This window comes from Megascapheus bottae, chromosome 2 (assembly GCF_031878675.1).
Source record: "Megascapheus bottae isolate mThoBot1 chromosome 2, mThoBot2.hap1, whole genome shotgun sequence".
Classification (NCBI taxonomy): domain Eukaryota; kingdom Metazoa; phylum Chordata; class Mammalia; order Rodentia; family Geomyidae; genus Megascapheus; species Megascapheus bottae.
In genome coordinates this window covers 7,784,841-7,850,989 of record NC_143510.1, presented here as the reverse complement: position 1 = coordinate 7,850,989, position 66,149 = coordinate 7,784,841, and the positions used below count along the sequence as shown (strand labels likewise).

The 66,149-nt window shown below is 42.1% G+C and overlaps 1 protein-coding gene, 3 long non-coding RNA genes and 1 pseudogene across 5 annotated transcripts; 1 reads left to right on the top strand and 4 right to left on the bottom strand.

The window, feature by feature from the left end:
* The first annotated feature begins 5,982 nt into the window (after positions 1 to 5,982).
* LOC150066343 (serine/threonine-protein kinase 38-like) lies at positions 5,983 to 18,632 on the top strand. Its single transcript, XM_090318532.1, has 9 exons — positions 5,983 to 5,986; positions 6,967 to 7,121; positions 7,746 to 7,848; positions 8,028 to 8,089; positions 10,844 to 10,961; positions 11,643 to 11,766; positions 14,255 to 14,350; positions 18,122 to 18,213; positions 18,553 to 18,632. The coding sequence occupies exons 1-9, from the start codon at positions 5,983 to 5,985 to the stop codon at positions 18,630 to 18,632; spliced, it is 834 nt and encodes a 277-aa protein (XP_090174658.1).
* A 6,555-nt stretch (positions 18,633 to 25,187) lies between these two features.
* LOC150066342 (uncharacterized) lies at positions 25,188 to 26,862 on the bottom strand. Its single transcript, XR_016532951.1, has 2 exons — positions 26,443 to 26,862; positions 25,188 to 25,353 (listed from the first exon to the last, which is right to left on the bottom strand). It is a non-coding gene; the product is annotated as an uncharacterized LOC150066342 (long non-coding RNA).
* Positions 26,863 to 27,617: 755 nt separating this feature from the next.
* LOC150066341 (uncharacterized) lies at positions 27,618 to 36,524 on the bottom strand. Its single transcript, XR_016532936.1, has 3 exons — positions 36,412 to 36,524; positions 31,211 to 31,326; positions 27,618 to 30,854 (listed from the first exon to the last, which is right to left on the bottom strand). It is a non-coding gene; the product is annotated as an uncharacterized LOC150066341 (long non-coding RNA).
* A 1,088-nt stretch (positions 36,525 to 37,612) lies between these two features.
* Positions 37,613 to 47,587, bottom strand: LOC150066340 (uncharacterized). Of its 2 annotated transcripts, none has more exons than XR_016532940.1 (3): positions 47,285 to 47,587; positions 39,011 to 39,191; positions 37,613 to 37,831 (listed from the first exon to the last, which is right to left on the bottom strand). It is a non-coding gene; the product is annotated as an uncharacterized LOC150066340 (long non-coding RNA). The 2 variants fall into 2 exon arrangements; XR_016532942.1 differs by lacking the exon at positions 47,285 to 47,587 and adding an exon at positions 46,647 to 47,098.
* Positions 47,588 to 63,402: 15,815 nt separating this feature from the next.
* The window catches only part of LOC150066339 (golgin subfamily A member 2 pseudogene), a 3,677-nt pseudogene continuing 930 nt past the window's right edge, over positions 63,403 to 66,149 (bottom strand).

The following is a 66,149-nucleotide window of genomic DNA, read 5'->3' as shown; positions in this document are numbered from 1 at the left end:
CCCCACCCCAGGTTTATTTTTAGTCTTGTGAAGAACCTCCATACTTATTTCCATGGTGGTGACAGCAGTTTATATTCTCACCAGCCATATATGAGGGTGCCTTTTTTCCCCATCCATTCCTCTTCAGCATTAGTCCTTTTTTGGTTTTTGATGATTGCCATTCTTATTGAGATGAGATAGAATCTTAGTGTAGTTCTGATTTGTGAAATACAAGGGATGTCAAACATTTTTTTCCATTCATTAGTCACTTGTATTTTGTTTTCTGAAAGCTAAACATTACCCATTCGTTGGTTTATTTGTTCTTTCACTGCATTATTTTGTGAGCTCTTGGTATATTCTAGATATTAATCTTGTATCCACTGAATAGATGGCAAAGGTTTTTCTCCCATTCTTTGAATTAATATTTTTTTGTGTTCTGTTTTGATGTGTTTATGTGTATGCTAGTATTGAGGCTTGTCCTTGCTTGAATTTTTCCATGAAAGCTGATGTTCTACCACTTGAGCCAACCTCTATTTCTTGTCTTCTTGTTCTTTTTTTTTTGTCAGTCATGGGATTTGAACTCTGGGCCTGGGCATTGTCCCTGAGCTCCTCAGCTCAAGGCTACCACCCTACCCCTTGAGCCACAGGTTAATTGGAGATAAAAGTCTCACAGACTTTATTGCCCTTGGCTGGCTGAGTAGTTAGGATTACAGGTGTGAGCCAACGCACCTGGCTCACTTCTTGAGATTTTTTTTTTCTGGTTATTTGGAAGTAAGAGTCTCACAAACTTTCTTGCCTGGGGTGGGTTCAGTCCTCCTCAGATCTCAGCTTCCTGAGTAGTTAGTATTACAGATGTGAACTACCAGGTCCAGGCGTGTGAGCTGTGTCTTGATTCTAGTAATTGCCCTATTTGATGTTCAGAAATTTTTTAAAAAACCTATACTCATCTGTCCTTTATTTTTAAATTGCTAGTATAAGGGTGGTATGTACAGAGGGATTACAGTTACATACACCAGGTAAAGAGTACATTTCTTTTGGACAATGTCACCTTTTCCTCACTCCCAGCCTTCTCTCCCTACCCTCAAATGTCCAGTGAGTATCATTCATTGCCATTTGTTCTTTCTTGTTCTTATTTCTGGGCAATTAGAATCCTATTTAGTAAAGTTACCTGCGCCTGTCTAGACATTTCCCTGTAGTAGTTTCAAGATTTCAGGTCTTACATTATGATCCTTGATCCACTTGGGAGTTGATTTTTCTACAGGATGAAAAATAGTCTTAATAGATGCTCAGTTTTCTCAGCACTATTTGTTGAAGAGGCTGTCATTTCTCCAAGATACTTTTGGCTACTTTGTCAACAATCAGATCACTGTAGTTGTGAGGTTTTATTTCTGAGTCTTCTAGTCTGTTTCACTGTTATTTGTTGCCTGTTTCTATGCAAGTACCAAGCTGTTTTTGTTACAATTTGAAATCCGATATTATACCTCTAGCATTGCTCTTTTTAGTCAGGATTGCTTTGGCTACTCAGGGTCATTTATGATGCCAAATGAGTTTAAGAATACTACTTCAGTCTCTGTGAGGAATGATTTGGGATTTGGGTGGGGATGTATTGAATCTATAGATTGCTTTCTGTAGTATGTCTGTTTTCATAATATTTATTCTGCTGACTCATGAACTTGAGGAAAATGTCCATTTTCTGCTGTCTTCTCCAATTTCAGGTTGTATAGTTTTCATCATAAAAGTCTTTTACTTCTAGGCTGGGAGTTTGGCCTAGTGGTTAAAGTGTTTGCCTAGCATGCATGAAGACCCGGGTTCGATTCCTCGGTACCACATACATAGAAAAAAGCCAGAAGTGGTGCTGAGGCTCAAGTGGTAGAGCTCTAGCCTTGAGAAAGTCCAAGGACAGTGCTCAGGCCCTGAGCTCAAGCCCAGGACTGGCAAAAAAAAAAGTCTTTTACTTCTTTGGTTAAGTTTATACATAGGTGTATTGTTTTTGAGACTATTGAGATTTTTTTTTCTTTTTTTGTCAGTCATTCAAATCTGGGCCTGAGCTCCTCAGCTCAAGGATACCACCATACCCCTTGAGTCTTCGTACCATTTCCCCTTTTCTAGTGGTTAACTAGAGATAAGAGTCTCAGGGAACTTGAGTGCTGGGCTGACTTTGAACCAATCCTCATATCTCACCTCCTGAGTAGCTAGGATTACAGGTCTGAGCCACTGTGACCTACTTGGATTGTTTTCTGCCTGTTCATTGTCACTATAAAGAAAAGCTTTTTTTTTTCTTTTTTTCTTTTTTGCTAGTTCTGGTACTTGAATTCAGTGCCTCAGCTCTATCCCTGAGCTTCTCTCTGTGCAAGGCTAGCACCTACCACTTGAGCTACAGCACTATTTCTGGCTTTTTGTTTATCTAGTATTGAGGAATTAAACCCAAGGCTTCGTGCATGCTAGGCACACAGTCTACCACTAAGTTAATTTCCCAGCCTGCTTTTTTTTTTTAAACGTATGTTTATTTTATGGTTATATTGCCCAAAATGCTTATCAGATCTAAGAGGATTTTGTGGAATATTTAGTCTTTTAAGCATAGAATTAAATTACCTGCTAACAGAGATAATTTGACTTCTTTCTAGGTTGGACCATTTTTCTTTCACTTGCTCAGCGAAAGTAGGGAGAGTAAACATTCTTCATTTCTGACTTTTTAGACGAAATTATTTCAATTATTTCCTGTTTAGTATGTTAGCTATGGAGTTATGATATACAGCTTGCTTTTTTTTTTCTAGTTGTCAAGCTTGAACTCAGGGCCTGAGCACTGTCCTTGGACTTTTCTCAAGGCTAGAGCTCTACCACTTGAGCCACAGCACCACTTCCAGCTTTTTTTTCTATGTATGTGGTACCAAGGAATCGAACCCGGGTCTTCATGCATGCTAGGCCACTAGGCCAAACTCCCGGCCCCGTGATATCCAGTTTTTATTATTGAGTTACATTATTTCTTCTCCTAGTTTCTTCATAACTTTTATCATGTTGAAGCCAGGAATGGCTTTGGACTATGATGTTCAGATCTCAGCTTTCTGAGTAACTAGGATTGCAGCTATGAACCACCAGCACCCAACTTGATCTTTTTAAAATGTTGATGTATTTGCTTTGCAAGTATTATATTTAGAACTTTTGCATGTTACAGGTTGGTCTACAGTTGTTTTTTGTCTGATTTTTTGAATGAGTGTAAGAAAATGACTTCATAGAATGAAGTTGGCGTGATGTTCCCTTGTACATTTCATGGGAATATCTGAGGTGTCCTGGTGTTAGTTTTTCATTAAAGTTTTGGTGAATCTTACAGAGCCTGGGCTTTTGTTGGAAGATTTTTCAGTTTCATTGCTTTTTTGTAGAACTGTGTATGTGGCTTATATTATCTTGGCTCAGTTTTGGTAGGTAAGCGTGCTAGGATCTGCCAGTTTCTCAGGTCTACCTACAGTGACGCTCAGGGGTACTGACTGCCAACCAGTTCCTTCACTGCCTGAGTTCCTGGTTGTTCTGTCTTCTTAGCTCACCTATATGAGCCATACTTTCCTGGGTGTTCAACTTCTCCAAGTATGTCAGTCTTAAAGAGGAGTCTCACTCTAAGTATGACACCTCCCTGCTACTTTCTGAGATATGGGGAACATTGGGTTTTCTCGTTTAACACTCTCCTGTCATGCTGGGGAAGTAATTGGTCCATGAAATTCCTGCAGTGAGGTTTAAAACTTTCTGGTAGTTTGGATTTGATCTAAAAGTAAGTTTGTCATTTCAAGGTTGCCTGAGTTATCTTGTGATGGAGGCCTTTGTTTTTCCTAACTCCACCGAAGCAGAAATACAAATTATTTATTTTCCTCTGTTGCCTTTCTGTTTTGCCACATGTTCATCTGTCCTTTTTCTGTGTTGTGGTTCTTAGTGTTCTTGCAAATATAGTCTCTTCTTAGGTTATCTGACTTTTCTTTCTCATGGAGTATTTTATAAGGAAATTTAAAATTCTTGTCCCTTTACCATTTATACAATTAAAAAACATAGAAGGGCTGGGAGTTTGGCCTAGTGGTAGAGTGCTTGCCTAGCATGCACAAAGACCCAGGTTCGATTCCTCGGTACCACATACATAGCAAAAAGCCGGAAGTGTTTCTGAGGCTCAAGTGGTAGAGTGCTAGCCTTGAGAAAGTCCAACGACAGTGCTCAAGCCCTGAGCTCAAGCTCAGGACTGGCAAAAAACAAAACAAAACATAGAAGAGTATAAGTTTATATAACAATATGTGTATATGAAATATACAGTATGTGTGTATGTGGCACATGGCACATGCCTGTAATCCTAGCTACTCAGGAGGCTGAGTTCTGAGGATCTCTATTCAAAGCCAGTCTGGGCATGAAAGCCCATGATACTATTATCTCTAACTACCAGAAAACCGGAAGTAGTGCTGTGGCTCAAGTGGTAGAGTGCTAGTCTAGGACTGAACAGCTCAAGGACAGTGGCTGGGCCCAGAGTTCAAGCCCCATAACCACCACTACCCCCCCCCAAAAAAGTAAGCTAGAAAAGCTGGCTGCCAGTTATCCTAGCTATTCACGAGGCTGAGATTTGAGGGTCACAGTTCAAAGCTAGCCCAGGCAGTAAAGTTTGTGAGACTTTTATTTTCAATAAATTATCAAAGAAAGGCCAGAACTGGAGTTGTGGCTCAAGGGGTAGTGTTTTCCTCCAGACACAGTGCCCAGCCCTTAGTTCAAGCCCTAGGACCAGTACTTCATAAAAACAAACAAAAAAAATGAAGTAAGCTAGAAGGATACACAACAAACCAAATCCAGCCATCATTGCTCTGCTAAGAGGAGGGGGAAATAAAATGGGAATGAAGGGAAAAGAATATCTCTAAATAATAATAACAACAACAATAATTTTTTTTTGGCCAGTCCTGGGGCTTGGACTCAGGGCCTAGGCACTTTCTCAAGGCTAGCACTCTACCACTTGAGCCACAGCACCACTTCTGGCTTTTTTTCTGTGTATATGGTACCAAGGAATCAAACCCAGGGCTTCATGTATATTAGGCAAGCATTTTACCAGTAGGCACGCTCCTGGCCCCACAATAGTAATATATTTTTTTTATTGCATAGTTTATTAACATTGATTTTTATATCATATTTCAAATGATGTGTTTAACAAACAGTATTCAAGAAGGGAATCTATATATACAATCACTGGCACTTAGATTTTAGAACATAATTAAAATTAGAGTGAGGGTTTGTATGTCATAGATACATATTAATCTATGTAATAAAACATGTCTATAGAGTCATGAAATTTTTATTAAAGAATTTATTAACATTGATTTTTATATCATATTTCAAATGACGTGTTTAACAAACAGGTATTCAAGAAGGGAATCTCTATATACAATCACTGGCCCTTATATTTTAGAACATAATCAAAATTAGGGTGAGGGTTTGTATGTCATAGATACATAATAATCTATGTAAAAAACAATATGTCTATAGAGTCATAAGTTTTTATGACTATGTAGTTGTGTTTATTTCCAATACCATGTCCATAGCATTGGGTATGCAACTTTTGAGTCCCACTCTTGTACTGTTTGGATCTGATAGCCACATATTAAGGATACCATGCGCCTTTTGTTCCTTTGGTCTTGACTTGTCTCACTCAACATGATTTGCTCTAGATTTATCCACTTCCCTGCAAATGCCATTATTTTATCTTGTCTGTTGGCTATGTAGAATTTCATACACACACACACACACACACACACACACACCACATTTTCTGTATTCATTCTTCTGTAGTAGGGCATCTGGATTGTTTCTATCGCCTGGCTACAGAATAGTAATATTTTGTGTAACATACTACGGCTTAAATTCAGGACTGCAATTCTACCACTTGAGTCACAGCTCCATTTATAACTTTTTGCTAGTTAATTGAAGATAAGAGTCTCATGGCATGTTTTTGCTTGAACTGGCTTCACACTTTAGTCTTCAGATCTTGGCCCCATGCGTAACTGGGATTACAGGCCTGAGTCATCAGTATCCAGCTCACATATTATATTTTTCAAGACTTAAAGTATATATAATAAATGCTATCAGTTGTCAGTTTTGTGTCAGAAGTACAATAGTGTTTACAATGGTTAAAATTATTTTCCTTTTTAAAGAAAAAAAAAGACTTGAAAATGAAAGAATGTCTAGAAGTGACTTCTTTAGTGGGCTGATGTCCTATTTGGTCTGAGGAGCTCAACTGTTTGTTTCTGTGTGCCAGAACTGGGGCTTGAACTCACATAATTGGGTTCTTGCTTGGCATTCAAGGCTGATGCTCTACTAATTGAGCCATACCTTCTAGCGTTTTGCTGCATAATTGGAGATAAGCGTATCTCTTGGGTTTGTCTTCCTGCCTTGAGCCTTGAGCTTTACAACTCAACCATCTGAATAGCTAGAATATAGGCCTGAGCCTCCAGTGCCCATCTCAGGCTGTTTTTGAAACTTCAGAAGGAATGTGTTTGTATATTCTGATTCTTTTTGCACAATTTAGCATATTATTCTCATCAACTTATTCTGAAGGTTGACTGGTAGGTTATCAGATCTGCTCTAATTTAATTTGATACTCTATCCCCAGAGCCATGACACATTATGCAGTGACACCCCACCACTAGTTATAGGTATGAGTCAAACATACAAAGAAGCAGGTGGCTCACACCTGTGATCCTAGCTACTCAGGAAACTGAGATCTCAGGATCTCTCTAGCTCAGGCAGGAAAGTATGAACCTTGTGGCTCCAATAAACCAGAATAAAGCCAAAGTGGAGCTATAGCACTCCACTTTGGTAGAGCCCCAAACTTGAGTGAAAGAGCTAAGAGTGAGATCCAGGTCCTCATTTCAAGCTCGAGTACCGGTGCATGTGCATAAACACACACGCACGCACGCTTTTGCAATATTTTTCCCCTTCAAGGCCTTTTCAGTTAACATGGTCCCTTCCTTTATTTAGGTGACATGATGACATTGTTAATGAAGAAGGATAGCTTGTCAGAAGAAGAAACACAGTTCTACATTTCAGAGACTGTTCTAGCAATAGATGCAATCCACCAGTTGGGTTTTATTCATCGGGATATTAAGCCAGACAACCTTTTATTGGATGCCAAGGCACGTGACTCAACTAGAGGCTTACTAGGCTCTGCTGATTGTCTTACAGAAAAATAGAGCTGGTAGTATGGTTGGAAATGGTCATCTGCAATTTCAGATCATTGGTAAACTACATTGTTTCATAGAATGATATAGCAAATTAGGGCTGGAGGGGGAAGGACACCATGGGGTTACAGCTCCTAGCTCCTATTTTGTCTGTTTTCTACCTTTTAAAAAATCATCATCCTGAGATATTCATAATTTTTCATTTTTACCATGATGAATTTTTTTTTAATACTGGGGCTTGAACCCAGGGCCTGGGCTCTAGGCTCTGTCTTTTTCATTCAAAGCTGGTGCTCTACCACTTGAGCCACATCTCCACTGGCAGCATTTTGCTAATTCATGGAGTCTTATGTCTGCCTGGATTAGCTTCAAACCAGAATCCTCAGATCTTATCCTCCTGGGTAGCTAGGATTATAGGCCTGAGCCATCAGGGCCAGACAGTATGAGTTCTAAGCTAAGAAGTTTTACAGCTTTACATTTAAAAAGAAGAGTTTGTAATAAGATTTTTTTTTGTTTTTTTTATTTTAGTTGCTGTTTTCAATGTTAATATAAATTGGTGTTCTTGGGACTTTCTGTTTTTAGGGACATGTAAAATTATCTGATTTTGGGTTATGCACGGGGTTAAAGAAAGCCCACAGGACTGAATTCTACAGAAATCTCACACACAACCCACCAAGTGATTTCTGTAAGTTTGCTTTGTTAGTTTTTTCCCCCTGTTCTGTTTAATTCAATAATGTTAAGGACAGATCTCTTCCTTAAATTGGTGTGTGTCTGTGTCTGTGTCTGTGTGTCTCTATCTGTGTGATTTGGGTTTCTGGTGAGAGTTTTCCCCTCATGATGACAGTTTTTTCCTGTTGAAATTAGCATTTCAGAACATGAACTCCAAGAGGAAAGCAGAAACATGGAAGAAGAACAGGAGACAGCTGGTGAGTCAACCACATTTTGTATATGAGTATTTGTGCCCATACCATGGATTGAACTCAGGGCTTGAGCACGGTGTTGTACCACTTGAGCCACACCTCCACTTTCAACTTTTTGTTAGTTGGTTGGAGTTAAGAGTTTCTCAGCTTTGTCTGCCAGGGCTGGCTTTGAACTTTGATCATCAAATATCAGCCTATGGAGTAGGTATGAGCCCCCAGTCCCCAACCAAACTATGTATTCTTAAGAATATGTCTTTAAAAACACTAAATGAAAAAAATTAACTGCATTTTTATTGTTATTATAAAGGTTTTGAACAGAGGGCTTAACATTTTATAAGTCAGGTCATGAGTACATCTTTTTGGACAATATCAACCTGGATATGCCTTTTGAATTTGTTTTCCTACTTCCTTTATTCAATGCTAAACACATATAAATGCTCCATAAATATTTGTCCAACCAAGTAATTAAAGGGGTACTAATTCAAATAATATTCTGACAGCCATTAAAACCGTATAAATGACCTCTGAATCATTGAGCTCATTCTCTCACTAACCCAAGTAATTATAATCTATGCTAGAAAGTCCTTTCTGGTTCATGGCTTACTTGTTTACATGTAACAAGATCTGACCATGCAGCCCAGGCTAGCCTCCGTCCTACCATCCTTCTATTCAGTTTAGTTCAGTGTTTGTTTATTAAACATGAAGTTCTATATTAAGGTGAAAAAAACGTTTTATCTTTACATGTATCACTTTTAGATTAGATTTCATAGTTGAGAAAATAATAGCTGTATTCCCTACTTATAATAGGGGGGAAAAGGAATATGACTTAGAAATACGGCGTGATAGAGATCTGACATGTTGGTACATACCTGTAATCCCAGCATTCAGGAGATTGTGGTGGCTTCATAGTTGGGACCATATCTAAAAACCAAAACAAAAATATGGCAAGAGAATTCACAGATGACAGGTGATAAGTATGCATATTGATGTTTTCCAAAGGAGAAGTAGAGAGTAAGGTATTCATATTTGGAGCAGGAAATTTTCTCTGCCCACTAACTATAGTCATGTCTTTCCTCAGGTCACAGAGATGACAGAATCTGCTGTCACACATTGTCAAACAGCAAAACTCCTCATTAAAAACAACTGCCTTGGGCCCGGAGTTTGGCCTAGTGGTTAAAGTGTTTGCCTAGCATGCATGAAGACCCGGGTTCGATTCCTCGGTACCACATACATAGAAAAAAGCCAGAAGTGGTGCTGAGGCTCAAGTGATAGAGCTCTAGCCTTGAGAAAGTCCAAGGACAGAGCTCAGTCCCTGAGTTCAAGCCCAGGACTGGAAAAAAAACAAAACAACTGCCTTAAAGATGCAATTTTTATAGGATTTTATAGAAACTAAGAATTGAAAAAAAAAAAAGGCCAGGAGTTTGGCCTAGTGGTAGATTGCTTGCCTAGCATGCTTGAAGCCCTGGGTTCGATTCCTTGGTACCATGCACATAGAAAAGCCAGACATTGTGCTCTGGCTCAAGTGGCAAAGCTCTAGCCTTGAGGAAGAAGCCCAAGGACAGTGCTTAGGCCCTGAGTTCAAGCCCCAGGACTGGCAAAAAAAAAAAAGGAAGGCTAGTCACCAGTTTGTAATCCTAGCTACTCAGAGAGCTGAGATCTGAGGATTATGATTCAGAGCCAGCATGGGGAGAAAAGTCTATGAGACTCTTACTTCTAGTTAACCACCAAAAAAGCCAGAAGTGAAGGTAGGGTTCAAGTGATAGAGCACTAGCCTACCTGAGTACTACCAGCACCCAGCTTACTTGAACTCTTCCTCTTCTTCCTCCTCCTCTTCTTCCTCTTCTTCCTTTTCTTCTTCCTTTCTCCTTCTCCTTTTCCCCCTCCTCCTCCTCCTTCTTCTCCCCCCCTCCTCCCCTCCTTTTCCTCTCCCTCCTTCTCCTCCTCCTCTCCCTCCTCCCCCCTCCTCTTCCTTCTTCTTCCAGTTCTGGGGCATGAACTCAGGGCCTGAGAACTGTCCCTGAGCTTCTTTTATACAGGCTAACACTCTACTACTTGAGCCACAGCTATACTTCTGGCCTTTTCTGTTTATGTGGTACTGAGGAATTAAATCCAGAGGTTCATGAATGCTAGGCAAACACTCTACCACTAAGCCACATTTCTAGCCCTTACTAGAACCTCTTAGAGGACAGAATCACATTTTTATAACATATTATCTTACTCAGTACCATCACTAAACCTTACACTTGATAAACATGGAAAATAATTATTGGTCAAAGAATTTACTTCCTCAGAAGTAGTGCTATGGTTCACTAGTAGTAGAGTACTAGCCTTGAGCACAAAGAGGCCCAGGGCTTCGAGTCCAAGACCCAGGACTTGGGTGGAATTTACTTTCTTCTTGAGTGCTATTTAATTTTTAATGGTTTGTTTGAAGCCATGCACCTATGGCTCATGCCTATAATCATACCTACTCAGGAAGCTGAGATCTGAGGGGCATGATATGAAGCCAGCCTGGGCAAAAATGTCCATGAGACTCTTATCTCCAGTTAACCAGCAAAATGCCAGTGTGGGGGTCTGGCTTAAGTAGTAGAATGTGAGCATTAAAGCAAAAAAGCTGATGGGTGCTCAGGCCTTGAGTTCAAGTGCCAGTACTGGCTCATATTCGTGCACATGCATACACACACACACACACACACACACACACACACACACACGCACGCACGCACACAGAGAATGCTGATTTAACAAGCTGTTCCTTTGCAGGCATACTCCACAGTTGGGACTCCAGATTATATTGCTCCAGAGGTATGCATGCAGACTGGTTATAACAAACTGTGTGATTGGTGGTCTCTGGGAGTCATTATGTACGAAATGCTAATAGGTATGTTTTGTTCTTAATTTACATATACAATGTGGGTATTTCCTTGAGTGTTGTTGTTTGAACTTACTTACAGATATGAGCAAAAGTAGCTGAACTATTTTAAACTCATTTCTGCCTTCTCAGTATTAAGCACATAATGATAAATACTAGATCCTGTTGCCAGAAGCAAAGTTAACCTCAGCTCTCATGTACCAGAGTTGTAGCACAGCTGATTCCCAGTGATCATACCTGTAATCCTAGACAAATGGTAAGACCCTTATCTCCAACTGCCCGGCAAAGAGCTGGATGAGGAGGTGTGGCTCAGTGGTACAGTGCTGACCTTGAGTGAAAAAGCTAAGCAAGAGCTCAAGCCTTCATGCCTCAGTATCAGGACAAAAAAAAGAAAGAGAGAAAGAAAGAAAGAGAGAAAGAGAGAAAGAAAGACAGAAAGAGAGAAAGAGAGAAAGAGAGAGACAGACAAGAAGAAAAGAAAAGTCTCCTTAGCTCTTCAGGTGACTTGAGAGGATGGATACCCTAAATGTATTATTGCTATAATATCACTTATAGTATAAAACTATACATGTTGGCATTACTTTATTGTTATCATAGTATTCAGGGTTATTTTGTTATGGCAAGTATTTGGTAGGTGTAATTTAATTGATCATGAAAATGGATAGAACCTTTGTTTTTCTTACTATGTAGGCTATCCACCTTTCTGTTCTGAAACACCTCAAGAAACATACAGAAAAGTGATGAACTGGAAAGAAACATTAGTATTTCCTCCAGAAGTACCTATCTCTGAGAAAGCAAAGGATTTAATTCTCAGGTTAGTGGTTAACTTCTTGGAGAATTTCAGGATGTCCTAAAACCCAGTCAAATATCTGTTTCATTTTTGTAGAGGGGAGAGAATATTCCTGATCTATACAGACCAGCTTCCTAAAAGGAAGTTCACTGGGAAAATGTGAGAAGAGGAAAAGGAGCTATTTTATGGAATTGAAAACAAAAAAGATTGGTGCAGATACTGATATTTCTTTTTTTTTTTTTGCCAGTCCTGGGCTTGTGCTCAGGGTCTGAGCACTGTCCTTGGGCTTTTTCCTCAAAGCTAGCACTCTGCCATTTGAGCCTCAGCACCACTTCTGGCTTTTTTCTATGTATGTGGTACCGAGGAATTGAACCCGGGTCTTCCTGCATGCTAGGCAAGCACTTTACCACTAGGCCAAACTCCCGGCCCTGATACTGATATTTCTTAAAAGCAATATGTCTCAGCCAGATATTGTTGTAATCTTAGCTACTCAGCATGTTGAGATCCAAGAATTGAAGTTTGATCCATAGAAATTCTTAATTTTTTTTTTTTGCCAGTCCTGGGCCTTGCACTGAGGGCATGAGCACTGTCCTTGGCCTTTCTCAAGGCTACAACTCTTGAGCCACAGCACCACTTCCAGTTTTTTTCTGTTTATGGTACCAAGGAATCAAACCCAGGTCTTCGTACATGCTAGGCAAGCATACTACCACTAGGCCAAACTTCCTGCCCAAGTTTCTTATCACCAGCTAAACACTAAAAAACTGGAAGTGGCACTGTGGCTCAAAGTGGTAGATGATAGCCTTGAGCAAAAAAAGCTCAGGTGAGTTCAAGTCCCACTACTGACAAAAAAATAAAAATAAAAATGACATTTGGGCCAGGAGTGTAACCTAGTAATAGAGTGCTTGCCTAGCATGCACAAAGTCCTGGGTTTGATTCCTTGGTACCACATACACAGAAGAAGCTGGAAGTGGCTCTGTGGCTCAAGCAGTAGACCATTAACCTTGAACAAAAGTATTCAGGAATAGGGACCAGGAGTTTGGCCTAGTGGTTAAAGTGCTTGCCTAGCATGCATGAAGACCCGGGTTCGATTCCTCGGTACCACATACATAGAAAAAAGCCGGAAGTGGTGCTGAGGCTCAAGTGGTAGAGCTCTAGCCTTGAGAAAGTCCAAGGACAGTGCTCAGGCCCTGAGCTCAAGCCCAGGACTGGCAAAAAAAAAAAAAAGTATTCAGGAATAGTACCCAGGCTCTGAGTTCAAGCCCTAGGACTGGCAAAAAAATTAAAAAAAAAATTGATGACCCAATGCTGTTGGAGAGAAAAAAGGAAAATAAGAGGTCTGTATATGAAATCTAAGCAAAACTTCCATTCTTTTCATCAACAAGAGGAAATTTTGTACTGTTTTATGTGGCTGCAAAGAACATATACATGAGATTTGATGGTTGATATTGTATAAAATCTCCGAAGTGATGCAGCCATTCTACTTTTTTTTTAGTTTAGTCTTTTTTTTATTAAGGAATTTATTAACATTGATTTTTATATCATATTTCAAATTACATGTTTAACAAACAAGTGTTCAAGAAGGGAATCTGTATACAATCACTGGCACTTAGTTTTTAGAACATAATCAAAATTAGGCTATATATCATAGATACATATTAATTTATGAAATAAAACAGTATATCGATAGAGTCATAGGTTTTATGTCTGTGTAGATGTGTTTATGTTTCCAATAGCCATTCTACTTTTAGCAATTGTGTGTGTGTGGCTCATGCCTGTAATCCTAGCTACTTGGGATGCTGAAGTCTGAGGATCGTAGTTAGAAGCCAGCCTGGTGGGAACCAGCAAAAAGCTGCAAGTGAAACTGTGACTCAAGTGGCAGAAAGCCACTCTTCAGCAAAAAAGACAATGTCCAGGGCCTGAGTTCAGTCCCCAGTACAAATGTTCATGTGTACATGCATGCAAGCCCACACACGCGCACATACACACATAGACACGACAGAAAAAAGGAAAAATGGAAAATAAAATAATGAATTCATTAAGGGTATTTGACTTTGGAGTTTCTAAATTAGAAAACAAAGTGCCCTTAAAGTATTAGCATTTTATCAATGTTAAGCGTGAATATTATTAATGTAGGCAATCAGAAATGGCCTCAAAATATTTAGAATCATTTTTCTGAATAGTGCCATTTTCCACAATAAACACAGCAAAACTTAAGTACATAATTGCAGCTCTGCCTTACGTCTGTAATCCTAGCTACTCAGGATGCTGAGATCTGAGGATCAATATTCAAAGCCAATCCAGGCACAAAAGGACCTGAGACTCTTATTGCCAATTAATCACTAGAAAACTAGCCATGAGCTGAAGAGCTTGGGGACAGCACGCAGGCAGAGTTCAAGCCCCATGACCCACCAAAAAAAAAAATGTTAAAAAAACCTAAACCATACGAAACAATACAACTTGTAATTTATATATTAAATGTAATTTATATATTACTTTCTCTTTCTTCCTCTAGATTTTGTATTGACTCTGAAAATAGAATTGGGAATAATAGAGTAGAGGAAATAAAAGGTCATCCCTTTTTTGAAGGTGTAGATTGGGGGCACATCAGGTATGTTCCAAAGGTTTTGAATCAGAAGCTTTCTAGATTTAGTGGGTAGCTCTGTCTGATACAGTGCAAGAAGTAGCACCGTTAAAATGTTACTATGTCAGGATTTTGTTGTTGATGTTGTTAGTTGTATGTGTGTGTTTTGAAGGTGGGGAGACTTCACCTCAGGGTCTCAGACCATTATTTAGCTTTTTCATTGAAGGCTGACACTCTAACCACTTGAGTCATACCTCCACTTTCAGCATTTTGCCGGTTCATTGGAAATAAGAGTCTCACAGACTTCTCTACCTGGGTCAAGTTTGAACCAGTATCCTCAGATCTCAGCTTCCTGAGTAGCTAGGATTATAAGTGTGAGCCACTGGTGCCTGTCTAGAATTTATTTATTTATTTACTTACTTACTTCTGCAAGTCCTGGTGCTTGAATTCAGGGTTTGTGCACTGTCTCTGAGCTTTTGGCTCAAGGATAGCTAGTCCTGACTCTTAACTGCTAAATGTTTATAGTTATCGAAGTATACAGAGATCATTTCATTGATATATTTCAACTATTGTCTCACACTTTTTAAGATTGGAAAGATGTTTGAAGACTGCCAGTCCAGTCTCTTGGTTTTATAATCAGAGAGCAGTTGTAGAACAGGGACTTAACTGCCCAACTTCATACTAATAGTTGAGCTCAGATATCCAGGATCTATGGTTCTAACTAAACTGAGTTACACTTAATGTATAAAGAAGGTGTAATAATTATGGCTATGTACATATTTTAAGCATCAGTAATTATAAAATCTTTTTTTTAAACAAAATTGCTGGGCTGAGAGCCTAGAAGTCTATCTGAAATGTTTCCCAGGTGATTCTCATGATCATCCATTTTTGGCCCCAGTATTAGAACAATCTGAATTTTGTTATAAGGATAACTTCAATATCTCTCAGCCTTTAATCAAAGACATTTCTCTGTGGTTATTTCTCTTTCTCTCTTTTTTTAAAGTTGTATTTTATTGTTGAGGTGATGTATAGGGGGTACAGTTAGATTTGTCAGATAGTGGGTATATCACTTCCTGAACATTGATACCCCTTTCCCGGTTTTTCTCCCACTTGCCCTCTTCCCACCCCCTTCCAATCACCTTGGTTTTCCCCTTCCCTTTCCTATTTGAAATAAACATATATACAATATACCAGCTTCCAAAGTCAGATACAGTAACAACAGGAAATAAACCATAAGGGGAAAAAAAAGAAAACTTCACATAGTGTATTAAGAACAGCAATCATAAAGGTAAACCTCTTGTTTTCATATTTTGGAGATCATTTCGCTTAGCCTCATCCTATAAGGCCATATGTACATAGCTTTTGAGTATAAAATTTTTTAACAAACTTCAATTTTCCTTTTCCTTAAGTAGCTCTTTTCTTTTCTTTTTTTTTTCCACTTAAAAAATAGCATGCTAGGGCCGGGAGCTTAGCCTAGTGTTAGGGTACTTGCCTAGCATGCACGAAGACCCAGGTTCATTTCCTCGGTACCACGTACATAGAAAAAAAAAAGCCGGACGGGGCCGGGAGTTTGGCCTAGTGGTTAAAGTGCTTGCCTAGCATGCATGAAGACCCGGGTTCGATTCCTCGGTACCACATACATAGAAAAAAGTCGGAAGTGGTGCTGAGGCTCAAGTGGTAGAGTTCTAGCCTTGAGAAAGTCCAAGGACAGTGCTCAGGCCCTGAGCTAAAGCCCAGGACTGGCAAAAAAAAAAAAAAAGAAAGAAAAAAAAGCCGGAAGTGGTGCTGAGGCTCAAGTGGTAGAGCTCTAGCCTTGAGAAAGCCCAAGGACAGTGCTCAGGCCTTGAGCTCAAGCCCAGAACTGGCAAAAAAAAAATAGCATGCTAGAGCCAGGGATTTGGCCTAATGGTAGAGTGCTTGCGTAGCATGCACTGAGTTCAATTCCTCAGTACCACATACATAGAAAAAGAGCCAGAACTGGTGCTGTGGCTCAAGTGGTAGAACACTAGCCTTGAGAAAGCCCAAGGATAGTGCTCAGGCTCTGAGTTCAAGCCCCAGGACTGGCAAAAATAAGTAGCATGCTAGACTGTGAGCACAATGACTCATGCCTGCAATCTCAGCTACTTGGAAAGTAGTAGTTGAAAAGATTGTGGGGGAGATCCATTTTTGCTCCAGCAAAAAGTGACAGAGGGCCCAGTGTGGTGGCTCACGCCTTTAATCCTAGCTACTCAGGAGACTAAGATTGTTCAAAGCCAGCCTAGGCACTAAAGACCGTGAGACTCTTCACTAGAAAATGGGAAGTGAGACTGAGGCTCAAGGGGTAGGGTGGTAGCCTTGAGCTGAAGAGCTCAGGAACAATGCCCAGGTCCAAAGTTGAAAGCCCATGATCCCCCATTCCATACCCCTCCCCCCAAAAAGTGGCAGAGGCTGGACATTGGTAGCTCATGCCAGTCATTCTAGCTTTCAGGAGGCTAGGATCTGAGCATTGTGGTTTGATGCCACCACAGGCAGGAAAGTCCATGAGCTTCTTCCCTCCTATTAACTACTAATTTCTCCTTTCTTTCTTTCTTTTCCTTCCTTCCTTCCTTCCTTCCTTCCTTCCTTCCTTCCTTCCTTCCTTCCTTCCTTCCCAGTTGTAGGGTTTAAACTCAAGGCCTGGGCACCATCCTTGGGCTTTCTCAAGGCTGCCTCTCTACCACTTTAGCTGCAGCACAACTTCTGGCTTTTTCTATGTATCTAGTACTGAGGAATGGAACCCAGGGCTTCATGCATGCTAGGCAAGTACTGTACAACTAGGTCACACTGTTTGGGGGCCCAGCCCCAAAAAAGTTTTTTTAAAGGTCGAGGTGAAACCGTGGCTCAAGTGTAGAGTGCTAGCCTTGAGCTAAAAAAAGCTCAGAGACAGCACCCAAGACCAGCATCAACAAAACAAAACAAAAAGGGGCCTGGAGTTTGGCCTAGTGGTAGAGTGCTTGCCTTGCATGCACGAAGACCCTGATTCAATTCCTTGGTACCACATACATAGAAAAAGCCGGAAGTGGTGCTATGGCTCAGGTGGTAGAGCTCTAGCCTTGAGAAAACCCAAAGACAGTGCTCAGTTCCTGAGTTCAAGCCCCAGGACTGGCAAAAACCAAAGCCAAAACCAAAACATAGCAACATAACCTATAAAGCTAGGTATGGTGGTATTCCTCTATCATCCCAACTACATGGGAGGCATAAATAAGAGGAGCATAGTGCAGGTTTGTCCTGGACAAAAAAAAAATAAAGAAAAAAAAGGACTGGAGATTGTTGTTCAAATGGTAGAGCGCTTGGTATGCAAACCTAAGTTCAAACCCTACTGTTGTCAGAATAAATGGATGGATGAATGGAGCATAATAAAAGTTCAAATTAATTGACACATTAAAAAATTATACTCAACTTGGGGCTGGGAGTTTGGCCTAGTGGTAGAGTGCTTGCCTAGCATGCGCAGACTCAGGTTCAATTCCTTGGTACATAGGAATTAAAAATACATAGGAAAAAGCTAGAAGTGGTTCTGTGGCTCAAGTGGTAGAGCACTAGCCTTGAGAAAACCCAAGAACAGTGCTTAGCCCCTGAGCCAAAGCCCAGGACTTGTAAAACAAACAAAAAAATTATACTCAACTAGTTTGAAATCTACTTTTTATTTTCAAGTTGACATTAAATGTCTTTGGCCATTCGAATATTTATAAAATAGCATACAGAGTTTTCAGGAATTATTTGTTGAACACTTAAGAGTTCAAGAGCACTTTTTCATGTTTTTTTTGCTTCCTATTTTTATAGGGAAAGGCCAGCAGCAATCCCTATAGAAATCAAAAGTATTGATGACACTTCAAATTTTGATGACTTCCCCGAATCTGATATCTTACAACCAGGTAAGGGAGTTTTACACTAAGTTGTCATTCAAAAGTTGAAGGTGAGCTGGGCACAGATGGCTGAACACTTGTAATCCTGGCTATTCAGGAGGCTGAGATCTGAGGATCACAATTCAAAGCCAGCTCTGGCATGAAAGTCCATGAGACATTTACATCTAAGTAACCACTGGAAAACTGTAAGTGGCACTGTGGCTCAAGTGCTAGAGCACTAGCCTTGAGCTGAGGAGCTCAGGACAGTGCCCAGTCCCAGAGTTCAAACCCCATGACCAATCCCCCCCCAAAAAAATGTTGATGGTAATGATATTTCACTAATTATAATCTTTTGCTTTTTTTCTCTAGTGCCAAATATCACAGAACCGGACTACAAATCCAAAGACTGGGTTTTCTCAATTATACCTATAAAAGGTTCTAAGGGTTGACCCAGCGTGGCACTATTCCCATATACATGAAAGCTGGGAAATTGTGAATGAAGGTCACCTTGACCCACAGCCAAGAGAACTCAGGTAGATGCCTCACAAGGCTGGCTTGGAAATCTAAGACACTGAAGACTGTGGTGCTTACTGACTGGAGAGGGAATGCTTCAAGTTTAAGGGTTTCTAGGACTACTATAGGAATGGGTTGGCAGTGCCAGCTGGCTATTTTTTTAAAAATATTTTATTATTTTTGTTAATTATACGAAGGTACTAGAGAAGGAATGTACATCCCTTTCTAACTGCACTACCTACATGCATATGAAGGTTTTATTCTGCCTGTGTGTGCCGAGGCTTTGAACTGTAACCACTCTAGTCAGTTTAGGAGAAATACATATCCTTTAAATCCAGGTAGGGTAACGTGTAACACTGTGGTCTGGCTCATTTTGCTGATTTATTGCACATGTTCTGGATCTATGAAATCAGTAAAAGTCACCTTCCACAGTTAGAGATAGAATATCCACCCTGCTGGTTTGGACATCTATAGAATATGAAGACAATTTCAGTTTTAAAGACATTTAAAAAGAAATATACTAACTACATCTTTAAAAAGTAGAATTTATTATCAAGTTACTATACAAACTCCACAGTCAGCGGTGATGTTTCTAATGAGGAAGAAATTTAACACCTTCACTCAAATACTCCACTAAGATACTTAATTTAACTATAGAAATATTGATGAGCTTTATTTATATTCATAATCTATATATTCATAGGGAAATATCCTGTATAATATAAAATATAAAGTTGCTTTTCCTGTAGCAGGAGAAATTTTTTTTGACAAGAAGACATGACAATAAATTGAATTTCAGAAATGATCATGAAGGCTATTTGTAGAACCTATTTTTATTTATATTTTTTAATGTTAAATTTCTGATCATGTGAAAAAAGACTTGCAGAAAACTAAGAGCTAACTTACTTTGGTTTTCTAGAAAGTTGCTACATATCATAGCTGATAACCTTTTAGGACTTCTGATGAGATTTTTTTCCTTTGATAAACTTGTAGTACTGTGTGAATGTCTTTATTTATGCTCCAAAATTACCAAAGAATCTGAACAGAGTGGAGCTCATATAGAAATACTATATTCAAATAGGAAAGATTTTGTTAATGGTGGGCCCTGTTTGGGTTCAGTTCCATTATTGTGCTGATACCATGGAAGCAAAGAAGGAGAACAGGTCAGAGGGTTGTCATTAGAGCGACTGGATTGATAATGTCACATCAAATTATCTTATTTACCCAAGAATCAAGCAGTCTTTAGTTACTCAATATTTTAATTGTAAATTGACCTTTCAAGGTTTTGGCGCTACAGTTGAGAAATAATATAATGACTTAATGTTTATTCTGTTAATTGATAGGATTACAGATCCTCAGTTCCAAACCTTAAGTGACGATTTTTGTGTAGGAATGTCTTTCCTAAGAGCAAAGAATTATATACAAGTATTATGCATATCTACAAAAGCTTTTATAAATGTGCTGCTAGTAACTCCACCAAGTACCAGTGAGGCCATTCTAGTGTCCTCCCATCCTCTTGTCTTTGTATGTTCAAGGATTTGGTGAGCCCTTATGTGTTAGAGTCCATCTCTGCTTTTCTAGTTTGGGTCATGCGGCCTGGTACTTAGAAAATTTGAACTCAACCAACTGATCTTTCTAGTGATAGCTGTCTTTATTTTAAAACAAGATGCCCCCTAAAACCCCGTAACATCCTCAAGGGTTTATGAGATTTTCCAGCTTCAGCTCATGTCATTTTTAAAGGGATTTTAATCAGCAGAAGACCATTACTATGGAGACATTACCTCTGAAGTGTAAAAAAATGCAGAATAGAGAAGATAACCACTTTGCCGCAACCATGATTAGTTCCTGTTTTATTTAAAAAATTACTCTTTTTAAAAAGGAGCATATTTAAAAAGGAGTATAATGTGAAGAAACTGCAATATTCTTTTGTTGAAGCATGCTAATTCTAGTTTGGAATATATTGTGAATTCAGATTGACTGAAAGGAAGATTGAGATTAATATAATGGAGATGAATTAACCAAAATCCTTCTTATTGCATAATAAGAACATCTTTTCAGAGAGAACATGAAAATAGTTATAATTCTCAGCAATAGATAGGTCATTTGGGACAGTTTGCTTGTGTAGCATCTCATTTTACCCTGGTGTTGAGTGAGTGATTCACAATCTAGTGGGAATTCACCTCACTGAAGCATTTCTAAGTGCCTATCTAAAAGCAATTAAAGACTGTGTCTGCCCTTTGGAAACTAGGAATTTCATTTGAGTACCCTTGAGAGTCTTTTGTCTGTTGCCTGTTTTCTATGTTTCAGGTGAATCATTTAATTGAAATGACAAAACTATTTAATCAACTGGGTATTATGACATTTTCTTTAAGTTAGACGCTAATTGAAATTAAGAGTTTTATTCGTAAACTTTGTGTTTGGGTTTTCTGAGTATACAGAAAGCTTGTACAGTTTAGATTTCTTGGTTCCCTGATTTAATGTAGACTTTGACTTTTTTTAAAATTAAAACACCTTTGTATTAAAGCAAGTTATGATGCTTTTCTTTTATGCATTTATTGACATAGTTTTAAAAGTCTAAATATATTGAAGCATCAAGTTGTCTGAAAATAGAAAATCATCACTTACAAGTCAACCACTTTGAAACCTATAGTTGGTTTAATAATCTCGTTAGTTTCATGGAAATACCAAATGTGAACTGTTGAAAAATGGTCTTTGGTTGCTAAAGTTTAAGATAGAGTTCATTTCCAAAACAGCATATGGGTTTTCACACCTATGTAACTTTGTGTGGTCACTCAGAAATTCTTAAATATTTTGAAGTATTTTAGAGTACAAAAATTCTTAAATATTTAAAAAGTATTTTAGTATATAAAACCCCTATACAACCAATCAGTCTGTCCTAGTAGAAGGAATCTCAATTAAGTTGAGATTTATTTAGTTATTGTGTGAGCACCCCCACATGCATGTGAATGCGCATGCACTTGCATGCCCACGTACCGGAGCTTGAACTCAGAGTTTCCCATTCTTGCTTAGCTTTTTCACTCTAGTTTTCCCTTTTGGGCCACACCTCCACTTCTGGCTTTTTGCTAATTGGTGATAAGAAGCTCAAGGACTTTTCTGCCCAGAGAAGTCTAGAACAGTGATCTTCTACTCTCAGTCTCCTGAATAGCTAGAGTTACATGTGTGAGCCCTCCATGAAGATGTCTAATTTCCCTGGTTTTACAGATGATTAGTAAAGGTAGTATATTGTTCTAGAACCCCCTGTAGCTCCAAGTCATAGAGCTTGCAGATTATACATGCACTTAGTGATACATACAAGTGATATTGAGCTGAAATGGCTTCACTAATAAAGAATATAGGGCAGACATGATGGCTCATGTCTATGTGGGACATGTTAGAGCAGTAAAGGGAATATGGAGAGGGGGCCGAGAGCTCTACCTACAGGAAGCTGATTGATCAAAGCCCAGATTTATCTTCTTTTTTAAAAAAAATTATTTACTTTGTATTTGGTTGGTTGTGGGGCTTGAACTTGGCCTCAGAATAGTTCCTGAGCTCTTCAGTGCAAGGCCAGCGCTCTACCATAGTACCACCTCTGAGAGCCTAGATTTCTCCACTAACCCTGCTCACCTGACATGAAGTGATCAATCAAGTTCCATCTACATAGCCTGACCAGGGCCTCGAGTCCCTATGACTCACACAAGTGAGGTGAGTTCAGGCAGCTGGATCTGTACCCCAGTGTACCCAAGGTTATTTCACAAAAGCTGAGACATTAGATCATCCGAAGGCTGCACGGGGATCATATTATTTGAGTCCACAGCAGAATTAAAGGCAGAAGAATGGTGACCCGATTCTTGGGTATCCTTTCCAGCATGTTCCCCCCAAAACTAATTAATAAAGAACAGTTGTATAGGCACTAGTGGCTCATAGCTGTAATCCTAGCTACTCAGGATGCAGAGATCTGAGGATTGCAGTTCAAAGCCAGCCTGGGTATGAAAATCCATGAGACTGTGTGTGTGTGTGTGGCAGGGGGGACAGGGAGGGGGTGGGGTGCAGGCTTAAGTTTTGTTCCTGCTCTGTTTAGTCCTGCTTTCCTGGTCCATTGTCAAATAGAGTTAATGGTTGGAAAAATTATCAAGGACTGGGAATACATTAAAATATTCATCTCTTTTCTCCTTCCTTTCCTTTTAGTGTGTGGAAATGTTCATATCTCCTCCTCCTCCTCCTCCTCCTCCTCCTCCTCCTCCTCCTCCTCCCTACCACTAGGCCACACTTCAGTCTATGAGCCTACCCCTGGGCCTGGGTGTTGTCCTTGAGCTCTTCAGCTCAAGGCTGCTACCCTACCCTTGAGCCAAGCCCCACTTCCCATTTTCTAGAGGTTAATTGAAGATAAGCGTCTCAGGTACTTTTGTACCTGGGCTGGCTTTGAACCTTCATCCTCAGATCTCAGCCTCCTGAGTAGCTAGGATTATAGGCATGAACCACCACGCCCAGCTTATAAATTTCTTGTTAGGAATATTTTCACCACTATGAGCATAGTAATTTGTATGCACTGAGTGGTTGTAGGGTAGGGGTAATTTTTTTTCTGTGGGTACCATGACTTAAATTGAGGTCCTTATGCTCTCTCTTCTCCACTCAAGATGGGTACGCTCCCATTTGAGCCACACCTCTACTTCTGGCTTTGTGCTACTGAATAGGAGATAAGAATCTTAGCACATTTGTGTAGTTGGGTTAGTTTTGATCCTCAGTCCTTAGAACTTAGGCCTGCCCAGCAAAAGTCCTATTCTAGTTTTTAATTTTTTTAAGTTCCTACTCAAATGCTTTTTTCCTATAATGCCCTGGCTTTCTACTAACTGCCTTTTCTTTAATCTCCTGGGTTGGTAGTGAATGCCTGGTATACAATCAAGCATACCCAATTCCATATACATCCACATTCGCCCAGGGCCAGAGACCAGCAAGTTATGGCCTGGGGAGAGTGAGAAGCAGTAAGCACAAAGACCACGTCACTGGGGTATTTCACGTGGCTCTCAACTCCAAGACCCTTCTCTACAGAGTCTCTACTCTTGAAGAGTATGTGTCTCTGTGTGTGTGTGTCCATAAGTTCATCGAGGGCACTGTCCCTAAGCATTTTTCTGGAGGGGGGCAGTCCTGGGGCTTGAATTCAGGGCCTGAGCACTGCTCTTGAACTTGAGCAGTAGTACTACTACTAGCTTTTTTCATGTGTACGTGGTACTAAGGAATCAAACCCAGGGCTTCCTGCATGCCAAGCAAGCACTCTACCACTAAGCCAAAGACAGATTCCCAGCCTGTTCTTGAGCTTTTGTGCTAAAGGCTGGCACTCAAAGACTTTAGCCACAGCTGAACTTCCACTTTTTGCTTTTTTGGAGATTGACTGGAAATAATTCTCTTGCAGCCTTTTTTTTTACCCAGGCATGTTTCAAACTGCACACCCTGAGACCTAAGCCTCCTCTGTAGGTAAGATGACAGGCCTGGGTCACTGGGGTTGGGCTTGTACTCTACTTGTGCTTTTAATAATCTTGCTATCCTTTTCTCTCGAGCTCAGTGCATTCATTTTGTCACGATTCCACAGTTTTCTAGCTCACTTCTGTTAGGTGTAATCTGCTGGCCCTGGTACAAGAGATCACCTGGTACTGGAGACCATCCTGGTACAGGAGATCCTGGTATAGAATGATCACTGGTCACCCTTCCCTTCTGCAGTACCCTGACTTGGTCCTCTCAGCTCATTCTTGCTTTTGTCCACCTGACTGTTGGGCCTGATTTCTCTGGTATGTACATCTGCTTGCAGCTCCCAGCAGGAGCTGAGGATTAGAGGTCTAAAAAGAGAAACTTGTTGCAGAGAGTGCTTTGGGATGAGAGCCCTGCTACTCAGGGAGCCAAGGGACTGGGGGCCCTGAGATTCCTTTCCCACCTGCAGATTCAAGGCTCTCAGAGGCCGCTCTAGCCATGTTCCACAGGAAGAGGCTGCAGAGTGAGGCCTGGTGGTGAGAATGACCTTGTGGGGGAGGCTGGCCCTCTCCTTCCTTTCCTGTCAGCAGTGTTGTGTCCTGAGCTGGCAGGATGGACCGGCCCTGCACACACACACAGTGCAGGTCACCTCCACAAGTCATAGAATTTCAGACTTTCTAATGGCTTCTTTTAGGAAGCAAAAAAGAACCATGAAGAATGAATTGGAATATTATATTTTATTCTACAAAATTATATACTATATATGACAGCATGTTTCAATGCAAAAGTGTACATCTTATATACTATATGTGGATTTCTATTACAGTAAGTGCTACATTTGATACGCAGTTTTGAATTACAATATATCTCGATTCTCATTTTTGCAAAATATTCAGCTTAGATGATGTTTTTCTTTTCTTACATTTACTCAGCTTTCACCTGTCAGTTTGCCTATTGTGACATTTGAAACAAAAAAAGTGAATGCAGTGTGAAAAATTAGATAAAAATATAGTAAAAAATGTATGCAATCATAAAATGTAAAACTATATTAACTCATGAACACTCCCCAAGTTCTATGGTGAGAAAACTTGTCTTTGTTGCAGTCCTTACCACCAGCCCTTCTCAGTGACTCAGCAGCAATTCTCTTTTCTTGGTTCAGGTTTGATTCCACTCCTCCCATCAGACTCCCTGTGGGCTCTGAACATAACATACAGTCAGTCCCATGAAGGCTTTGCTGATGGCCCTAGAGTTAGTCCAGTTGCCCAGGGTCTGGGCCTTGTGAGCTGCAGTTCGCTCTTCCATGAGGAAGCCTGAGAGGGCGGGTGCAGTGGACCTGCCCATGTGCCTGTGCCAGGCGGGAACCCAGGGCACTGCTTGTGCCACGCTGTCTGGCCTTGCTGGAGACCGCAGCGTAAGGATTTGGGGTGTTGGGAACTGGGGTGACAGGGGTGGTGTGGGGCCGAGCCCTGTCCTCTCCCGGTGGCCCTCAGACCTCAGGGAAGCACCACGACCTCCACCAGCTCATCATTAGCTGGGCAGGGGAGGGCAAACTTGTCATCCATGACTGCGTGGGCCACGACCTTCAGGAGCCGGGGAAGCTGCAGGATGTGGCCAGTGAGGCTCCCGAGGACCCAGGCCCGGCGAGGCCCGGGAAGGGGCTGTGGGTGGCCATCGAGGCAAGGCTCCCGCTGCTCACTGCGGTGCTGCTCCGGGATGGGGATGAGCACGGGGCGCGTGCCATCGGGGCTGGGCGGGGCAGCAGGGGTCTGGGCGGCTGCCAGCTCCTTGGGCGCTGCAGGCCCAGGGCCACCTGAGGCGCCTGAGATCCTGCTCTTCCTACTCCTCCTCCATGGTCTCATTCTTGTCCTCCTCCTCCTCCTCCTGCTCCTGATGCTCCTGCTCCTGCTCCTGCTCCTGCTCCCCTTCCTTGGCCTCGTCCTCATTCTCGTCATTGTCGTCGTCGTCCTCCTCCTCCTCATCCTCCTCTACCTTCCTCTTCTCCTCCTCCTCCTCCTGTTCCTCCTCCTTCCCCTTCTCCTCCTTCTCCTCCTGTTCCTCCTCCTTCCCCTTCTCCTCCTCCTCCTGGCTCTGGCCCTGAGCAGACAGGCTGTCCTGCATCCTTTGGACTCTCATCTGCAAGGCCTCGCTCCCTCTGTGGAGATGGTGCAGGGCGTCCCCCAGCTGACCGGCTTGGAGCCTCGCCGTATGCACTTGGCTGGAGAGATCCTGCAGATGTGTGTGGATGCAGGTGGTGGCCTGCAGCACGCGTGCTAGGGAGGTACCCACCTCATTCTGCTCGGGGAACCCTGGCACAGTCTGCTCAGGATCTTTGGGGCCTTTGGGAGGCTCCTCGGGGGCCTCACACTGCCCTGGGGTGGTCGTGGGGCTCCCGCAGTTTCGGCCGGTCTTCATGCTCCCACAAGGGCCGGAGCTGTGTCCACCTGGTCAACTCCTGGCAAAGTGAGAGCTGGAATCATGGAATCCAAGGGACATTAGGCAACTAGGCTTGTTTGTGGGCGTGGCCCGAATGCTCCCAGGCCATAGGTCGATCGGAAGTATGCAAATGAAGGGGTGTGGTCAGCCTGAAGTCTCCCACCCCCAGCCAGGAGAGATGGGTGACATCACAATGGAGTCACATGCCAGCTGCTCTGGCCTCACCTGACCCATCCCTGGCTGATTTACAGACCACAGCACAATCAAATCTCAGGAAGGACATGCACAGATTCACAGGACACCACTCAGTGCCTCCATCACCTACTGAGTGGCTCCTGGCTCAAGGAACATGAGCGCTCAGGCCGCCCTAGATGTTTCTATGTAGCACATTCTCACATCCCTAGACACACCCTAGGCCTAAGGACATGGTTGAAGGATGTGGCCAGAATTCCATCTTATTCTGAAGATGTCTGCCTTGTAATCAATTTACTTACTCTACCCTTCACTGTGTCACTGTATTTGTCATAAGAAGGGGCTAGAACTTCCTAGGAATTCCTGGGGTTTGGGCCTGGTTTGGTTTTTAAAACACCATTATATGGCCATGCTAACACCACCATCCTCTCTGTTTATGTGCATCTTGGGGTGGGGGTGGGGGAGCAGCTCAATGAGAGGATTAACTTGCAATGAGTAGAATTGTCCTTCTATCCATTGTCACTTAAAAACAATAGCGCCCCATTTGTTAGGAAATGGAAAGTCTTAGAAAAAATCATATTAAGTGAAGTAAGCCAGACTCAAAGGAAATTAGGCTCAATGGTTTCCCTCATTTGTCATAATCAGTAGAAACCTTGGGCTCTACTAACAGAGATCTGCAATAGAGCAAAACCTAGATACATGAGGCCATACAGTATGAAGCTAATGGAAAGGACCTCTAGGATATAAAAACAAAAGCCATATAATGAATGGTTGTTATCCTTAATGTACTATGTTGTCTCTCATCTCTTTTGCTGTCCCTTGGTTATCTCATATTGTTACAGTATCTCACTTTGTTATCTGATATATTGGATTTATTTGTATTTGGTTATTTGAAATTTGATAGGGAAGGGGGGAAAACCAAGATGGGGGGGAGGAGGAAAGGGGTGTAAAGGGTACCAAGACATGTGAAAGGGTATCAATGTATGTGAATTAATGCACCTTCTATCTGGCAAATATCATGTAACCCTTTTATTAATTACAATAAAAAAATAAACAAAAACTTCTGGTCCACTTTTAACTCAGACCTGTGTAACACCATGCAATGAACTGAACAATGGTGTCACATCCCCCACCCCAATCTTACAAAAAAAAAAAAAGGAAATGGAGCTGCACTTGGTTTTAGTAGGCCATCCTGTAATCTGAGCTACTCAGGAGGCTGAGATCTGATGATGGCTATTCAAAATCAGCCTGAGCAAGAAAGTTTTTGAGACTCTTATTTACTATTAGTCACCAGAAAGCTGGAAGTGGGCATGCAAGTGGTAGAGCACTAACCTTGAACAAAATAACTCATGTACATTGCCCAGGCTTTGAGTTCTAGCCCCACAACAGACACAGAGAGGAAAAAAAAAGATGGGGCCCAGTCCAGTTGAAGCCACCCATAATCCCAGGAGGAAGTCTGAACTAGGAAACCTAACTCTATGTGCAGTCATTGTCACAAGGAAGACCCTATCTCAAATATAACCATTGTAGAAAGGGCAGACGACTCAGCAATAGAGTGTATCTAGAAACTGCCATGCCATAGATCAAATTTCTCTGCTGCCAATCTACACACACATATACACTTTGATCTAGACATCTAGACATCTAGAAATCTATCTCTCTATATATCACTCATGTAAATGAAAATTTAAATATATATTTAAATATAGATATACATATACCATATATGTGTATATGCATATATCAGATTTTTTATGCTAATACTCAGCCTTTAACTTGGGAGCTGTGCAATTTCACTGAGTTATTTTGCTTGAGGCTCACATTCTACTAACCAAGCCATAGCTCAATTTACATACATACATACATACATACATACATACATACATACATAGCTAGTTACCATCTCTTCAGTATTAATGCTGATGTGTGTGCGTGTATGTGTGTGTGTGCACATGTGCACACATGCAAGCATATGAAAGAGCATTTCTGCAGTTTTATTTTCTGGGGGCCTAATAACAGTGAGGACAAGAAACCTTCTTACTTCTGTTCCTTTCCCCACACAGTCTCTACCACATGATGGCCCCAGAAAGTACTTTCATTATTTCTTGCTATAGAATGAACCACTGCCAAACTTGGTCACTTGTTGCTGGGTGTGGGTAGGTCACCCCTGCAATCCTAGCTTCTGAGGAGACTGAGATCTGAAGATTTTGAGTTGAAGCTAGCCCATGCAGGAAAGTGAGTGACACTCATGTCTCCAACTATGTACCAAAAAAGCCATTAGGGTAGCAGTGGCTCAAGTGGTACAGCACTAGCCTTGAGAGAAAAGGCTCAGGAACAGTGCACTGTACCTCAGGACAAACAAGAAAAAGAAGCAAAAGGGGTAAAAGAAAGAAGGAGAGAAGGATGCCCAGTCACTTGAAGCAGCTGCTGCTTATGATATGGAGGAAAAACAAATCAAATTGGGAGTCATTATTAGAAAGCCAGTGACTGCATGGTGGACTCCTGCCTCAAAGACCAGCAGCCACAAGCAGAGCTTGAACTAAGTTTTTAAAAACAAAAATCACATACTTGGGGTGGAGAGCAAGACTTAGTAGCCTTCAAAGAAACAATATACATAAAACACAGCAATGTAGATGTGGCTATTTACTTCTAATAAAAGGGTCATGAACAGGCAGAGTAGACTCTAGGGAAATAATCAGAAGTGCAGTTATCTACAGGGAACATGTTTCCTGGAGCCTAAGATCATGACATTTCTGCAACCAAAGAATGTCATCTATTACTTCTAGAATTCTCAGCAAGTCCCATCTTGTCTTAATGTTTATTAAGATGGCAAGATGGCATTTCTTAGCTCAAGCACCCTATTTCACTCCCCATTGATATTATGTCCATGAAATCAAATCACTGATTACCTAGTGAGAGAGCTTCACTGGGCCCTTAGTATCAAGAGTCTGACCAAGTTACTTTCACTAAATTTTACAGAGGAGTCTCTCCTGTAAAACAGCAGGTTTTTCCCAAGGCTGTCCAGAACTCCCCTTTAATTTTTGCCTTGGCTTTTCCCACCTGTAATTCAAGAATTCTCCAGCAATTAAAGCTGGTACCATATGATGGAAACACATACAGTGAAGAGACTTTGAACATGCTTTTCCAGGTCCAGCTGGATAAAGTTTACAGATCTGTGAGGCACAGAAAGAATGTCACAAACCAAAAGTCCAAGTTCTAGTAGATCCAAAGCAGTCTTCCATCAGGACCAGCTGCATGTGCTGGAGTCAGGCAGGGGTCCCACCTACTTTCACCATGGTGGGGGTGGTCAGGATGACAAAGTCGATGGCTGGGAATCTCTAAGTTGGGAGGAATGGGCTGGATCCAGGCTGGTCCATAAGCAACGTGTAGCATCATCTCCCAGACAAATTGCACACCTTCTGCTGAGCTGCCTGCAACTTAACTTAACCTGAGGTGGGAGCCTTATTTCCATGAAGTCTCCCAATACTTTCCTGGTTGCCACTTGTGAATATACCGGCTCTTGATTACAATGCAAATTGCTCTATGTGTTAAAATACCATTAAAATGTTTTCTTGAACATGCTTATTCATACACATACATACGTGTTCACAAGGATCTTCAAGTGTGCAAAGATGTGTATCAGCCACACAGTTTCTGGAACTTTAGTGGCAAGAGATACTTTTGCCAATATTACTCTTATGGATAACCAAAATTTAAAACAAAATTTTTTATCCACGTAACAGATCACCTTCCCATGCCCAGCCCCATTTCTCCAGGGCTTGCTTGGTGGCAAGGCACATGAACATACCAATTGACCTTTGAACACCTTTGAGTGAGAAGGGAAGCCATCTCTTAGCCCAGCTGGTAAACTGTCTTTTACCAATCTTAGGCAGGAGCGCTTTACAATTTTTACACTGCCAAGCTTGATTAGATGTCCTAACCAAGGCTGTGGTGGCCCCACTTCCAAGTGTCACCACAAGAAGGGGCCACAGCCTAAGGCTAGTGGACTTAGCCATTTTTCTAGAACTCTGATTTCCACCAGATGGAGACACAGAAAATAAAGTTCCACGTTGCTAAAACAGACCAAATGAAACAGAAACACTAAAAAAAATCCTTCTTGGAGATCTGGTGAACACTAGATCTCCTCCGTACCCCCAAATCCTGTCCTCACTAATCACTGAGGCCTGACTAGGGGTTCTTGAACATATTGGCTCTCCTTTCCCAACAGTTCCAACTGGATAGGTCCCCAGAAATCACAAAATGACAGAAAAACAGAATGCAGAGACAAAACTTATTCTGGTGCTGGAAATGTGTCTTAGTGTTAGAGTGCTTATGTAGAATGCATGAAGCCCTGGATTCAATTCTGATCATATGGTACTGAGGAAAAGTCCAGAAGTGGCACTGTGGCCCAAGTGGTAAGAGTACTAACCTTGAGCAAAAGAAGCCCAGGGATGATTTTCTCAGACTGGAACTTGGAGCGGGGTGAGGAGGGAAATGGCTGGAGCTGATGAAGTGCTCTGCTGGTGGGTCACAAGAGGTCAGCATCTGGGGACCAGGGTTTAGAGATTTAGGCGATCTTTCCATTCAGTCAATTTAAAGTCTGTTTAGCCTTCACTAAGGCTACCTGCTCTGCATATACCTCCTGCCTTTTAGCCTTCAGGCTGACACTGCACTGGCCAGATATCAACACTGTGAGTTATAGTCATTATATTGACTATAATGACTTTGGTTCATTGAGTTATGCCAAGTCATATGAGTTTAAAGTGGGAAAAAGAAAAAGTCTTTTGATTTCAAATGCAACCTGTATCTTTGGAAATATAAAAACATGCTGACAAAATCCATTAGAAATACTTCAGCACCACATCTCTTCATGCGAGTCAGGAAGACTTCCCCAATCCATGATAAATTTCCCACTAGCTATCAATCACTGCCAGTAAGAAAACGTTTCCTTAGACTAAAGAATTTGCAAATTATGTTGTTTACAATGTGAAATGTGCTAAAAATTATTGAGCAAAAATGTATTAAAAATTTTAAATCATCACAGCACTTTAAAAATGTGAATATGTTTAGCCTAAGACTTTTTTTAATGATCACAACTAAGAGTCGCCAAATGCCAAACAATGGATCAGAGAGATAGCTGTTCTAAAATCCCTGCATTCAGCTCTACTGCGGCTGTGGCTGCAGTCTTCATGTTTATAAACATCTCACCCCATGAGCAGAATTCCTGTTTGTCCCAAAATCAAATTTTACATTGTTTTGAAAAGTGATGTCAAGTTATTTTATGTTTAAATTGAAACTATTACTGAATGTTAGCCATTCAGCAGTTGGTGCTATTAAATTGTGTATCACTAGCTGATTAATCCTCGACAGATGACAGATAAATGAACCTAGATGGAGAAATAGGTCACTGGGGCATGTTTTCAAGAGGGTATCTTCCTCCAATCTCCCTTCCTCTCTCTCCTTTTCTTTCTCTCCTCTTCTCTTTTCTCTCTCTGATCCCTACCACTACCTCTTATTTCAACAACTACCTTAACCCCTTTCTCAGCCACAATGCACTGGGCAGTGCCAGTCAGCCGTGCCTTCCAACAGAGTCCTTTGCCTCATCAGAACTTTCAAAGATATGGAGTTCCATAGCCATAGCCTGAAACTTCTGAAACCTGAAGCCAAAATTAACTATCCCTTCCTTTGTTTACCTCAAAACTCGTTTTCCCTCCTTTTGGTCTTTGTTTCACATAGAAAAAGTGACTAGCAGAAATTGCACCCCCATGACACTTTTCCTAGGTGTTACTTTGCCAGGATAGATATTAGAAATTCTGCCAAACAGAGCCTGTGGCATCCTGCCGTCTAGGAAATGTAAGCTGACTAGAACTTTCTCACTGCTTCATATGATGAACTATTACTACTAATTTCTGTGTGCTAACTGCTGTTCCAGACCTGTAAATTCATAACATCTCACTCTCACAACACTGTAACCAAACTATAACTAAAGCTATTTCACAAATAACAAACCTGAAAAACAAACCATTTCCTGGTTTAACCCAGACTAGTAAATAATGTAGAAGATGACCACTCTAAATTCTCAGCCCAGGGACCTTTGTATGACAACTTCCCAATACCGTTGAACTTTTTTTCTTGTTATTGGTTGTGGGGCTTTAACACTGGGTGTTACCACTTGAGCCACAAGGCCACTTCCAGTTTTCTGGTGGTTAATTAGAGATAAGAATTTCATGGCCTTTCCTGCCTGGGATGGCTTTGAACCGTGATTCTCAGATCTTAGCCTCCTGAGTAGTTATGATTACAGTGAGCCACCAGTACCTGGCCAGTTGAATATTTTTTTTCCCTGAATTTGTTAATAATGGAAAAATGTAAAAACAATTCATAAACATTGACTATGGAGATATAATCTTTCCCCATTTCTCTTTCTCCAGCATGGGGCCACATACTGGCTGTTCTTTGGCAGGGCGACTTCCAGGAAGGACCACAGGGAGAGAAGGGTCTCCTCTGGTGAGGAGAATACAGCTACAATAACCTAGGGGTTTTCTAAGTGAACTCAGAGTGATCCTTAGTGCTGGTTCCAAAGAACTGTGAAAAGTTCCCAAATATACTTCAAGTAAAAAAACTCTGATTACTGCCCCCCGCAACTGAACTTCTCAAGAGTTGCTTAAGTAGATTTTCATCCACAAAGCAAAGCCAGTAAATTATTGAGAGTTACAGTGTACCTAAAGCTGAAATGTGAGTTTTTTCTCACATCTTACTACATTTCAGCCTTCAAGTTCTATGAGGAAAGGGAGATAAGAGAATTATAATACAGAAAGAAACTGCACAAGCTCACCAAGATTGCTAACCCACACTCAATTCCTGTGCAGCTGGATTTGAGCACCACTAGCCCTAAATTCTATGAGAAGACCCACATTTTTTGTGTCATTAGGCAAACTTTCTAAGGCTTCCTAAGTTTCCTAGAAAACTTTCCCACTTCTGCGATGACAGCTAGTGAACCTCAGATGAAAAGCAGATCCAAGACATTCATATTTACTCGTGCCGTACAATACCATGTGAAAAAATTTCAAATTCCTTCCCAACACAGAGTCATTTCTCCTGGGAGTATTTTCTCCAGGAAATGAGGTTGAATTCATTCAGCAGACAGAGTTAGCTGATCTTAAAATCAGGGTTCTCTCATGGAACAGCTACCTCCAAGACTGCCTTTCACTAAATAGTCCACGTGAGAAGACCTTCCAACACCCACCCCGGTTGTTCAGTGACCACCTTGCCCACAACATGAGAAGCAGCTCTGTGCTGCCTCTATTCCTGGTGTTCCTGTTTTATCTATGAGGCATGACTTTGTCTTGAATGTATTTCATCTTTCTCCTTTCACTAGTCATGATTCAGAATGAATTTACTCAATATTGAACTCATAATTTTTATAACATCCCTATGTTTATAAACTTCAAGCCATAAAACAGTAACAACACCAATAGTAAATATGTAAGTGTGCACATGGTAGTGTAAACTTCAGATCTATAAAAAATGAAGGCAGATCTGAAGGTGGGAGTGAGCGTTACCTCCACATTAAACAAGCAGTAATAACAGAGAACATCTCTATTCCATTATCTCCACTGTTAACCAAAGGTAAAATTTCTGGAATGGTTGTTTGTGTTCCTGTGATAATGTTCAAAAACTTGCCATTATTTAACCTAATCTTTGAGCTAAAAAATAGAATGGAAGAAAGACAGACTCTTCAACAAGTGGTGCAGGCAGAACTGATTAAGCACCTGCGATAACTAAAGTTGGATCCTTCTATGTCACCCTGCACCAGGATTAATTCCAAATGGATCAAAGACCTTGAGATAAAAGCCCATACACTGAAAACTTTACAAGAAGGAATAGGAGATACACTAGGTCTCCTTGGCACAGGTCAAAAATTTCTTAATAAAGACCCAGAAATACAACAAATTTAAAAGTTTAGAGAAATGGGACCACATAAAGTTGCAGAGCTTCTCTATGGCAAAGGACATAGCTAGCAAGTTAAATAGAAAGCCCAGAGAGTAGGAGAAGATCTTCACTAACAATACAACAGACAAAGGCCTCATATCTAAACTATATCAACAGCTAAAAAAATTGAATCACTCCAAAACTAATCTGCAGGGAAACAACCATCCCATTAAAAGATGGACCAAAGACTTAAAGAGAGACTTCTCTGAAGAGAAAATAACAATGGCCTATAGACACATGAGGAAATACTCAACATCTGGCCATAAAAGAAATGCAAAGCAAAACAATTCTGAGATTCCACCTCACTCTAGTTAAAATGGCCATAATCAAGAAATCTAATAACAACAGATGCTGGTGGGCATGTGGCCAGGAGGGAACACTACTACAAAGTTGGGGGATTGTAAACTTGTTCAACCACTAGGGAAAGCAGTATGGCAGTTCCTCAACAGATTAAACATAGAGCTCCCCAATGACCCAGCAATTCCACTCCTTGGCATCTACCCAATGGTCCAGAAACAAGGACATACCAAAGTCACTAACACAATGATGTTCATTGCAGCACTATTTACCATAGCCAAGATATGGAACCAACCCAGACGCCCATAAGTAGATGACTGGATCAAGAAGATGTGTTACTAATACACAATGGAATTCTATGCTTCCATCAGAAAAAAAAAATGACATCGCCCCATTTGTAAGGAAATGGAAACACTTGGAAAAAAATCATCTGAAGTGAAGTAAGTCAGTCCCAAAAGAACATAGGCTCAATGGTTTCCCTCATTTGTAATAATTAATACACATCTAGGACTCTCCTAGCAGAGGATTACAATATCACAAATCCTAGATACATAAGGTCATATAGGATGAGGCTAAATGAAAGGATTTCTAAGATATGGAAACAAGAGCTTTATATTGTGCGATGTAGTATTTCTCTTCTCCTTTGTTGTCCTCTGGTAAATCTCATATTGTTACAGTATCTGACCTTATTATCTGGTATATTGTATATACATTTGTTTATTTGAAGGAGGAAAGGGAAGGGGGGAAAACAAGATGATTGGGAGGGGTGGGGGGGAGAGAAATGGGGACAAAAACATGAGAGAATGTGTGAGAAGTAATGCACCTTCTATCTAGCGAACATAACTGTAACTTCTCTATACATTACAATTTAAAAAATAACTATGACATGGCAAGTGGAAGAACACAATAAATTAAGGAATTTTTAAAAACTTGCCATTGTTTAATTAAATGTATTCATTTTAATCCACATTGGCAATTTAATCTATGTTAAACTAATCACATGGTATTTTCAGTGCAAAACTTATACTCAAAACTAATATCCAAGCATGATTTTTAAAAGCCTTCATTGAGGAATTAATTTTGGAATATGAGATTTCAGTTTCATTCACGGAGGTTAAAGCTCCCCTGTGCCTTGTCTTTATGGACACGGACTACATAGGATCCTGGAACATCGATGGAAGAGCAAGGACACCTCAGATGTGAACATGCCTCTCACACGCAATTCATGTACCAGTTATGGAAGTGTGAAATTCCCTTTGAGGTGCCAAGCTGTGGCTCCTGACCTGTCACCTTTGTGAAGGATCCTCAGGTGCCCACTGGAACCCTCCATGGGCAAGTTCTTACCTGCTTCGTGCCATTCTTCCAGCAGTCCTCAGCCTCCAGCAGCACTTGGTCCATGTCATTAGACTGTGGTTCAGGTCTTCAGGAAAGCCAGTCACAAACAGATAACCAGCTCCATCTGAACAGGAAAGAAATATAAAATTAAATAATAACAATAAAATGATACACAGAATGAAATACCATATGGTGATTCATTTCTATAATCACAGCTGAAGTAGGAAGGAAGTAAAGGCAGGAAGATAGAGGGTGACTCCATCATTAAATAAACTCCAGTGAGCCTGATATGGGTGGCTCCTACCTGTAATCCTAGATACCCAGGAAACTGAGAGCAGGAAATCATGGTTCAAAGCTATCCCAAAGCAAAAACCTCTGGAGACTTCTTATCTCCAATTAACTAAACCAAAAAGCAGAAAGTGGAACAGTGCTTCAAATGATAAAGGTCTAGCCTTGAGCAAAAAAAAAGCCAAGGGAAGGGCCAGGAGCATGGCCTAGTGGTAGAGTACTTGCCTAGCATGAAGCCCTGGGTTCAATTCCCTGGTACCACATACATAGAAAAAGCCAGAAGTGGTGCTATGGCTCAGGCGATAGAGCACTAGCCTCGAAAAAGCTCAAGGACAGTGCTCAGGCCCTGAGTTCAAGCCCTGGGACTGGCAAAAAAATTCAAGGAACAAAAGAAAAAAGAAATTCAGATTTTGTTATGAGGAAAAATAGGTGACTATACATTCTCTACTCGACTCTCAAAATAATTACATGCAATATCTCCCTACACCTTTGCACAAGTACATGGACTCCTGGGGGGTGAATTACCCTCATACACCTCACACAGCTCTATTCTCCTGCTCACTTACCAGTGTTTGTGAGAGAATAAGGGAAGGGTGACACTGTTCTAAAGAAAATATCCTCATTACCTGACTTATGTCATTGTAACCCCTCTGTACATCACCTTCACAATAAAATTAATATTAAAACTTAAAATGTAAGAAATAAAATGTTCCCACAGCTGGACTAAGCACATGGACTCTAAACAAACATCCAGAAACTAAGGGCAGAATAAAATAGAGACCAGAGACTCAGGTGAATAAATATTGTGTGCTGCTCATGAAAAGCCTGCTATGTAGAGACCTTCATCAAAATGCAGGAACAACTCATAGGTTTCAATTCAAAGTACTTTTTGGAGGGTAATATTCTGGTTTGTACTCAGGAATTCTCATTTGTGAGCAAGTGCTCTACTCACTTTAACCTCACCTTTGGCCACAGGCACTTTTAAGTGAGGAAGAAGATTGTTCAGGTCTCCATGTGGCCTGAGATGCCACTAGATCATCAGTCTCCTTACTTGTGCTGTGTGTCCTTCTGTCCTGTGTCATAGACCCACCCTGCAGTGTCCCGACTTAGTACAAGGCAGACTAAAGCAGTAAGAGTTCAGCTGTGGGAAAGAAACAAAGCTAAAAACAAAGTACAAACCACCACGACAGGGTATAGGCTGAATGTGAAAAAGTGAACCAATTCCTGTCGACTCAAACCTATAATTCTAGCTCTGCATGTGGATGAGACCTAGATGATAGAGCTCCTGAAACCAGGCCAGGCAGAAAAGTCTGAGAAATTCTATCTCAAAATAATCAGCAAAAAAGCTTACACAAGTGTAGAGTGCCAGCCATGGGCAAGTAGCCCAACAGCAGCTCAATGCCCACAGGTCAAACTCCAGGGACAGCAGCAAAAAAAAAAAAAAAAGGAAAGAGGGGGTCATTTCTCAGAAGTAGCATGCTTATTGTTTTGGCAAATATTACTAAATAAAAAGTTTGTTTTCCTTATGAGAAGATATCAATCATGTTAAAACACAGCTAAGGAAACAAATGACTCAATGTTCCGTCTTTTAAACTGTAATCATCTTTGCGATTTCTGACATAAATGGCACATCAGGCAGACGTTTTGTCAGTGGTGCCAATGGCAGTGAAGGAGCAGGGATGGTGGGGCACAGCATGTCTGTGGAAAAGCTGCCTTGGTCTCCCCGGCTCTACTGAGAACCGAGTCCTGTCCTCTCTAAAGCCAAGTCAGACCAACATCACATCATTCCAAGCTCTCTCCTGCATGATACCTCAGTTAGCAATCTCTCCTGATACTCTGCACATATCTGAATATTTTCACTTACTTGACTGTCCCTGACTCAGCTTCTGCATAAACTCCCCAAAAGATAACAGAACTGAGGTAGTTCAACCTTTTAAATATGTTAGAAGTCAGCTATTGAAGATGTTAAAACACCATGTTTAGTGCCATGGAAGTGTAGTCATTTGTCTTCCCTTATATTTTCCTTTCCAGCACAGAAATCGTAAATATAAAGATGTGGAGGCTATAGAGGGAGTGCCTTCTGACAGTAATTCACCAGCCTAGCAGGGCGGTGCATGCCCATATCAGAAATTCACACCGGGCAATCATGGTTTGACCTCAGCCAAGGCAAAGTTAGTGAGACTCTACCTCAAAAAGACCAGGACTAGAGACCTGGTTCACCAAGTACAGTGCTTGCGTTGAAGGCACAAAGCCTATAGTTTAGACTCCAGTAGTGTACAACAAAGAGAAAAGAATTCTGAAAAGTAAGAAAAATAAATACCCGATTGTTCAACTTGTCTTTGTGTCCAAGAGGAAAGCACCCATGCCAGAGCTGGAAAGGCAGCAGAACTTCAGAAGACGTCCATGTGGGCTGTGGGCTGCCTCTCTGTGCTGTAATCCGTGTCGACAATTGTCGGGGCCTACCGGCAGCAAATTGGGGTTCCTGAAATAGGGGGCAGGGACTGGAAAAAAATAGAAGAGAGACAAACACATTGGGTCAAGGGAGGTCTGCAGCCCAGATAAAAACTGCCGCCTCATTTATTGTCAACTCCAGGCTTCCCTCCCTCCTTGAAACTTCCAGGTGTTACATTCATATGGTAAATCTCAGGTCATTTAAACAGAATAAGGCCAGAAAACAATAAGACAATAAAGCCATTGTCTGATGCAAATCAAGGTACAGTTTGATTCCACTCTGGCTCCCAACAGACAATCATAGAAAATAGGTGACCACAACGGTTTTGCTCTTCCTTAATTTTAAGACTGCTCCTGGGCTGGCTGGCCATGGTTAAGGAACCAGCATAGCATGTGCAACGGCCTTGCTCTAAGTCATCTCCCAGCACCGCATACACTGGTCAAAGTTCTTGCTGCACTGGCACAGATGAGTAACACCTGGAACCCTAGCTACTCAATAGGCTGAGATCTGAGTATCATAGTTTGAAACCAGGGGAGGAAAGCAAGTCCATGAGACTCTTAAATTCAAATATCATCACCAAATATCCAGCAGTGGATCTATGGCTCAGGTAATAAAGCTCTAGACTTGAGCAGAAAAATTAACAGAGACAGTACATAGGCCCTGAGTTCATCCACACATTCTCAAAAACTTTCCCTCCATTCATATCTAATTAACAAATTCTTATCAACATCAACAGAAATAATCTCAAAATTTGCTCAGTTTATTCTCTCCATTGGCAAGAAGGGGGAGAGAAAATGGCACGTAAACTCCACAAAAGGGAATGTAGTAGCCTTGTCCTGTTTCACATCCTCAGGAATGAGCACAGTACCTGAATTAGAAATAAATGAGCAAATATGTGAATGGACAACAAGTGAATATTCAAATCTGCACCTAGAGGACTTGTTAAAAAAACATCCTCATATTAAATTACAGGTAAATCATACAAATAAACAGTAACATGCTGCTGTCAGAAAGAATGACATCGCCCCATTTGTAAGGAAATGGAAAGACCTAGAAAAAGTCATAGCAAGTAAAGTAAGCCAGACTCAAAGGAACATAGGCTCAGTGGTATCCCTCATTTGTCATAATCAGTAGAAACCTTGGGCTCTCGTAGCAGAGATTTATAATAGAGCAAAACCTAGACACGTCAGGCCATATAGGATGACGCTAAATGAAAAGACCTCCAGGATATAAAAACAAAAGCCATGTACTGAGTGATTGTTGTCCTTAATGTACTATGTTACAGTTTTGAATGACTGATTTCACCCAGGTAATGTGGTCCCATCTTCCAGTTTGCAGTGTGATCAGGTGACTAGTGCTGCATCTCTCATCGCCCTCTAGTGGCAGTAAATTAGAAGGAATAAAACAATCTTACTTGTTACCCAAAGAGTCACTGAAAGAAACAAAACAGGCAATAGGAATCGACAGCAAATGATCTAGACAGTGAGAGGAAAACTAAAACAGGAGGAAGGGGCAAACTACAGGCAACACCGATAAGAAGATGCAGGGTCAATATTTCCTGAGCATTTCATGTATTTTCTAACTTAATCTTCATAAGAACTCCATCAAGACAACATAACATCTATTGTTATCGAGAAATTAAAAATGAAAGGACAAAGTAGTGTGCCAAATAATGCAATCAGAAACTATACATGAAGTGGTTAATTCCAAAGTCAATGCCCTATTAATTTCAGCTTATAAATGAAGTTGGAAGCTTTGAAGAGTTGTTGGAATGATGTCGTCCTTTTTTTTTTTTTCATTCAGTGTCAGTCCCCCCTGGATCAGGCATGATGAGTGTGACAGTGCCACCATTCTATGGCACATCTAGCCACCTACTTATGCTCATTGTGGAAGCTAGAATGAGGGGTGGACTTTACTGTGGCCTCCAAGGTTTGTAGCTCATACTAGAATTCATTAAATCAAATGAGCTGGGGCAATCCAAAAATACTATTACGATTTTTCCTAAAGAAATGATTTCTAGGCTGGGAGTATGGCCTAGTGATAAAGTGCTTGCCTAGCATTCAGGAAGCTCTGGGTTCAGTTCCTCAGTATCACATATATAGAAAAACACAAGTTATTGTGACTCAAGTCCTAGCCTTGAGAAAGCCCAAGGACAGTGAGTGCCCAGGCCCTGAGTTCAAGCACCAAGACTGGCAAACATAAGAAAGAAGTGATTTCTATATCCCAGGTTCTGCACACCATTCACCTGTAACAATTCTCTATCCCCTTGAGTTGATAGCCTTGTGTACACTTCCTACTACCTTTTTCCCTTTTAATCTTTTCCTTGGCATGTAATAGTCTATCTTGAACGAAAGATCAGTAATAGGCTATGTTTGGTAAAACATTACTCTGATTCCAGGCAATATAGAGAAATACTGTGAATGACTTTAAGGAAAGTTCTTAGGCAAGGAACAAGATATGACAGAGAATTCCTGTTAATTTCTAAATATTGTCAATTTCTTTTGAAAACTTCTAATGTGTTATGCATTTTTTCTGGTGCTGGAGAGCAAACCCAAGACCTGGCACATGGAAAGCCCACCCTCTACTACTCAGGTATATCCCCAGTGTTTTAAAGTAATACTTAAAAGTGCATAAAAAACTAGGCATAACTGGTCAACTTCATGACATCTCTAGCCAAGTAGTGAACCTTAAGCCTTGGAGGGACAACTGGTTGACCTCAGCCTAGGCAAACCTCCACCCCTAAGCCAAACTTCTGGCCAACCTCTTAATATTTTAATAAAGTAATAGAAACTTAAAAATTTTTTGAAAAAGACTGGGCATTGGTAGCTGACTCATATAAACCTAGCTACTCAGGAGGTTGAGAATTGAGGGTCATCTTTTAATGCCAGCTGGGGACAGGAAAGTACTTGAAACTCTTATCACTCATTACCCACCAAAAAGTCAGAAATGGAGCTCTGGCTCAAGTGGTAGAGTACTAGCTTTGAGGAGAGAAGGTCAAAGGCAGTATCCAGGCTGAGTTCAAGCTGCAGGACAGTCACAGACACAGTCACAATCACACCACACACACACACACACACACACACACACAACATATTAAAGGTAGTTCTCACTATCAAAACCTCTAAAAAATCATATTAAGTGAAGTAAGCCAGACTCAAAGGAACATAGGCCAAATAGTCTCCCTCATTTGTCATAATCAGTAGAAACCTTGGGCTCTTCTAGCAAAGATTTACAATAGAACAAAATTTAGAGACATTAGACCAAATAGTACAACACTAAATATAAGGACCTCCAGGATACAGAAGCAAAAGCCATGTGCTGATTGTTGTCCTTAATATACTATGTTATCGCTCATCTCTTTTGTCATTCCTTGGTTATCTCATAGTGTTACAATTTTTCACCTTGTTATCTGATATATTTTATACGTGCTTTATTGGTTATTTGAAATAGGATAGGGAAGGGGGGAAATTAAGATAAGCGGGGGAAGGGTGGGAGGGAAATGGGGACCATGTCATGAGAAAGGGTATCAATGTTTGTGAAGTTATGCACCTTCTCTCTGGTGAATATAATGTAACCCTTCTATTAATCACAATAAAAAATTATAAAAAACCTCCACATGAATATTTGAATTAAACTGTATAGGGCATTTTTTTCTGAAAACTATTATTTAGTACAAAAACACTGTTGAAGTTCTTTATATTATGTTCTCAATATATTATTTACTCATTTAATAACCTTTGAAGGCCCAACAACTATGCTGTCTTTTGCTGCTATTGGTATATGTCTCTCATCTTTTCACAAAATTTGTAATTTATTTTGAGGAAATAGGTTGTTGACTAATAATGGTAACTTTCTCTTTAATAATAATTCGTCATTATTACCCAGGTCTCTCTCCTAATAGACAGTGGTATTCCTCACAGGGATGCTGGATAGCTGTGCCTGTTTCTTCCCAAGCACATTCAGGTGTTGTTGCTGTTTTTTAAATGGGGCCTTGTTATATTTCCTTTTGTCATTTAAGTTTTAACTGTTATTATAAAGGTTATGTACAAAGGGGTTACAGTTTTGTAAGTCAGATAAAAGTATACTTCTTTTTGGACAATATCACTCCTTTCCTTACTCTTTCCCAGTTTTTCTCTCCAATCTCCCCATCCACAACATGCTATGTTTCTCAGGCTGGCCTCAAGCTCCAGTGCTGCATAGATGCTCCTGCTTCTCCGGTACCTGGGACTAGAGAGGCATGCCAAAATGTCTGCTGTTCAAATGCTTTTATTTAATGCTTTCTTGAGCAGTGCAGATGCTAAACATCTGCCAGCTTCATTGCTCTTTAGTATCAATGTTCAGAACTACACATTGAGCAACTCCCACTGAGTTGTATCCCTATTTCCCAGATTTAGGTTTTCAAATTCTATTACCTAGCACTTTCATCCTCCATTTCCCCCTTTTCTCTGGGCTGTACTGAGGTTTGAACCAAAGGCCTCCCCCTTGCTAGGGTGGTGATATGCCACTGGAACCATACCTCAAGCTGGTTTTGATGGTTAATTCTGAGGTAAGTGCTCTTTGTTTTTTCTTCCTAGGCTGGCCTTGAAAAATGATCTTCTTGTTCTCCTGGGTAAGTAGGATTTCACATGTGTGAGCCACTGGGCTAGCAACTCAGTTTCTAACAATATCCATCTTTATCTACACAACCATGTACTTCCACAATCCCAGTTAAATCTTTAATCTTCTAGAACTGCTTGAACTGCTGAACCTCAGATTTATATATGTGATGCTGCTATCTTCCTTTGGCTATTTTTTCTGTTTGCCTGCTTTCCCCTCAAAAAACTATTCACCTATCATTGAGATTCCCAGTCCTATCTATCCATTCTCTGTAAGTAGATCATTCTATCATCAAGAAACAAACTCCCTGAAATGAAACAATGAAAGCTTTGGATAGCAATGCTTCTTAATCTTGTTTGGAATTTATGTAATGCCCAGTATCATGAATGTGGAAGTTATATTAGGGTGTTACAAAGATTAAGGAAGTACGCTGATGTTCAATGTCCAGTTTTTAAAGGATGCCACAACCTCAATAAGTAAGGCAGGTGTTTTGCATCCACACATATGAATGATAGACCTAGTTCAGAAGGCCTTTAATAATCTGATCAATGCAAGGGATACAAATGTAAATAAAATCCTGTTGGTTACTAAAGGCATTCTACTGAGCCCCAAAGCCAATCTATTTAAACTCCCGTCTATCGAAGTGGACATGTGGCTCAAGTGGCAGAGTTGCAGCCTTGAGAGTAAATGCACTAGGCTAGGCCCTGCATTGGAGCCCCAGTGGGGCAGGTGGGCATACACTCATCTGCACACGTGCACATGCACACATAAACTGCTATCTACAGAATGTTTAAAAACAAGCATAGTGACACTCAACTGTTTGAAAGCAGCTTCATGTACATTTTCCTGCCATCCTTACAGGTGCAGAAGAAACTTCCCTTACTTTCAGTATTTATTTACTTAATAAAATCCAGTTAAGCATAGACACAAGCACCTGTACATTTTGATTTTCCATAGAACCACTGGAAAATTACATTTTTTACAAGGAACATCATTAAACATGTAACAATTTTAAGATACCATAAAGTGTACTTTTTTTGTTTTTTCTGTTGGGTGTTGGGCTTGAACTCTGGGCCTGGACACTGTCCCTGAGTTCTTCAGCTAAAGGCTAGCACTCTACTACTTGAGCCATAGCACCACTTCTGGTTTTCTGGTGGCTAATTGGAGAAAAGAGTTTCACAGACTTTAATGCCTAGGCTAGCTTGGAAATGTGATCCTCAGATCTCAGCCTCCTGAGTAGCTAGGATTACAGGCCCGAGACACCGGTACCCAGCAAAGTGCACATTTTTTTTGTTAAAAAAATCACTATTGGCCCGGGAGTTTGGCCTAGTGGTAGAGTGCTTGCCTTGCAGGCCCAAAGACCCGGGTTTGATTCCTTGGTACCACATACATAGAAGAAAGCCGGAAGTGGTGTTGAGGCTCAAGTGGTAGAGCTCTAGCCTTGATAAAGTTCAAGGACAGTGCTCAGGCCTTGAGCTGAAGCCCAGGACTGGCAAAACAAAACAAAACAAAACAAAAAAATCACTATTCATCATAGATACTCTCTCCTATTTCTTGCTCTAACTAAACAATTGATTATTAGGGAAAACTTTTGTTTCCATTCCTTCAATGAAGAAATGGATAGAATTGAAGTCTAACCTGATCTATGATTTTGTGGATGGTCTGGGAAGGTTTTAAGGAAATTCTTAATATTCATCAAAACTACAACATAGACAAATACATCCAAAATTTGGATGCCCTTTCAGCCTCTGACACTTGAGGATACAGCAAGAAGACTGTCATCAGATGACATATGATAGTGCAAAATAAATTTTTGTCCCTTATATATTAAAAGACGCAGTTACATATTTCTTGTCAAAACTGGCTAGAGTGATTTCTCTCTTCCTCAATGACAGAAATAGAAACACCTTCCTGTTCAACTAGAAATAGAACTCATCTGCCATTTCGTATCTATTTTGTCTCTCTACATTTCCTAACTCCCCTTCCTTCTGCATAGTAATGACCCATCATTGTGTGGACCTGAAATTTAATTTCACTCTTACGCAGCATTCTATTAGCTAGCAAGGAATAGTCACCTTTCAAACCCCACCACACACATTATTTGTCCACAAATGTGTACTAAGGAACTCTAACCAGAATTATTTTGTGACCGTTTACTTTAAAATTACATGACTTGATGTCAATCTGTGGCTCCTGCCTGTAATCCTAGCTACTCAGGAGGCTGAGCTCTGGAATCAAGGTTCAAACCCAGGCCTAGCAGGAAAGTCCATCAGAGTCCCATCTTCAACCAACCAGAGGAGCTGTAGCTCAAGTGGTAGAGCTGGTAGACCACTAGTCTTGAACAGAAAAACCAAGCCCTGAGTTCAGGACCCAGGACCCACAACATATAATCTCTTTTATATTTCTTACTTCATTCAGCCCTATGAAATCTTGACAAATTTATCTCATTCCTTTTATTAGGAAACACATTCCTGGAGTTCTTTCTCTTCTTAGTTTCTACACCTCATAAGACTGAACTGTCTACACTATTTTTAAGATACCTATCCCTTCCTTTAGAATACCTTATTTTTTCCCTTTTTGCAATTATTGCAATCTATAATGATTTGCTTATCTATATAGATAATACTTGAATCCTTCATCAAAACATAATTTCTGAGGGATAAAAACAAATCTTTCCTTTTATCATTGTATTTGCAGTGAAACAAATGCATTAATAACTGATTGTCATTGCACAAAGCCAGCCTTTAGATGACCAACTCCATGACTAGTTAAAATTACTGCCCAACTCAGTTCATTTGCGTCTTGTTTCCTACTGTCTTGATAAATTAAAGTACATACAAGTTTGTGGCATGATGCTTTGTCCACTGGATGTGTGACAAGGATGGCCACTGAGGCGGGGATCACTCACCTCCCGATCTCTGTAGGTCCTTTCAGCATCTGTCTCTACCATATCTGGCCCTGGCAGACTGGTGACCTTCTGAAATGTGGCTGTGTCCTGGAACTGGGAGGATGGAGACCACCAGACTGGACCAGGGGCCCGGTGTGAGGAGGCGAGGCTGGGTCGTGCAGGTCTCTGGACTCATTAGGGCTTCAGGTTCCTGAGGCCACGTTGTTCCCGGACTGGGGCCTGGACGGGAGCTGTGGACAGTGGAGAGAGGCCTCTCCCCGGCACCTGCACCACCTGAGGAAAGGACTCCGCTCTGCTCCCAGATGAGCAGCCCGGGAAAATGATGTGCCAGCAGTCTGCTCAGCAGACACAAGCAGTCTAGTCCTGTCAGGTCAACGCTTCCCGGTCACCGATGAAGCTTCCACACTAAACAGAAACCACCACTCCTCTACTTCTATCTGGCTCCACGGGGCGGGACCAGTGTCACTGCGCAGGACCGGAAGTGCTGCACCTATCTCTCCTCTCCCACCCCCTCCCCACCCCCCACCAGTGTGGTGGACCAGCAGGGCCTCAGCCCAAGTCTTCCTGGGTGCGAAACGATGGCCTCCATCATTTCTGCTCAGGTTCCCGCCCATGGCTCTCCCTGTCTGTGTCCTCACCAGTGAGAGCAGAGTCTCGGGTTGGCGGTGACTGTGACCATGGCGGCAGCTCCATCTCCACCGGCGTCGGAGTCCACTATGGCGCCGAGGCCGGCAGGCACTGAGGTAACCAGGGTTAAGGTGGCCAAGGGGTCCAAAGTCCTGCACGCGTTTCTGGAGCATCAGGGCCCGGAAGTCTCACACCCTATAAGGATGATATGGAATCAGGGGTCACATTGCAAATGCATTGCAAAGGACAAAAGGATCACAGTGAATCTAAAAAGAGTAATCAGCTACTTCCTTCTGTCCTCTTTGTAAATTTGCTGCCATCCAGGGGAGATCAGGATCTGGAAAAAGCATGCCAGGTTTCTAAACTGTATCTGGCTTAGAAGGCTACGTTCACTTTGCTCAGTGTTGATATGTAGAGTGGATGAAGAGTCCAGCCAGAAGTTACCTGTATAGCCTTGGGCCCCGTGGTCTCAGCTGCAAAACAAATTGCTTTGTGTGCTTCAAAGCGTTGCTGCACAAATGTGGTGGCTTCATATTCGTATATTGCTTAGGACAAAAACTGACCACAGCCCATTTGATCCTCATCAGTATGATTATTTGCTACTATCATTACCTTCCAGTAAGTTTAAAACCTCTTGTAAACTTGAAAAAGAAATGGCATAAAACTGAAATGTTCTCAGTTGACTGTTGTAAATGCAGAGGTTTTTTTTTTTTGGTAAAGAAGTAAGTTTCCTGTAAAGAAATTCTTGAGCACTCAGAGCACATTTTTGTACTGTATTACCAGATTTTATAAAATGCTGTATTATTAGATTTTATCTTACTATATATGATATTAAATTTTTCTGGGAATTAAATAAAATTATTTCTGGCCTGTACTTAGAAAATATTTCTTCTTGGGGCTGGGAGTTTGGCCTAGTGGTAGAGTGCTTGCCTAGCATGCATGAAGACTGAGTTTGATTACTTGGTACCATATACCTAGAAAAAAGCTGGAAGTACTGAGGCTCAAGAGGTAGAGTTCTATCCTTGAGAAAGTCCAAGGACAGTGCTCTGGTCCTGAGTTCAAGAGCCCAGGTCAGGCAAAAAATAAAAATGCTTCTTAAAAAGAGCTTAGAAATATGACAACCAAACCAGGTTCATGGCTCATGTCTGTAATCCTAGCTACTCAGGAGGCTGAGATCTTAGGATCACAGTTCAAATTCCAAGTAAGACTCTTATCTCCCCATAACCACTTGAAAACCAAAGTAGCACTGTGGATCAAGTGGTAGAGCAATATCCTTGAGCAAAAGATGCTCAGGTACAGAGCCCAGGTCCCAAGTTCATGTCCCAAACCAACACAAATGCCAACAAATTCTTTTTACACAAAGATCTATAATCATTTATGTCTCTGAAAAATATCCAGCTAAATGATATTCAAATGTAATTGAATAAGCTCCATCTTTGAAACCACAGGTAGTTTTTATGGATTGCTTTATAGTTTGTCTTTATTTTCTTTTTCTTTTTTGTTCTCTTCTTTTTCAGTATTTGAGTTTCACTCAGGACTTTCAAATTGCTAGGCAGGCACTCTATGTCTTGAACCATACTTCCAGCCCTTTTCTCTGTAATTACTTTCTTGAGTTATGCCTCGGCTGCCAGGACTGCCATACTGCTACATTTCTCACAAAGGTAAAATGGCAGGAATGTCCCAACATGCCTCGCATTGAATGTATGGGCATGTCTGAACTATTGATTTTGCCAGTCCTCGACCTTGAACTCAGGGCCTAAGTATGGTCCTTGGACTTTTTCAAGGCTAGAGCACTACCACTTCAGCCACACTACTATTTCCAGCTTTTTCTATATATATGTGGTACCAAGGAAACAAACCCGCATCTTTGTATATGCTAGGCAAGCACTCTATCACTAGGCCAGACTCCTGGCACTTTTGTGAACTCTTTTTGTTCCAGCTGGCCTTGAGCCTCAATCTTTCTGATCTCTGTCTCTCAAACAGCTAGGATTGAAGACATGAGCAACTGCCTGGCTTCCTTTCTGATTTTTAGTTGGATAATATAGGCATGATTTTGCATACCTCTGTTTTAACTTTGTTTTATTTTACACTAGTCCTCCTATGTACAGACACACACTGCATTTAGATTTTCAGTGTGGGGGCTGTTTGTGAGTCAGTGGTGGAGAATTTCTCTAGCACACTGTGAGGCTCTAGGTGCAATTTGTGTGTGTGTGTGTGTGTGTGTGTGTGTGTGTGTGTGTGTGTAGATTCTGGTTGTTGAACTTAGGGCCCAGATGCCATCCTTGAGCTTTTTGAACAAGGTTCGCTCTCTACCATTTGATTCCCAGCTCCACTTCTGGCTTTTTTCATGGTTTATTGGACATAAAGGTTTCCCTTTCCTGCTTGGGCTGGCTTCAAACCACAGTTCTCTGATATCTGTCTCCAGAGTAGCTGGGATTACAGGCGTGAGCACCAGCTCTCAGTTCGCATGGTATGTTTGATCCTCACTCTGTCTGAGCAGATCAGCTGCAGGTAGCGGCAGGACGACCTGTTGGGAGAAAGAACTGAGAGCAGGGATGCACAGCAGCCATAATCTTCCGTGTTCACGTGGTGGCTCACATATGTCCTCACAGCTCCTCAAGACCTCCTCAAGCAACACACTGACACCTCCTGCCCAGACCAACAAATATGTCTCCTCAAAGAAAAACCTAAAAGAGTAAAAACTTTCCATGAGCAGATCTAGCTGGACTGGCCAATTCCTGTCCCCAGCCTGCTTTATTTCACCTGTGAAGAAAGTGCGTGGTTTAAGGGTTTTCCTAAGGTTTTGGTGACCAAAACTCGGGCTCTTGAAGTACACATCATTCCCCCAGTTCCGTCTTCAGCTGTCATGAGTGGGCGTGCGCCTGGTCCACGTGCTAAACTGGGTCAAGTTGTGCTCCTGGGTCTCCACCAACAGATGGGGAGTCACTGTCGCCATCAGCTGCCACACTTGGGGCGTCCTTTCGCAGCAGCAGCCACTTCTTCAGGGAGGTGTTCTGGAGCCCTTCCACCACTTCCGGGGCTGGGCCGGCAGCAGGCGAGGCTGGCTCCAGCAGCCCACCTGGAGCACCCTCTGCACACCCGCCAGCCTGCCCAGCCCGGCTCCTTCTTCTTCCTCCCTGGGGTAGGTACCATCCAAACTGGCAAGTGACTTGGATGTGCTGAGGTCAAAACCACAGGATCGCCAAATGAAAGTTATGGAAGAAGACTGGAAATACTCATGGGCCACTGAAATGCTGTTTTAAGCCTGGAGCTTGTGGCTCCCTAGCTGTTCAGGAGGCTGAGATCTGAAGATTGAGGTTCAAAGATCTCCAGGAGACTTTTATCTCTAATCAACCACTCAAAAATCAGAAGTGGTGCTGGGGCTCAAAGTGGCAGAGCACTAGCCTTGAGCAAAAGAGGTCAAATACAGTGCCCAGGACCTGAGTTCAAGCCCCAGAACCAAAAAACAAACAAACAAACAAACAAACAAACAAACAAATTCTGCATTTTTTAGAAAAACCTGTGTTAACAAGTTCCAGAAAAGCAGCAAATTCTAGAAACAGAATTATAATTGTGGGTTCTAATCTCACTTTGCCAAGACTCCGTTTTAAGATCCTGGTTTACAGGGAATCCTTGACGCTTTATTTCCTCAGAGGCAAAACAAGGAAAGGTCAAGCTCACCACCTCCTCACAGGGAAGACACTCCCCTCTCTAATCATGATCACAGTGCATTGTCACAAACCCACCGTGGAAAATGATTCGCTCTGCATCTCATCCTGTAGCAGCTGAAGGGCATTGTACTTCTACCCTTTAGGTGTACAGTTGATCTAAAGCTTCTTACTTCTCTTACATCTCATGAAAGAAATGTTGCATTCGACTTCTACATTAAACACGGTACATTGTTTTTCTACTTCCTGCCAAGGACTGTTGAAACCAATGAATATTTCTGCATGGACTTAGGTGTTATCAAGTTTTGTGAGAGAATATGCTTTCCAAACTGTTGGCATATTCATCCCCATTCTGTGTTGATAGCCTTCATCTTGGGTCATCCACCAGCCAGTCCGGCCCCAATTGCTCATTCCCACCCAAATTGCATGTACCCCCAGCTCCAACTGCAACAGCAACATGCTGCTGCCTTAATGCGGGTGCTCATTCCCAGTCGCACACTATGTCTAATGTCTAGCTGCGAAATATGTATTGTTTCAGCTACGTGCAAGATATAGGTTTTTTCCTGGCTACACGTCGGCAATAGAATGTCCTGCCCTGGCTGTCTGCTCTCTCCAGTGTCCAGCTGTGACTACAAAGATTTCCTGCTGCAGTCCCCTTCTCTTGCCTTCAGTCTCCGTGGTATTATATGACTATCTTCCCTGCCGAGAGCATGTTGTAGTCTCTATCCCAGGAAAGCTACCCTGTCAGCTGCAGCTGACAATCTTTTCTTTCTGTGTGTCCCTGTGGTATTCCAAGCTGATACTTACACTAACTTGGGTCTTAATACTTCCTATTGGTGGCATTCTTATTTAGACCTAAGCTCTTTCTTTAGCCACTTAAGATAAAATGTTCAAATCATACTGAAAGAACCACCAAAAAAGAATTCAACACTAGACAAACTCCATCTGTGCTGAAAATCCTAAAACAACCTGAACAGTGCTTGAGTTAGTTGAGCTTCTGCATTTTATTCGCTCAGTAGAAACATTTTTACTTTTGATCAGTTGTAGAGCCTTACCTCTGGGCCAGGACACTGACCCTGAGCTCTTCAGCTCAAGGCCAGTACTCTACCAATTTGAGCTACAGCAACTCTTCTGGTTTTCTGGTAGTTAACTGGAAATAAGAGTCTCATAGACTTTCCTGCCTGGGCTGACTTTGAACTGAAATCCTCAGATCTCAGCCTCCTGAGTAGGTAGGATTTCAGGTATGAGCCACCGTGGCCCAGCTTCAGTGGCAATTTTTCATGAATATGTATTGCACATATGTAAAACAACATCTCTCTCTCTCTCTCTCTCTCTCTCTCTCTCTCTATATATATATATATATATATATATATATATATGATTATTTATTTTGCCAGTTGTGGGCCTATGTACAGTCCTTGGACAAGTTTTGCTTAAGGCTAGTGCCCTGCCACTTGAGTCACAGTGCCACTTCCAGCTTTTTCTGTGTATGTGGTACTGAGGAATCAAACCCAGAGCCTCATGCACTCATGCATGCTAGGCAAGCACTCTACCACTAGGGTATGCTCCCGGCCCATGTGAAAATATTTTTAAATGATTTATTTTTTTATGGATATGTGCCTCTCATTAAAGTTGAACTCAGGCCTCGCCAATGTTCTAGAGTTTTTTTTTCCTTTAAACTCAAGCCTATCTTTTTACCAATTGAGCTACAGCTCTATTTAATATTTTTTGGTGGGTGGCTAGTTGGAGATATATATCCCAAGGACTTTTCTTGCTTTGAAACCCCATCTTCAGATTCTAGCCTCCTGATTTACTAAGGTTCAAAGTAAAAGACATTTGGTTAAAATGATTTCAAATTGTGAAGTAACCATAGATGGTGTATTATGTATCTTCTCTTTTGCACACTCTTTCATCTCTGCCTGGGTGCTGTCCCTGAGCACTTCAGCTCAAGGCTACAGTCCTACCCTTGAACCAAGCCCCACTTCCTGTATTCTACAGGTTAATTGGAGATAAGGGTCTCAGGTCTATTTGTGCCTGGCTTCATCTGCTGCTTCTGACAATATTCAGTTTCCACTGTCAGGAGCCAGAAGCTCATACTTGTAAGTCTGCCTACTCAGCAAGTTGAGACCTGAGGGTGTCAGATCAAAACCAGCCATGGTGAACCAATCCAACAGACACTTGTCTCCAAATAGCTAGCAAAAGGCTGAAAGTGGAGGCAAAAAGGCCCAGGGAGGTCAAGATTCCAGTACCTGCCCAAATAGGACTGAATAGCACCTTTCTAAAGTTCTTGTTTCAGTCACATCTCAGGAAAATATAGGAATTCAGCATTTAATTCTTAGGGCTCCACTGAGCCAAAAAAGAGGGTGTGGGGCCCATTTGAACTTCAGTAGGCTACTGTGACTGTGTACTTGAGAGCTTGCAAAGAGCTAGAAAAAACAGTCCTGATCAGTTTCATTCTGATGTTAAGTGTAACTTGATTCAAACTCTTGCAGGAGCCTGTTAATGAATATATATATATATATATACACACACACACATATATATATATATATCTATATCTCCATATAGGAAAGAGCAGAATTGCCCAAAAACAGACTCTGTGACAAAAGGGGTTCCAGAAATAACTTTCAATTTTTATGTGCTCTCCCGTCCCGCGGGTTCAGTTATTCGTAAAGCCCGAGGAGGCACCTCCTAAGAGAAGAAAACCAATGGGGGAAAGAGAGGAAGGAGACCAGGCGCATAAAGAAAGACAGAGACAATCTGAGTCGCGTCAAGGTCTCATTTATTAAAAGTAAAGCAGGGTTTATATACCCTGAGTGTAAGGAAGGGAGTATAGAGGGGGGGGGGATGGAGAGTTTTTGTGATAACAAGAACGGGAAATCTCAAGGTTAGGGGTGGGTCAGGTTATTCTTTTGGCCATTGTGCTAACCCAGGCGACACAACCTGCGGTTATTCCGAGAAGTATTTTGTGCAGATGACTCAACCAGGTGCGGTTTGCCCAAGGCTAGAGGGTCTTTGCTTTGTTCCGTTTAACTCCTTGGTCTCTGACAATTCCCCCTTTCCTTTAAAGAACAGTCTTTAAAGATTGGTTGAGAGAACATCCTGTCTTAGGCTATATGGAGGGCCACCTTACTCCTGGCAACATGCCTTGTTGAGCCGGCCTCGACGGCCTCTGTATGTTGTGCCATCCAGGGTAAGCTCCATACTACTCCCGTCATTGGATGCTCTCTAGCTACCTTGGGGTTAACGGGTGAGGAGTTTATGGAACTGAAGTCCTCTCTCAGGAGGGTTCTCAACAGGCCCTGCAGAGCCTTCTAGGTCCTCTAGGCAATGACAATGCACCGAGATTGACAGAATTAACTTGATGTTTATAAAATATGTAAGGCGCTGAAAAAGCTCAAAGGCCAAAAGAATTATACTGGAAAAAATTAAAAAAGGTCCCGAAATTAGGCTAGAGTGGTAAAGTCTAGTCCTGGACTTTGGTCAGTGTCAACGGTACTAAGGGGCTGATATTGAATAGCTATTATTTTAGTCTTAACTACTGTATCTATTTGGGTTTTTATAAAAGTCATAATTTTATTGAAAAGGAAAGGCCCGAAAGAGAGTAAAATAAGTATACCGAATAAGGGTCCTAACAGGGGTAGGAGATAAGGTAAAAGCCCATTAAGCCCAGTCCAGAGGGGGTTATCAGTCAGTTCCCTTCGTCGTTTGTCCAGATCTTCCTGAAGGTTCTTGATCTTGTCCCGGACAATGCCAGACTTGTTTGCATAAAAGCAGCATCGTTCCTGTAAAGCCAAGCAGATACCTCCCTGTTCTGCGGTTAGTAAATCTAACCCCCTTCTATTTTGGAGGACCATTTCCGCTAGGGAGTCCACTTGGTCCTGTAGATCCTGGATAGTGCCAGATAATGCTTGGACATCTCCAATTAATTGTTTTGATAATTGATTATACTTATGTAGAGACACACCTAATCCAGCTGTTCCCGACCCTATGGCCGCAGTAACTCCTAGGGTCACGAGGAGGGGAATAAATGTAATTGCTCGTGTGTGTCTCTTTCCTCCTATCATATCAAAACTAGGGACAGGTAGGGGCTCATCCCCTGGTACGACACTTATATCTGGGAGTAATAAAGCAAGAACACAATTTCCTGTCCAGTTGGATGGCAATTGGGGATAGGCCAAATTTCCTCCACAGACAAATATTGTGCCGCTGGGGGAGCAAAGAGACGGGGTAGGTTGAGAATAGTTCTTCAATATTTCACAATTATTGGAGGGGTACGTGCCAATATCAACATCTAGGGTATTGTTTTGCATTGCACCTGAGAGGCAGGTTGTAAAATTGCCCATAGGTTGGACCCTAAGAGGGGGGCTAGGGGAGCATGTGTCTTTAGTACTCACATTATATGTGGTGGAAATGGCTAAAGGCATAACTCTCCCTGCTGCTAAACAAAGCCAACAATCACTAGCAAGTACAGGGTTAGAGTTGTTGAGTAAAAGAAAGGTGGTGTTTAAAATATCCATTGTATTTATATCTAAATTTGATGCTCGGGACTTGGGTAATGCTAAGGGATGATACGTAAGTTGAGGCAGTTGGGGTTCTAGTGATTTCAGTACTTGGATATGTTTAATAGCATCTGTGGGCCCTCCTCCATCAGATACGCCTATGGGGGCCGTAAGGGGCCAGCAAGAGGGTTTGCCAATAGTTCCCTCACAGCCAGCAAGTTGCAACTGCGTATGGAGTCTTGTATACCCAAAAAGACCAGTGGTCACGTGTGTGGCCGTTCCTTCAGGGTGAAAGGTTTTGGTCAGGGAGGCTTGAAAGTATTGAAGGCCTTGTTTGCCTATACAAATGGCGGCTGATGTATAGCAAGTGCTGTGCATTGCTGTGGTATATGCGCAGGATTCTGAGCAATTTTGTCTGGCTTGGCCTGTTTTAGAGGGAACTATTTTTGGTTTATTAATGCAAACCCATTTTGGTTGATGAAATCCTCCAGAATTAGTATTTACTTCTGCGCGGAGGTAGGCCACCTTAGTTATACAATCCACTGTCCGAGTGTAACTACTAGGAGCTTCAGGCCAATATCCTCCTGAGCAGTCACAGGGAGGGCCAAAGAGTGCAGTAGAAAGTTCCTTTCTTGAGGGGGGGGGGTCCAAAGCCTGAATTTACATTTTTGATTATTATTGAGGCTAAAAGCCATAGGGGCACAAGTTTTGGCTGCATCTTTATCTTACCAATTACAGGAATGGCCATGAGTTATTGAGACTCTGCAGCACCGTGGATCCTAGAAGAAGAGAAAAACTTTCTCAGGGAGGGTCCCTGGATTTATTATATGGTTTTATTAATCTTTCAGGCAACCATCTAGCTCCCCCTTCTTTAGAATTATGAATGCAAGCTGATCCTTTTCCCCAGATAATGACTGGGTCAGGGCCATTCCATATTCCCGTCAGTGGGTCTTTCCATAGGGCCTGGGCGTAGTCTGTTTGTGTGGTTGGATGCCAAAGGCGTTCTGCGGCAGATTTGCCATTAACGTCAAGAGTTAAAAAGTTTAAGACAAAGAGAGCATGTAATAATAAAGTCTTATAGTTTCCTTTAAGGGAATATAATGTTTCTTGTGAGGCAAGTTTAATGAGGGTGTTTTTTAAAGTCTGATGAGCCCTTTCCACTATTCCTTGTCCTTGGGGGTTGTAGGGGATTCCAGTAATATGTTTTATGCTCATTTGGGAGCAAAATTGTTTGAACTTTTAACTGGTATATCCGGGCCCATTGTCCGTCTTTATAGCTTGGGGTTGTCCCATGACAGAAAAAACATATAGGAGATGGTTTATAACATCTTTTGTGGCCTCCCCTAAATGAGCGGAGGCACAAATAAATCCACTAAAGGTATCAATGGTAACATGTACATATTTTAACCTTCCAAAGGAGGGGACATGAGTAACATCCATTTGCCAAAGTTGTCCAGGTATGAGCCCTCTGGGGTTTACACCTACATGGGGTTCAGGGGGCAGGGTTAGGCAATTTTGGCAGTTTTTAACAATTTGTCTTGCCTGTTCTCTAGTAATTTTAAATTTTAAGCGCAGGGTATGAGCATTAAGGTGGTGAACAGCATGGGCCTCTTGTGCAAGGGTCACCGGATTAACTGTTTGAGATAAGGTAACTATTTGGGTTGCCAAATCAGCTAATTCATTGCCCCGGGTTAGTGGCCCAGGTAGGCCAGAATGAGCACGAATATGTCCTACAAAGAAGGGGTATGAACGTTGTCTAATAAGTTTTTGCAATTCAAAAAATAATTGAAAAGTAGGTGTAGTAGGCTGAATAACCGGAACCATTTCTAAAACTTGTAAAGCTCTGACAACATAATGGCTATCCGAAAACAGATTAAAAGGGTGGGTCTTTAATAACCGAAAAACACAAAGCGCAGCAAATAATTCTACTAACTGAGCAGATTTAAAGGAAGTATTTACAAAGTGGGAAACATTATTAATAACATATGAAGCTTTTCCATTTTTTGATCCATCAATGAAGATGCTCAAAGTATTGGGGATGGGCTTTATCAAGGTATTTTTTAGAAAAACAAAAGGAGTGATATTAAGGAATTGAATAAGTCTGTCGCTGGGCATGTGAGTATCAAAGCTACCCTGGAACCCAGTGCATAAAACAGCCCAATCATCTTGTCTTTGTTGTAACCAATTAATTTGTTCCTTAGAGTAAGGGGTGATTATGATATCAGGATCCTTGCCAAAATATCTGACTGAAATTTTTAATCCTATAAAGATAAGTTGAGATATTAAAAGGGGGTAGGGGGGTAATACTTTAGATTGAGAGGCAGAAGCATGTACCCAAAATAGGGGTACTGCTCTCTGCCATAGTAAACCAGTGGGGGTGAATTCGGTGGAAAATATAATTAAATAAAGAGGCAAACTGGGGTCAAAATAGCCTATATTTTGTTGGGTAATAGCTGCTTCTAATTTTATTAAGGCCTTTTCAGCCTCTGGAGTAATTTTTCTTGGGGACGTGGGATCAGAATTTCCCTGCAAAATATTAAACAAGGGTTTTAATTCTCCTGTTGTTAATTTAAGATAAGGGCGTAGCCAATTAATGTCCCCTAGAAGTTTTTGAAAATCATTTAGGCAAACTAATTTATCCCTTTTAATTTTAATTTTTTGCGAATAAATTAAGTTGGGTTCTAATTGAAATCCTAAAAATAAAAAGGGATAGCAGGTTTGAATTTTTTCTGGGGATATAAAAAATCCTCTGTCTTGTAAAGCAATAACTATTTTTTGAGTCACTTGATGGGCCTCCGTTTCTTGTTTGGCGGCAATTAATAGATCATCCATATAATGTATAATATATATATGAGGGTATTGAACACGAATTGGGTCTATGGATTGAGCCACAAATTTTTGACAAAGAGTGGGAGAATTAGCCATACCCTGTGGCAACACTCGCCATTGAAAGCGGGGATTAGGGCCCTTATGGTTTATCATGGGTATGGAAAAGGCAAATCTTTTACAATCTCCAGGATCGAGGGGAATGGAGAAAAAACAGTCTTTTATATCTATTACAATTTTAAAAAATTCTTTAGGGATAGCTGTGGGAGAGGGCAGTCCAGGTTGTAGGGCTCCCATGGGTGCCATGGTTTTATTAATTTCCCTTAGATCCTGCAGTAACCTCCAACTCCCATTTTTCTTTTTTATAACAAATATGGGAGTATTCCAGGGAGAGGTAGAAGGTTCAAGATGTCCCTGCTCTAATTGTTCCTGCACCAACTGAAGAGCAGCCTGAACCTTTTCTTGAGGCATGGACCACTGGTCTATCCAAACCGGATTGTCAGATTTCCAAGTTATTTTATCGGCTTGGAGCGCAGGGGGAGCAGTGGTCTTTAGGAAAAAAGGTCGGTCCCAAGACCTTTTCTATCCCATTTAGGGGTGGGTATAATTGGGTGACTAATTCCTTGCTCATGCTTTCCCAGTCCTTTTCCTGGCAAATATCCAGACTTGAGCATCATGTTAGTCACAGTCTCATTAGGACTGAACATGATAACTCCCATTTGGGTCATTATATCTCTCCCCCATAGATTTACAGGGAGTCCGTCCACCACAAAAGGTTTAACTGTCCCAATGTTTCCCTCTGGGTCTGTCCATGTTAATATTTTAGAACTCTGGAGTGTATTTTGAGTCTGCCCAATACCCTTTAAATGGGTAGCGGTGGGTTCCAGAGGCCAAGAGATAGGCCAATGTTGTTTTGCAATGACAGTAGCATCGGCCCCTGTATCTAAAAGACCCAGGAATTGTTTTCCTTCCAAAAAAAGTTTTAAAGTTGGTCGAGATTCTGTCAATTGATGTACCCAAAATATATCTGTTGATCCTGGGGTAGAATTGCCGCGCTGGGGATGCTTATATGGGAACTGTCCTGTTACCGGCAGAGGGAGGGCTTGTGCAATGCGTTGGCCTGCCGATATGGCAAGAGGGCCTTGAGAGGCATGAACTAAAATTTTTAATTCGCCTGAATAATCGGTGTCAACCACCGAGGGAATGACAGAGAGTCCTTGCAGTGAGCTTGAAGCTCGGCCTATAATAAGAAAAAACATTCCTGGCGGGGGAGGCCCGAACCTTCCAGAGTTTATAACAACTGTTCCTTCCTCTGGAGTTATAATCCTGGTGGTGGAGGAACAGAGGTCCAGTCCTGCGCTGCCTGCAGTGGCTCGGAACAAGTCTGAGTCAGCGATGTTTGCATCAGAGGCAGATTTTGGGCAGGAAGGGTCATTGGTTGTCATGGTGGGTAGGTAGGGCCCCCTGCTGGGGCCCGTAGCCCGTTTCCCGAAACCGCAGATAAAGGCTGGCCATTTATATCGGTCTTGGACCGGCACTCTCTAGCCCAGTGACGGCCTCTTTTGCATTTAGGACAAAGGCCAGGGGGAAGGGGGAGGGGAATTGTCCCAGGAACGTTGGGTTGTTTAATAGCTCCAGGGCATTCTCTAGCAAAATGTCCGATTTGTCCACATTTAAAACAGTTTTTAGGGCTAGATATTTGTCCTAGTTTTCCTGAAGGTGGAGTCTGGTTTTGGAGTATGGCTCCAATGGCCAAATTAATAGATTTAGACATTTTATGTTCAAAGGAATCCACATCGTTGCAAATTTTAATCATACCATTTAAATCTAGGGTCTTTGTTTTGCCTCTTAAAGCAGCTTTACAGGCTGCATTAGCATTTTCTATGGCCAACTGTCTAACTATAATGTCATCTGTATCTACCTCACCTAATATTCTTTCGGCTGCTTCCAACAGTCTGGCAACAAATTGAGAATATGGTTCATTATTGCCTTGTACTACCCTGGAAAGAGAGGTAGTAACCGCTCCTGCAGCAGGCACGGCTCTCCAGGCGGCCAGGGCAGCCTGAGCAGTCTGGGTTAATATTCCTGCAGGGAGTTTTTGTTGTTTTTCCTCCGAGGCAAATTTGCCCCTCCCTGAAATTTTATCAGAAGACCATGAAGCCATTTGTGTATGTTTTTTATTGGTAATGGCTTGATTTTCTGCCCTATCTATAAATTCAGCTTTCCAGGTTAGATATTGACTCCTGGTTAAAACAGACTGTACAATCTTGTGCCACTCAAGAGGCAATAAATATCCCTCACCCCCGAGGCCCTCCAGTACTGTTAAAGTAAAAGGGGCGTTAATTCCATAATTCTTAACAGCCGAATGTAGTTCTTTAATTTGTTTAAACGTTAATTTCCTATATGTAATTTGAGAATCTCTCCTTGCCTCCTCCTGATCACCCCCTTCCTCCTCGGAGGCAGAGGAATCTAGGTTTTGTCCCTCCTCCTGCCTTCTGGTGGTGTCCGCCTCCTCCTCTCCCCCTTCTCCTCCCTCCCTCTCTTGTTCCCGAGGTTGAGTGTTAGAGCGAGTAATTACGGGGAAGGAGAGGGAAACAGTTTGCGCCCCGGATCTGAGTCTACTATTACGGCTCTTTGAGGCCGAGGGTGTTTTAGCGGGCTGTTACCCGAGCCATGGGGGGTAGTCATGGCTTCCCCAACAAGATCCATTTGTAAATCATGAATTTGCAAAGTGAGGTCCCTTAACTCTCTTTTTAAATGAAGCACGTTTTTTAATTCTGTCACTTGTTTCAAGAGAGAGTCTTTGGATTTAAGGAGACCTTGCACCTCCGGAGGAACAGAAAATGATCTCAACATTTCCTGTGGTGGGGCTGACAGGAGAGGGGTGTCTGGATAGGGGGGAGGGGTGGCCCAGTGAAGGGCCCTTATCTCTGGAGTCTGTGTAGCTGCAGAAACTTGGGGAAGAGAAAAAGGGCCATATCTTTCTTCCTCACAATGCGCTGCCTCCTCCTCTAGCTCCACCTCAGACGGGGGGTTGAGCCTGCCATTATCAGGAGAAGTCTTAGGAATAATAGGATAAATATTTTATAAGGTTTTAGTGACATATTTTTCTTTTTAGTATTGTTCTTGATCCTGTCTTCTAAAGGGGGTTGGACTTGTTCCTCTTTTTCGGGAATTAAAGGTGGCGCCAAGCGGCGTCCTGAGGGCACAGGCTCATCAATCAAAGAGGGAGTGCGCGAGCCAGGCCGAAGGCCAGTGACCATAGGTTTTTCATCGTCACTTTCGCTTTTGCGAGACGGGCAACGTGACTCCGTTAGGTAATCCTCTGTTAAAACTAGTAAGCGAGCACTGTCACCTCCCTCCTCTGCTTCCTTTAAAATATCTCTAATAACCCCATAGAAGCTAAAGAAGGCCTCGGGGATTTGCTCTCCCTGACGGAGTAAATCATTGATATTTTTCCCTACCTTATTCCAGGTAAGGGGATGGATGTCTGGTCCGTACAAGACCAACCAAACAAAACAAAACAAAACAAAAGAATTTTACCAAATCTTTCTTTTTAACTCTTACTCCTCTCTCCCTAAGTGATCCTTTTCATTTCTTTTATAAATAAAACCTCTTTTTCATTTCTTTTATAAATAAAACCTCTTTTGATAACGATTTGCCCATGGTTGATGGGACGGCAGAACTTACCTCAAGACTCTCCCACGGTGCACGAGCGATGCGGTGTGGGCGTCTCTACCTTAATATAATCGGGGTCCCCTGCTCTCCACGCCGTCCGGTAGGTCACCGTGCCTCGAGCCCCATGTTGGGCGCCACTTCTCCCGTCCCGCGGGTTCAGTTATTCGTAAAGCCCGAGGAGGCACCTCCTAAGAGAAGAAAACCAATGGGGGAAAGAGAGGAAGGAGACCAGGCGCATAAAGAAAGACAGAGACAATCTGAGTCGCGTCAAGGTCTCATTTATTAAAAGTAAAGCAGGGTTTATATACCCTGAGTGTAAGGAAGGGAGTATAGAGGGGGGGGGGATGGAGAGTTTTTGTGATAACAAGAACGGGAAATCTCAAGGTTAGGGGTGGGTCAGGTTATTCTTTTGGCCATTGTGCTAACCCAGGCAACACAACCTGCGGTTATTCCGAGAAGTATTTTGTGCAGATGACTCAACCAGGTGCGGTTTGCCCAAGGCTAGAGGGTCTTTGCTTTGTTCCGTTTAACTCCTTGGTCTCTGACAATGTGCCTTAAATCAGGAAGATGAAAACAGGAGAAACTAGAGTGGATATTTTATTCAAGAAATAATCATTACAGTGCTGGGAGTTTGGCCTAGTGGCAGAGGGCTTGCCTAGCATGAATGAAGGCCCAGGTTCGATTCCTTAGTACTACATACATAGAAAAAAATAGCCAGAAGAGGTGCTGAGGCTCAATGATAAAGCTTCTAGCCTTGAGAAAGTCCAAGGACAGTACTCAATCTCTAAGCTCAAGCTCAAACCCAGGACTGGCAAAAAAAAAAGAGTATCACTACAATATGTTTCAATAAAACATATTGAGATATGTAATATTTAAAAAATTCATAATTCCATATTCTTTTCATATTACAGTTCTTTTCTCCATTTGATAAGAGATCATTTTCTTTTTTTTTTTGCCAGTCCTGGGCTTGAGCTCAAGGCCTGAGCACTGTCCTTGGACTTTCTCAAGGCTAGAGCTCTACCACTTGAGACTCAGCACCACTTCTGGCTTTTTTTTTCTATGTATGTGGTACCAAGGAATCGAACACGGGTCTTCATGCATGCTAGACAAGCACTTTAACCACTAGGACAAACTCCCGGCCCAAGAGTTCATTTTCTACTCATAGTATTTATCTTTCACAAATACTCAATGTTAAGAACCTTTCCTTCTTTTCTATAGTTTTTGCTAATTACTCATCTCAAAAAACCCATTGTGGCATTTTAATATTCAAACAAGAAAATACATTGTTGCTGGTATAATGTGTAATTGTAAATGTAGTGAACTCAAAAAATTAAAAACAAAAGCAAGAGAAAATGTTACTTATTCAAGAAATAATATAGAACATATTGCTGTATGGTTTATTAAAACACTGAAATATGAGATATTCTTCTATAGGACTTCTAAAATTCTATATTTTCCATTTAGGATTATAATTCTGCAAACAATTTGGAAAGTGTTTTCAATTACAGCACGTCTATAATTTTTAAACTCATAGTTTGTCAGTTTTCTAAATATGTACCATTAAGAACTTTGTCTCTCTCTTTCTCTCTCTCTCTCTTTCTCTCTCTCTCTCGCTCGTACAGTTTTTACTATTTGGTCATCTCAATATCTTCCTCATGGCATTATAATATTCAAACAAGACTATTTCCATTACTCTTATAGCTTAGTACATTATGAAAATGTGCCTAACTATACAGTAAATGTACCAACTTAGTACATTAAATGATTAAAATCATGTATATAATACTGTCATGTATAGGTTTTTTGAAAAATAGATAATATCATGGTATGAAGTCAAGATATTACTACATTATAAACGATTCCAATTATTAATTAATATCAGTGTCATTCAATATTAATATGAAGCAAGGTCATTGCTCCCAGCTTCCTTTGTAAAGGATTCACCTCTTATAATAATCCTGACTAGGGCCCGGTCCCTGGAACCCATAAAGTCTTAAGACCTGCCTTGATATGGACACCTCCCAGCAGCCTCTGCTCTATCTGACCTGTGGTTAACTCCCCTTTCCTGACCAGTCCATTAAACTCTCATGCCCAATATATCTTTGCAGTATCTAGATGGTGATTATGTCAAACACATCCTTTGCTTCAGCCTTGAAGAAGAAAGGGAGGCAGAACTCTTGGCCCAAGCCCGCGGGGTCTCCGTGGGCTTGCACAGCAGGCAGCAGCTGCACAGGAGGCTCTGCAGTGGGGTTCTCCAGGGGCCCAGGGGCCCCAGCCTCTCCATGGACAGGTGCCAAGTTTTCTTCAAGACACACGACTTCCAACTCTTGCTGGACCTTCCTGACTTCCATCTTCAGGGGCCCCGAGAGGTGTGAGGGGGCCTGGGCAGCAGGGGCCTGGGAGGCTGCCAGCATCTTGTCCTGGCACTCTGTGCCCTCCCCTGCAAGGCACAGCAGCAGCTCCTGCAGCTCCTTCTTCTTCTTCCTCTTCTCCTGGGACAGCTGGCTGACACACTCGTCTTTTTCCTGACACAGCTTCTCCAGGACTCCCATCTGCTCTTTGTAAGAAACGATGGTCTCTTCCAGGGTGCTCACTTGCTGTGCCAGCGGGCTGCAGCGACGCTGGAGGTCATCCATTGCACTCTGGCCATCCACCTGGGCAGCCAGGTCTTCGTGGAAGCAGATATTCAGCTTCTTGGGCGCCTGCGCTTCCTCCTTCCTCTTCCCAAACAAGCCATGGATCCAGCGCTTGGGGAAGAGGGCCTGGCCCTCCAGATTTCTCTGCCACTGGGCTGCCAGCTGACTCAGGCAACCACAGCGGGCCTGCTACTCCTGCAGCTGCCTGCAGAGCCTCGCCTTCTTGCACTCTGCAATGCACAGTGCTTCCTCATAAAAATCACACATGCTTTGGAGGTTGTCCACGTCCTCGGGGACAGTCCCATTGGGGGCAGTCGCCTCCTCACCCTTGTCTTCTTGTCTTCTTCTCTGCGCAGGCCTCCTCCTTCCCTGGGAAAAGCCAGGGAGCTCAGTTGGGCCCACAGCTGCGCATTCTCATGTCTGGTGGCTTCCAGGCACTGCAGAGTGTCCTGGAACTTGTCCCTCTCCATCTGGGCCAGCATCTTGCTCTGCACCTGCTCCTGCTGCAGCTGCTCCAGCAGGTGGGTCTGCCTCAGCAGGTGCTGCTGCAGGGCCTCCTTCTCGGAGCTCAGCTGCTGGCTGGAGGCTCTGTGCTGTTCCCGAGTGGCTATGAGCTCCTGCATCTGGGCCAGGTTCTTGTCACGCAGATCCTGCAGCTCCTCAGCCACTTCGCTCTCCAACCCAACCATCTCTTTGTCTTCTCTCAACTTCTCCTCCAGCTTGGCCAGCTTCTCCTGCAGGGTTGTCTTCTCCTGCTGCGCTGAGTGCAGGAGGCTGGCCAGCTCCCCCTTCTCAGCGCTCAGCCTCTGCAAGGCATCCTGCAGCTGGCCCAGCTGTTCCTTGAGCTCTTCGTTGAGCACCAGGGTGCATCTCATGGTCTCGTGCTCCTTTTCCATCCTCTCCAGGATCTTGCGCCGATCCTCAGCGTGCTGATCCTACTCCTCAGCCTTCTTCTCCAGGATCCACAGCCGCTGCTGCTGCTCTAGGTACTGGAGACTGAGGCTCTGGTTCTCCTCCACCTGCATGTGAAGCTGCTCCTGCACGGTCTTGAGCTCCTGCTGCCACTGCAGGGCCTGGGCTTGCAGCTGCTGCTCAGCCTCACATGGGCTTGCGGGGGACGGCGGGGGCTGCAGCTCTGACAGCTGCTTTCTCAGCTCCACCAGCCTGCTCTCCAGCTCCCCAACCTGCCCCAGCCCCTGCTCCTTCTCCTCTCTCAGCTGGCTCACCTGTTCTGCCAGCTCCTGGACCTTCTCCTGCCCCGTGTACCTCTCCACCCTCAGGTCCTCTGCAAAGGTGTCTCTCTCCAACTGCAATGCTCTCACCATCTCTCTCATGTGGTTGAGTTGACTTTCCAATGCTGCCCGCTCCTCTAGTGCCTGCTGGCCCTCGTGCACTTGGATCTTCATGGCGGCCTTCTCGGTCAGGAGTTCTTCCAGCCTCTCCTGTAGCACTGTGTTCTCGTCCTCCAGGTCTTCACAGAGATTTGCCTTCCCCTGGAGCTGCAGCTTCACACGGTTCAGGGCTTTCAAGAGCTCTATGTTGTTCTGCTCGGCCTCCATCTGCTTG

What these genes read in the sequence shown, in the direction of transcription:
- LOC150066343 (XM_090318532.1), top strand. An exon ending in AGAAGAACAGGAGACAGCTG is followed by an intron (nt 8,090 to 10,843) that starts GTGAGTCAACCA and finishes GTTCCTTTGCAG; the next exon opens with GCATACTCCACAGTTGGGAC. An exon ending in GCAAAGGATTTAATTCTCAG is followed by an intron (nt 11,767 to 14,254) that starts GTTAGTGGTTAA and finishes TTCTTCCTCTAG; the next exon opens with ATTTTGTATTGACTCTGAAA.